Below are 72,089 nucleotides of genomic sequence, written 5' to 3'. Positions count from 1 at the left end.
AACCTACCTTTCTAAATGATGATTAATACCGTCCCTCAAAACTTTTTCCAATAATTTGCCCACCACCGAGGTTAGGCTGACTGGCCTGTAATTACTCGGTCAATTCCTTATTCCCTTTTTAAACAATGGTACAACATTAACAGTCCTCCAGTCCTCTGGCACCACGCCTGTAGTCAGAGAGGATTGGAAAATGATGGTCAGAGCGTCCGCTATTTCCTCCCTTGCTTCTTTTAACAGCCTGGGATTCATTTCATCCGGGCCTGGCAATTTATCTCCTTTCAAAGATGCTAATCCCCTTAATACTTCCTCTCTCACGATGTTTATCCCATCCAATATTTCACACTCCTCCTCCTTAACTACAAGGTCTGCATCGTCCCCTTCTTTTGTGAAGACAGACGCAAAGTATTCATTTAGAACCAGAACCACATCTTCCGCCTCCACACACAGGTTACCTCTTTGGCCTGAGAGAGGGTGCAGAAGAGATTTACTGGAATGGCTCCAGGGATGAGGGACTTCAGTTATGTGGAGAGACTGGAGAAGCTGGCGTTGTTCTCCTTGGAACAGAGAAGTTTAAGGGGAGATTTGACAGAGGTGTTCAAAATCATGAATGGTTTTGATAGAGTAAATAAGGAGAAACTGTTTCCAGTGGCAGAAGGGTCAGTAAACAGAGGACACAGATTTAAGGTGATCGGCAAAGGAACCAGAGGCGACATGAGGGAACATTTTTTTACACAGTGAGTTGTAATGATCTGGAATGCACTGCCTGAAAGGGCGGTGGAAGCAGATTCAATAATAACTTTCAAAAGGGAATGGGATAAACACTTGAAGAGAGACAATTTACAGGGGAATGGGAAAAGAGCAGGGGAATGGGACCAATTGAATAACTTTTTCAAAGAGCCTGCACAGGCACAAAGGGACGAATGGCCCCCTCCAGTGCTGTACCTATTGCGATACTACATTCTGCAGGATTAGGATTCCAGAATCTCCATCAGAATCTGATCAGAGCGTGAATATCAGACCGATATATCAGAGGGTGAATATCAGAGAGATACATCAGAGGGTGAATATCAGACCGATATATCAGAGGGTGAATATCAGATCGATACATCAGAGGGTGAATATCAGACCGATATATCAGAGCGTGAATATCAGACCGATATATCAGACGGTGAATATCAGACCGATACATCAGAGGGTGAATATCAGACCGATGTATCAGAGGGTGAATATCAGACCGATATATCAGAGGGTGAATATCAGATCAATATATCAGAGGCTTTTTTTAAGTGACGAAGACCATTTGAAAGGGGTTTTGTTTCTGGGGCTTATCGTAGGTCAGCCAGTTATGTTTTTCTGAGCTGCCCTGCCCGCTGTGCGGTTTCGAATCGCTTACCCCTTCCTGATTCTGAGCTCAGGACTTATCGAGTGGTAATAAGGACAGACGAACAGACCGGTGGATTGGTGCAAGGAAAACCAATGTTTATTGATAAGAAAACTAAAACTACAAGGTAAACAGTATTAGACAGAAGATAAAAGGAATCGCTATGGATGCAATACAGTCTTACACTTAACGGGGTGGAAGAAACGGACACATCGAGGGAAAATTCTAAAATCACAATTTTAGCAATACCCCTTTAACTCCCACCCTTATACCTAGCTAGGTTGTCTTGTGGCGGCCAGAAAATTAATGCTCACCGGTGAAACAGATGAAAAGGCCTGGCCCCTGTGCCCTGCTGCTCCCGTCGACATGTGGTTGCGATGTTTACTGGACGGCCTTCCTTCTTGGTTGCTAGCAGGCAAGCAGGACGCCGGGCCGAGGCGAAGAGAGAGGGAGGTTCTGGGATGCCCCAGTTATACCCTCCCGGTAATAGGTTATTTTCGCGCCTCATCAGTTTGCTCCATTGTCCGATTTGGGCGCAAAAACGTAAGACAAGAGGGCCCCGATCTTGGCCCATTTCCATTAATGGCCGGTACCTGTACTGATCTGTTCCATAACTGCTTTCCATTGTTCCGAATGTTCCTTAATGGGTCACCTTAGTCCTGGGATTACTTCTGCTCGAACTTTGATTGTGTAGGCAGGCAACGTTGATGGCTTGCCTCATGGCGTGAATGCAACTGTGCTTGCCTCACTGCATTGTTCAAAGAGCCCTGTCTGCTCTTGTGGAAAGGTGTTTGCAGACGTGTTAAACATGGAACTGCCAAGCTGTCAGAGAATCCAATTTCAAATGCTGCAGGCCCTTGGCCATGTGTCTGACCGCAGCCATTTTGAGAGGCCCTGGATTTTTTAAAATGCAGTCACACCAGGGTTTCTTTAATAACTCCAATAAATCTCCGGGGGGGTGGGGGAACATGTGAAATTTTGCGAATCCCTTCAGTCCCCCCTGTAGATACTTAAACTTGCTTGAAGTGTCCATGCAAGTTGAGCAAAATTTTCTGACCGTCGCGAACAACCCTCCCCTTTATTTACTTATCCCTAATCCCTCAACACATACATTCCCTTACTTGGAGAGAGCCCCAGTGTACGGCAGGCATTCAGATAGAAAACAAGGTTGAATTACAACAATCCCAGCACGGAGGGGTCCAAATACCCCCGCACCACTTGGGATGAAACAGTATTTCGCATACTATACATTCTTTATTAAAATGAAAATACAACGAGAACAATCTTTATTGAAAACAACAAACGGAAGGGACCATCTTTATTAAAATAATGAAACAGGCTGCCATCACTTGCAAGTGATGTGTCACCGAACTCACGCGGGTGTTTCGTCTACCCGAGCATACTGGTCCTTCCATACCCTTTGTGTTCTAACTACTACCTCGAGACCCCTTTTCCTACACTGGACGCAAACCAGGTAGAGGACGATCCCGAGCTGACAGATTACTAATACGTGTGATGCCAGACGAATCCAGGAGGGGACCTGTATATTCTCAAAGATGTCCCACCAGGGTGGGGTCGTAATACTCAGAATATCGGCCCCTATCTGGACAGTCTTCTGTTCCAGTGTGTAAAAGTGTTTTTGGGAAACCCCTACTGCTTTTAATAATTTAACGAGGTGTTCTGGGAGAGGGGGAATCTGGTAGCCGAAGTGGGCTACATACTTTTGGAGGTTGGTGAAATTCTCTTTCACAGTGAGGTGAACAGTGGATGGTTCAGGGATGGGGACAATTCGTATCTGTGCCACTTGAACTTCTGCCTCGGGTTTAAAGCAGAAACTGCTGTCACTCACCGCGCACCAGCTGTGCTGACCATGCTGGTAGTGAGACGCTGCTGTGGTGACGCAATATGTCCCACCTCCCATATACGCCACCTGTGGGAGAACATGGCCTTGTGCCATGGCTTCCATGGTGCAGTTTATAGGCTTCGCGTCAGCAGCTCTGAACCCGCACTGCGGTTTTGAATCGGCGTTCAAGGGCTGGGGACACAGGATTATGTGTGATCCCCGGCTCTGGCACCCCGAGAGGTCAGTACCCGTCATACCATGCTCCCACTTTATGACGTAGGGCGGGACCGCTGTGAAACGAACGTGTGCACCCCCCTGAATGACACCAATGTTCTCCACCCTGTACACCGGCACGGGTCGGGCCGTCCCGCCCATGACTGGCATCCTTACAACTATCCCTATGATGGTGTGGTTGGAATACCCACAGTCCACTGGGACTGGGTAGGCCTCAGAAGCGAGGCGGAACTGGCACGGACTTAATGTATTCTCAAAAGGGTGGAGGGCTGCGAGGTGTTTGTTGCTGCTCCAGGAGGGGACTAAACCTTGCTTTAAATCCTCCAGATTGCTGCGGGCCTCGCCCAGCAACCATGCCCCATACAGCACGCACACTTCATTCTGCACCGCCTGGTCTGACGCATTCCGACCCTCCCTAATGAGCCATATCCTTACTTAATTTTCTAAGCCACCACCACCTATCCAGAGGAACGTTGCCTTTACATGACAAACATATTCCTTTTCCCACGGTGACGCTATTCCTTGGGGTGACAATTCGTATCCTCGGGCACTGGAGGGAGGTCTCCCCATATGAGAAACCGGTCTGGCTCGAGTACTGGGTCGAATTTGACCCCAACCATCCGGGCCAGCTCCCCTCGTGAGTGTACAAGGCGATTTCATCCGCCTCGCGTAGGCCACTCCCATCGTGGGCTAGGGGCGCCGTTTTTCCAGAGCATCCGAAGATGTGGTGGTCCTCGGTGTCGCCCCTTCTCGCGAGGCTCAGCCCAGACAGGGCGAGCAGGATCACACCTCCGAACATTCCCTTTAATTCCCTGTAAAAGATAAAGAACATCTGGCCGGGCTCCCTATAGGCTGCCTGGCTCGGGTGAAGTGTGAGCGGGTCCCTCGACCTCGGCTCACGTAGACAACACTGGAACGGTTCCATCTTAAAATTACACTACGGTTCCACACCTTATAATTAACCTAAACATCTTAACTTAAAACTACAAACTTAACTGCTAAAGTTATATACATCCGCCGCCAGTCTCCGAGCGGCCAGCTCAGATTCTGTCAGGACTGCTGCAGGCTGCTCCCTGCGGCGTGGCTGCACTGACCTTTACTTCTGGTCCCTCACAGCCCGCGACTGATGGCTGAGGACCTTTGTCTTTCAACTTAACTTGAAGTCACACCAGGGTTTCTTTAATAACTCCAATAAATCTTCGGGGGGGTGCGGGGACATGTGAAATTTTGCGAATCCCTTCAATCGTTCCATGATTTTAAGTTGTTGAACTGTGCTAAAATGTCTCATGTGGACAGACAACTGGTCTTAACTGACGTCGAGTTCTCAGACAGATTGTTTCTCTTAGGTCAGATGTCTGCCACTTTTAAACAATTCCCGGGGGAACATTTACTTCCTTTAGCCCTCATGGATTACATGGGGCCTTCTGTGGTCACACAGAGAATGGAAGATTCCATGGTGACCAGGTTTACAGATGATTCGGACACTGAACGCGGTGCCATGCAATATTTTAAATTCTCAGGAGACTGGACGGAGACGTCAAGGCGATGAATGGATTAGGGACGGGCAGACCGGGGCTGAGCGCCAGCAAAGCAAATCCGGGTATCTCGACAGACGGCAAATTTGGGACAGGAATTATCTGCAATGAATTCCAGGAATGGCCAAAGAGAAATCAGGAGGTAGCGTAGAAACAGGGAATTTGTGATGACCCTTGACGACAGTAACCCTGAGGCAGAGGATGAATTTAATGATACAGATGAACAAATCATTTTGGTCACCAGGAGTTTTAATCCGGTGATGAAGGTGTTAGTTGTGGATTCTTTCAATTGTGCGGAGCTCGATAATGCATGTACTTCGACCGTTTCTGGGGTGGATTGGTTCACATGTTACCTTGATTCGCTCAGCAGTGAAGATTGGCACAAGGTTAAACGGTATAAGACTTCAGCCTTTAGATTTGGCGATGACAACACCTTACGGTCACTCAAGTGAGTAGTCATACCATGTAAAATAGGTAGAGAAAGCCATGATATAAGCACAGGTGTAGTCTCGAGTGAGATACCCATGCTTTTGTGTAAACCTTCAATGAAACTGGCCATGGAGCATGATAAGGCGAATGATGACCCTCGTCCTATTGTAAGTGTTCCATTAGCACAGGACTTCAGTGAGGTCACGGCCATGGGTATAAAAGTGTGGGTCAAGGCCAGAAATGTTTTCATCCTACATTTTATTGACCTGGCTACGAGATTTAGTAATTCTTCCCTGACACGGAGTAAGGAGAAGAAGGTTATTCTGGACCAAATTATGGAAAAATGGATCGGGACTGGACTTGGGACACCAGCCAAACTTTTGACCGATAATGGAGGTGAATTCGCTAATGCGGAGTTGAGAGAAAGATGTGAGAATATGAATATACTTGTCAAGACTACAGCGGCTGAGAGCCCTTTTAGCAATGGTCTTTGTGAAAGGAATCATGCTGTGATTGACAGCATGGGGCAGAACATTTTGGCTGATTGCACAGAGTGTAAATTGTCAACTGCCCTAACATGGGAAGTTCATGCAAAGAATTCTCTTCAGATGGTTGGAGGATATAATCCTGACCAACGAGTCCATGGGCACAATCCCAAACTACCTTCTGTGCTTTGTGATAATCCTCCTACTCTAGAAAGTACTACAATTAGTGCTATATTTTCTGAGCATTTAAATGCTATGCATGCAGGGAGACAGGCTTTTATCAAGGCTGAGGTATCAGAGAAAATTCGTAGAGCACTGAGGTATCATATTGGACCACCTGAGACAGAGTTCAGTTCAGGAGAATTGGGATAGTATAAAAGAGAGGGTCATAGAAAATGGAAAGGCCCTGGTAAGGTAATAAGTCGTGATTGTAAGTCTGTAATTATCCAACACAGCAATCAAACTGTTAAGGTTCATTCCTCACATTTAATTGGAATTAATTATAGAATCTCGGACTCTGAGCAGGTGAGAGCAGTAAACGAGGCACCTTGTACCTCAAATCTTCATGATGTTTTTGATCCAGGTCCTGAGGAACAGAGTGAGGTAGATCAAGGGCTGGACAGTAATAATGTGAGTGATCAAATACATGACCGAGCTGTCACATCCAAACTACAATTACCCAAAGTGGGGACACGGGTAATGAATGTTCCAGAAGGAAATGATGAATGGAGAGATGGTCAATTTTGGGACATGCAGGAAAAGCTAGTGTGAAGTTTAAATATTGGTTAAATGTTCAGGATGATGGCCAAGAAGTGAGGTCCATGGATTAGCAGAATGTGGAGTGGAGAGTCTGGAAGTGCAGTACAAGTACTGAAAGGGGGTCTGACATTGAACATCACGTCAGAAAACGATCATGTACTAAAGAAAGAGCCTCAGATACTGCAAGAGGGAAATCTTGAAGTAGGAGTCCCTACGGACATAGAAGTAGAAGCTGGAGCTTAAATAGATCAGACACTGAAACAATTCCCACAGAACCATCACGACACAAAACTAGAAGCAGAAATCCTTGTGACTGTGAAGTTTTGGTGGCTGCTAATAGACTTGAGGATAAAAGAATCAGGGAGGTGAAACAAAGGGAGTGAGATAGTTGGAAAGAATTTGGAATTTATTCTGAGGTAACAGTTAAGGGTCAACCAGCTTTGTCACATCGATGGGTTTGTACTGAAAATGTCCATGCAGATGGGACTTAAAAGGCTAAAGCGAGGATGGCAGCCAGGGGTTTTGAGGAGAAACTGGGTGATCCAGATGTTTGAGTGGATTGTCCCACTGCTGGAAAGGTAATCTTAAAAATCATTTTGGCTCTTTTATCAATATTTTGATGGGAATGCAGGTCAATTGACATAAAAGCCGCATTTCTGCAGGTCGATACTTTTCAGAGAGAAGTGTTTCTGAAACCGCCTAAAGAGGCAGCAAATATGGAAGGAAAACTATGGAAACTAAACAAATGCGTCCATGGCCTGAATGATGTTTCCAGGATATGGTATTTTTCGATGAGATCTGTTTTGCTGATAATAGGTTGTGTTCAACTAAAATCAGATCCCACAATGTTTTATTTGCACCATAACGGAAACTCAGGCGTCTTCATGAGGCCTGTTGATGATTTCTTATGGGGAGGTACTGCGGAATTTGAGAAATTCATCATTAATAAAATTAGGGTAGAATTTAAAATTAGGAGTCAGGCCTGTGGGGCTTTTAAATATATTGGTTTAGATGTTGAGCAAAGTGGGTCTGGTATAACTTTAAATCAACTGTCCTATTTAGAGTTACTCCCATCGTGGAGAATCATCACAGAAAGATAATGTAACATCTAAAGAAGAGACAGAGCAATTACAAACCATGATTGGTCAGTTGAACTGGTTGTGCACTCAGACCAGACCAGGTGCTAGTTTTGATGTGTTGAGTTAAGTACTTCAGTGAAACATCCCATAGTAGAGGATGTTTTAAGAGCAAATAAAACATTACGAAAATGAAATATAGAAAAAGACGCACTTAAATTCCCATCCTTAGAAGACGCAAAGAAAATGAAGCAAGTTATCTTTAGCGATGCTTCACATGTTAATCTTCCTGATGGGTATTCTGGTGCAGCTGGTTTCATTGTGTTTATGGGCGAGAATGGGAAATGTTGTCCTTTAGCTTGAGAAGCTAAGAAAATAAAAAGGGTTTTTAAAAATACTCTGGCTGCTGAAACACTGGATCTTGTAGACACAGTGGATATGGGATTCTATTTGGTAAATATCTTGAGTGACATCCTTTACAATGGGAGTACTGAAGATAGTATACCCAGTGAATGTTATGTAGAGAATCGTTCATTGTACGAAAAATATGAATGAGAAAAGATTATAGATTGACCTTGCTGGCTTCAAACAAATGCTGGAGAGAATGGAAATCTCTAAAATTAAATGGTTAGATTCAAGCCATCAACTGTCGGATTGTTTTACGAAAAGAAATACATGTACGAAGAAATGATTAGGGGTCCTGGAGAAGGGTCAGCTCACAATGTAATAATTTGTATGGTACGATAATTTTTGTTTGTATTATACATAATTTGTTTTTCATTTAAAAAGTGAAACAAAAGACAGAAGGGAATCTGTTCATGAAAGACATGTGATTTGTACCAATTGATGTTAAGGTTCATGTTCAGGTGCATGCAGCAATTGGGAACTCTCTTACTGTCATTTGGAAGGGAGCAAGCTTGGGAAGAAGGAGGCTTTTCGTTAAGGGGTGTATGGTGTGTACTGTGTACCTCGTAAATAAAAGCTTGTGAAAAACGGAAGGATTGGTTCCAGTATTCAATCCTTCACCACCTGGCTGTTCGAATATAACAGTAGTAACCCTCTGATGTATCTGTCTGATATTCACCCTCTGATGTATCGGTCTGATATTCACCCTCTGATGTATCGGTCTGATATTCACCCTCTGATGTATCGGTCTGATATTCACCCTCTGATGTATCGGTCTGATATTCACCCTCTGATGTATCGGTCTGATATTCACCCTCTGATGTATCTGTCTGATATTCACCCTCTGATGTATCTCTCTGATATTCACCCTCTGATGTATCGGTCTGATATTCACCCTCTGATGTATCTGTCTGATATTCACCCTCTGATGTATCGGTCTGATATTCACCCTCTGATGTATCGGTCTGATATTCACCCTCTGATGTATCGGTCTGATATTCACCCTCTGATGTATCGGTCTGATATTCACCCTCTGATGTATGGGTCTGATATTCACCCTCTGATGTATCGGTCTGATATTCACCCTCTGATGTATCGGTCTGATATTCACCCTCTGATGTATCGGACTGATATTCACCCTCTGATGTATCTGTCTGATATTCACCCTCTGATGCATCTCTCTGATAGTCACCCTCTGATGTATCGGTCTGATATTCACCCTCTGATGTATCTGTCTGATATTCACCCTCTGATGTATCTCTCTGATATTCACCCTCTGATGTATCTGTCTGATATTCACCCTCTGATGTATCTGTCTGATATTCACCCTCTGATGTATCGGTCTGATATTCACCCTCTGATGTATCTCTCTGATAGTCACCCTCTGATGTATCGGTCTGATATTCACCCTCTGATGTATCTGTCTGATATTCACCCTCTGATGTATCTCTCTGATATTCACCCTCTGATGTATCGGTCTGATATTCACCCTCTGATGTATCTGTCTGATATTCACCCTCTGATGTATCTCTCTGATAGTCACCCTCTGATATATCTGTCTGATATTCACCCTCTGATGTATCTCTCTGATATTCACCCTCTGATGTATCGGTCTGATATTCACCCTCTGATGTATCTCTCTGATATTCACCCTCTGATGTATCTCTCTGATATTCACCCTCTGATGTATCTCTCTGATATTCACCCTCTGATGTATCTGTCCGATATTCACCCTCTGATGTATCGGTGTGATATTCATCCTCTGATGTATCGGTCTGATTGTCACCCTCTGATGTATCTCTCTGATATTCACCCTCTGATGCATCGGTCTGATATTCACCCTCTGATGCATCGGTCTGATATTCACCCTCTGATGCATCGGTCTGATATTCACCCTCTGATGTATCTCTCTGATATTCACCCTCTGATGTATCGGTCTGATATTCACCCTCTGATGTATCTCTCTGATATTCACCCTCTGATGTATCGGTCTGATATTCACCCTCTGATGTATCAGTCTGATATTCACCCTCTGATGTATCGGTGTGATATTCACCCTCTAATGTATCTCTCTGATATTCATCCTCTGATGTATCAGTCTGATATTCACCCTCTGATGTATCTCTCTGATATTCACCCTGTGATGTATCTATCTGATATTCACCCTCTGATGTATCTCTCTGATATTCACCCTCTGATGTATCTCTCTGATAGTCACCCTCTGATGTATCGGTCTGATATTCACCCTGTGATGCATCTCTCTGATATTCACCCTCTGATGTATCTCTCTGATATTCACCCTCTGATGTATCTCTCTGATATTCACCCTCTGATGTATCTCTCTGATATTCACCCTCTGATGTATCTCTCTGATAGTCACCCTCTGATGTATCGGTCTGATATTCACCCTCTGATGCATCTCTCTGATATTCACGCTCTGATGTATCTCTCTGATATTCACCCTCTGATGTATCAGTCTGATATTCACCCTCTGATGTATCTGTCTGATATTCACCCTCTGATGTATCGGTCTGATATTCACCCTCTGATGTATCTGTCTGATATTCACCCTCTGATGTATCGGTCTGATATTCACCCTCTGATGTATCTCTCTGATATTCAACCTCTGATGTATCTCTCTGATATTCACCCTCTGATGTATCGGTCTGATATTCAACCTCTGATGTATCGGTCTGACATTCACCCTCTGATGTATCTGTTCGATATTCACCCTCTGATGTATCTGTCTAATATTCACCCTCTGAAGTATCTGTCTGATATTCACCCTCTGATGCATCTCTCTGATATTCACCCTCTGATGTATCTGTCTGATATTCACCCTCTGATGTATCGGTCTGATATTCACCCTCTGATGTATCTCTCTGATAGTCACCCTCTGATGTATCTCTCTAATATTCACCCTCTGATGTATCTCTCTGATATTCACCCTCTGATGTATCGGTCTGATATTCACCCTCTGATGTATCGGTCTGACATTCACCCTCTGATGTATCTGTTCGATATTCACCCTCTGATGTATCTGTCTAATATTCACCCTCTGAAGTATCTGTCTGATATTCACCCTCTGATGTATCTCTCTGATATTCACCCTCTGATGTATCTCTCTGATAGTCACCCTCTGATGTATCGGTCTGATATTCACCCTCTGATGCATCTCTCTGATATTCACGCTCTGATGTATCTCTCTGATATTCACCCCCTGATGTATCAGTCTGATATTCACCCTCTGATGTATCTCTCTGATATTCACCCTCTGATGTATCTCTCTGATATTCACCCTCTGATGTATCGGTCTGATATTCACCCTCTGATGTATCGGTCTGACATTCACCCTCTGATGTATCTGTTCGATATTCACCCTCTGATGTATCTGTCTAATATTCACCCTCTGAAGTATCTGTCTGATATTCACCCTCTGATGCATCTCTCTGATATTCACCCTCTGATGTATCGGTGTGATATTCATCCTCTGATGCATCTTTCTGATATTCAACCTCAGATGTATCGGTCTGATATTCACCCTCTGATGCATCGGTCTGATTTTCACCCTCTGATGTATCTCTCTGATATTCACCCTCTGATGTATCAGTCTGATATTCACCCTCTGATGTATCTGTCTGATATTCACCCTCTGACGTATCGGTGTGATATTCACCCTCTGATGTATCGGTTTGATATTCACCCTATGATGTATCAGTCTGATATTCACCCTCTGATGTATCGGTCTGATATTCACCCTCTGATGTATCAGTCTGATATTCACCCTCTGATGTATCGGTCTGATATTCACCCTCTGATATATCTGTCTGATATTCACCCTCTGATGTATCTCTCTGATATTCACCCTCTGATGTATCTCTCTGATATTCACCCTCTGATGTATCTCTCTGATATTCACCCTCTGATGTATCGGTCTGATATTCACCCTCTGATGTATCGGTCTGATATTCACCCTCTGATGTATCGGTCTGATATTTACCCTCTGATGTATTGGTCTGATATTCACCCTCTGATGTATCTCTCTGATATTGACCCTCTGACGTATCGGTCTGATATTTACCCTCTGATGTATCTGTCTGATATTCACCCTCTGATGTATCGGTCTGATATTCACCCTTCTGATGTATCTGTCTGATATTCACCCTCTGATGTATCTCTCTGATATTCACCCTCTGATGTATCGGTCTGATATTCACCCTCTGATGTATCTCTCTGATATTCACCCTCTGATGTATCGGTCTGATATTCACCCTCTGATGCATCTCTCTGATATTCACCCTCTGATGTATCGGTGTGATATTCATCCTCTGATGTATCGGTCTGATATTCACCCTCTGATGTATCGGTCTGATATTCAACCTCAGATGTATCGGTCTGATATTCACCCTCAGATGTATCTGTCTGATATTCACCCTCTAATGTATCGGTGTGATATTCACCCTCTGATGCATCGGTCTGCTATTCACCCTCTGATGTATCTGTCTGATATTCACCCTCTGATGTATCTCTCTGATATTCACCCTCTGATGTATCTCTCTGATAGTCACCCTCTGATGGATCTCTCTGATATTCACCCTCTGATGTAACGGTCTGATATTCACCCTCTGATGTATCGGTCTGATATTTACCCTCAGATGTATCTGTCTGATATTCACCCTCTGATGTATCGGTCTGATATTCACCCTCTGATGTATCGGTCTGATATTTACCCTCAGATATATCTGTCTGATATTCAGCCTCTGATGTATCGGTGTGATATTCACCCTCTGATGTATCAGTCTGATATTCACCCTCTGATGTATAGGTCTGATATTCACGCTCTGATGTATCAGTCTGATATTCACCCTCTGATGTATTGGTCTGATATTCACCCTCTGATGTATCTCTCTGATATTGACCCTCTGATGTATCGGTCTGATATTTACCCTCTGATGTATCTGTCTGATATTCACCCTCTGATGTATCGGTCTGATATTCACCCTCTGATGTATCTCTCTGATAGTCACCCTCTGATGTATCTCTCTGATATTCACCCTCTGATGTATCGGTCTGATATTCACCCTCTGATGTATCTCTCTGATATTCACCCTCTGATGTATCGGTCTGATATTCACCCTCTGATGTATCGGTCTGATATTCACCCTCTGATGTATCTGTCTGATATTCACCCTCTGATGTATCTGTCTAATATTCACCCTCTGATGCATCTCTCTGATATTCACCCTCTGATGTATCTCTCTGATATTCACTCTCTGATGTATCTCTCTGATATTCACCCTCTGATGTATCTGTCTGATATTCACCCTCTGATGCATCTCTCTGATATTCACCCTCTGATGTATCGGTGTGATATTCATCCTCTGATGTATCGGTCTGATATTCACCCTCTGATGTATCGGTCTGATATTCAACCTCAGATGTATCGGTCTGATATTCACCCTCTGATGTATCTGTCTGATATTCACCCTCTGATGTATCGGTGTGATATTCACCCTCTGATGCATCGGTCTGATATTCACCCTCTGATGTATCTGTCTGATATTCACCCTCTGATGTATCAGTCTGATATTCACCCTCTGATGTATCTGTCTGATATTCACCCTCTGATGTATCGGTGTGATATTCACCCTCTGATGTATCAGTCTGATATTCACCCTCTGATGTATCGGTCTGATATTCACCCTCTGATGTATCAGTCTGATATTCACCCTCTGATGTATCGGTCTGATATTCACCCTCTGATGTATCTGTCTGATATTCACCCTCTGATGTATCTCTCTGATATTCACCCTCTGATGTATCTCTCTGATATTCACCCTGTGATGTATCTATCTGATATTCACCCTCTGATGTATCTCTCTGATATTCACCCTCTGATGTATCTCTCTGATAGTCACCCTCTGATGTATCGGTCTGATATTCACCCTGTGATGCATCTCTCTGATATTCACCCTCTGATGTATCTCTCTGATATTCACCCTCTGATGTATCTCTCTGATATTCACCCTCTGATGTATCTCTCTGATATTCACCCTCTGATGTATCTCTCTGATAGTCACCCTCTGATGTATCGGTCTGATATTCACCCTCTGATGCATCTCTCTGATATTCACGCTCTGATGTATCTCTCTGATATTCACCCTCTGATGTATCAGTCTGATATTCACCCTCTGATGTATCTGTCTGATATTCACCCTCTGATGTATCGGTCTGATATTCACCCTCTGATGTATCTGTCTGATATTCACCCTCTGATGTATCGGTCTGATATTCACCCTCTGATGTATCTCTCTGATATTCAACCTCTGATGTATCTCTCTGATATTCACCCTCTGATGTATCGGTCTGATATTCAACCTCTGATGTATCGGTCTGACATTCACCCTCTGATGTATCTGTTCGATATTCACCCTCTGATGTATCTGTCTAATATTCACCCTCTGAAGTATCTGTCTGATATTCACCCTCTGATGCATCTCTCTGATATTCACCCTCTGATGTATCTGTCTGATATTCACCCTCTGATGTATCGGTCTGATATTCACCCTCTGATGTATCTCTCTGATAGTCACCCTCTGATGTATCTCTCTAATATTCACCCTCTGATGTATCTCTCTGATATTCACCCTCTGATGTATCGGTCTGATATTCACCCTCTGATGTATCGGTCTGACATTCACCCTCTGATGTATCTGTTCGATATTCACCCTCTGATGTATCTGTCTAATATTCACCCTCTGAAGTATCTGTCTGATATTCACCCTCTGATGTATCTCTCTGATATTCACCCTCTGATGTATCTCTCTGATAGTCACCCTCTGATGTATCGGTCTGATATTCACCCTCTGATGCATCTCTCTGATATTCACGCTCTGATGTATCTCTCTGATATTCACCCCCTGATGTATCAGTCTGATATTCACCCTCTGATGTATCTCTCTGATATTCACCCTCTGATGTATCTCTCTGATATTCACCCTCTGATGTATCGGTCTGATATTCACCCTCTGATGTATCGGTCTGACATTCACCCTCTGATGTATCTGTTCGATATTCACCCTCTGATGTATCTGTCTAATATTCACCCTCTGAAGTATCTGTCTGATATTCACCCTCTGATGCATCTCTCTGATATTCACCCTCTGATGTATCGGTGTGATATTCATCCTCTGATGCATCTTTCTGATATTCAACCTCAGATGTATCGGTCTGATATTCACCCTCTGATGCATCGGTCTGATTTTCACCCTCTGATGTATCTCTCTGATATTCACCCTCTGATGTATCAGTCTGATATTCACCCTCTGATGTATCTGTCTGATATTCACCCTCTGACGTATCGGTGTGATATTCACCCTCTGATGTATCGGTTTGATATTCACCCTATGATGTATCAGTCTGATATTCACCCTCTGATGTATCGGTCTGATATTCACCCTCTGATGTATCAGTCTGATATTCACCCTCTGATGTATCGGTCTGATATTCACCCTCTGATATATCTGTCTGATATTCACCCTCTGATGTATCTCTCTGATATTCACCCTCTGATGTATCTCTCTGATATTCACCCTCTGATGTATCTCTCTGATATTCACCCTCTGATGTATCGGTCTGATATTCACCCTCTGATGTATCGGTCTGATATTCACCCTCTGATGTATCGGTCTGATATTTACCCTCTGATGTATTGGTCTGATATTCACCCTCTGATGTATCTCTCTGATATTGACCCTCTGACGTATCGGTCTGATATTTACCCTCTGATGTATCTGTCTGATATTCACCCTCTGATGTATCGGTCTGATATTCACCCTTCTGATGTATCTGTCTGATATTCACCCTCTGATGTATCTCTCTGATATTCACCCTCTGATGTATCGGTCTGATATTCACCCTCTGATGTATCTCTCTGATATTCACCCTCTGATGTATCGGTCTGATATTCACCCTCTGATGCATCTCTCTGATATTCACCCTCTGATGTATCGGTGTGATATTCATCCTCTGATGTATCGGTCTGATATTCACCCTCTGATGTATCGGTCTGATATTCAACCTCAGATGTATCGGTCTGATATTCACCCTCAGATGTATCTGTCTGATATTCACCCTCTAATGTATCGGTGTGATATTCACCCTCTGATGCATCGGTCTGCTATTCACCCTCTGATGTATCTGTCTGATATTCACCCTCTGATGTATCTCTCTGATATTCACCCTCTGATGTATCTCTCTGATAGTCACCCTCTGATGGATCTCTCTGATATTCACCCTCTGATGTAACGGTCTGATATTCACCCTCTGATGTATCGGTCTGATATTTACCCTCAGATGTATCTGTCTGATATTCACCCTCTGATGTATCGGTCTGATATTCACCCTCTGATGTATCGGTCTGATATTTACCCTCAGATATATCTGTCTGATATTCAGCCTCTGATGTATCGGTGTGATATTCACCCTCTGATGTATCAGTCTGATATTCACCCTCTGATGTATAGGTCTGATATTCACGCTCTGATGTATCAGTCTGATATTCACCCTCTGATGTATTGGTCTGATATTCACCCTCTGATGTATCTCTCTGATATTGACCCTCTGATGTATCGGTCTGATATTTACCCTCTGATGTATCTGTCTGATATTCACCCTCTGATGTATCGGTCTGATATTCACCCTCTGATGTATCTCTCTGATAGTCACCCTCTGATGTATCTCTCTGATATTCACCCTCTGATGTATCGGTCTGATATTCACCCTCTGATGTATCTCTCTGATATTCACCCTCTGATGTATCGGTCTGATATTCACCCTCTGATGTATCGGTCTGATATTCACCCTCTGATGTATCTGTCTGATATTCACCCTCTGATGTATCTGTCTAATATTCACCCTCTGATGCATCTCTCTGATATTCACCCTCTGATGTATCTCTCTGATATTCACTCTCTGATGTATCTCTCTGATATTCACCCTCTGATGTATCTGTCTGATATTCACCCTCTGATGCATCTCTCTGATATTCACCCTCTGATGTATCGGTGTGATATTCATCCTCTGATGTATCGGTCTGATATTCACCCTCTGATGTATCGGTCTGATATTCAACCTCAGATGTATCGGTCTGATATTCACCCTCTGATGTATCTGTCTGATATTCACCCTCTGATGTATCGGTGTGATATTCACCCTCTGATGCATCGGTCTGATATTCACCCTCTGATGTATCTGTCTGATATTCACCCTCTGATGTATCAGTCTGATATTCACCCTCTGATGTATCTGTCTGATATTCACCCTCTGATGTATCGGTGTGATATTCACCCTCTGATGTATCAGTCTGATATTCACCCTCTGATGTATCGGTCTGATATTCACCCTCTGATGTATCAGTCTGATATTCACCCTCTGATGTATCGGTCTGATATTCACCCTCTGATGTATCTGTCTGATATTCACCCTCTGATGTATCTCTCTGATATTCACCCTCTGATGTATCTCTCTGATAGTCACCCTCTGATGTATCTCTCTGATATTCACCCACTGATGTATCGGTCTGATATTCACCCTCTGATGTATCGGTCTGATATTCACCCTCTGATGTATCGGTCTGATATTTACCCTCTGATGTATTGGTCTGATATTCACCCTCTGATGTATCTCTCTGATATTGACCCTCTGATGTATCGGTCTGATATTTACCCTCTGATGTATCTGTCTGATATTCACCCTCTGATGTATCGGTCTGATATTCACCCTCTGTTGTATCGGTCTGATATTCACCCTCTGATGTATCTCTCTGATATTCACCCTCTGATATATCGGTCTGATATTCACCCTCTGATGTATCGGTCTGATATTTACCCTCAGATGTATCTGTCTGATATTCACCCTCTGATGTATCGGTCTGATATTCACCCTCTGATGTATCTCTCTGATATTCACCCTCTGATGTATCTGTCTGATATTCACCCTCTGATGTATCTCTCTGATATTCACCCTCTGATGTATCGGTCTGATATTCACCCTCTGATGTATCGGTCTGATATTCACCCTCTGATGTATCTCTCTGATATTCACCCTCTGATGTATCTCTCTGATATTCACCCTCTGATGTATCGGTCTGATATTCACCCTCTGATCAGATTCTGATGGAGATTCTGGAATCCTAATCCTGCAGAATGTAGTATCGCAATCAATACAGCACTGGAGGGGGCCATTCGTCCCTTCGTGCCTGTGCAGGCTCTTTGAAAAAATCCCCTGCTCTTTTCCCATACCCCTGTAAATTGTTTCTCTTCAAGTGTTTATCCCATTCCCTTTTGAAAGTTATTATTGAATCTGCTTCCACCGCCCTTTCAGGCAGTGCATTCCAGATCATTACAACTCATTGTGTAAAAAAATTGTTGCCTCATGTCGCCTCTGGTTCCTTTGCCGATCATCTTAAATCTGTGTCCTCTGTTTACTGACCCTTCTGCCACTGGAAACAGTTTCTCCTTATTTGCTCTATCAAAACCATTCATGATTTTGAACACCTCTGTCAAATCTCCTCTTAAACTTCTCTGTTCTAAGGAGAACAACGCCAGCTTCTCCAGTCTCTCCCCATAACTGAAGTCCCTCATCCCTGGAACCATTCTAGTAAATCTCTTCTGCACCCTCTCTCAGGCCAAAGAGGTAACCTGTGTGTGGAGGCGGAAGATGTGGGTCTGGTTCTAAATGAATACTTTGTGTCTGTCTTCACAAAATAGTGGGACGATGCAGACCTTGTAGTTAAGGAGGAGGAGTGTGAAATATTGGATGGGATAAACATCGTGAGAGAGGAAGTATTAAGGGGATTAGCATCTTTGAAAGGAAATAAAGTGCCAGTCCCGGATGAAATGAATCCTAGACTGTTAAATAAAGCAAGGCTCTGACCATCATTTTCCAATCCTCTCTGGCTACAGGCGTGGTGCCAGAGGACTGGAGGACTGTTAATGTTGTACCATTGTTTAAAAAGGGAGAAAGGGATTGACCGAGTAATTACAGGCCAGTCAGCCAAACATCGGTGGTGGGCAAATTATTGGAAAAAGTTCTGAGGGACGGTATTAATCGTCATTTAGAAAGGCACGGATTAACCAAGGACAGTCAGCATGGATTTGTTAAGGGAAGGTCGTGTCTGACTGAATTGATTAAATTTTTTGAGGCGGTAACAAGGAGGATCGATGAGGGTAGCGCGTTTGATATAGTGTTGAAGGGTTCTCAAAATTCGCACATTTTTCATATCATCAACAAGGATGTGACTTTTGGACTTTTATGGCAGAGGACCCAACTGCTGGGTTAATTGTGGAACCCTGCAGACAGGAGGTTAGGCCCATGAGGGCCTGGGACTGGACATGCCCGGGCTTGTTGGGTGCAGTGTGGATTGTTGCCTGAAACCAGACAACGAGAGGAGACAGAATAGGCATTCTTCCCTTTAAAACAATCAACCCAGAGAAAGACTTCATCTTACACAAAACTAAAGCCCATCAAAACCTTGCATAAATAATCACGACTAACTACTAAGTCAGGAAGGCAACAATGGAGCAATTTTGCGAGCCCATCAAGACTTCACATATACAATGGCTTTCAGTTCAAGACGAGTTACAGGGGCAGGAAGGCAACGATAAACATTATGCGAGCCCATTAAAAACGAGACAACCGCCCCAAAACCAGTTAAGGCGAAAAACTATAATCACCTGAAGAAGCCCACCTAAATCAGACAAAGAACGAACCTTGATTTGGCGCTCAGATAAGAAATTCGAAAAACAGTATAACTGGCCACCAGTTATGAAGGGGGCAGGTTTTAAGCAGTTTTGAAGCAGGTTTTAAGCAGAGTGGAAGCAGAGTTTAAGCAGGGAGAGGTAGCTGAGCTAAGTGGAGGAAGGAGATCCGGAGGTTTGCAGGCCCGCAGGCAACATCACGGCGAGGGGCACGGTGTGGCAGGCTCAACCGAAGACAACAAGGCCGCTACCGCAGCCCTCCACGAAGATCGACCATCTACAACCGCGCCTTACCGCATCAGCGGACTCCACCCAACTGAAGAACCTTCACAGATTCCACAGACCAGGACCACGTGGGGACGGCAGGCCCCAAAGGACACAAAGAGTGTACCCCTAAACTGCAACCGGATTACCTGGCTGGATTTCGAACTCTCAAGGAACCCTGGTTGGTGAGCATGATCCCTGACCTCTCCTAGTTCAATTTAGTTAGATTTTGGGGGTGGGACAAGGGTAAGGGGATTAGTAGGGTGATTTTCCCTCGTTATGCCGTGTGTTCCCCATTCTTAACAAAGTGTACTTTTGTAGGTCTGTATAATCTCAGTGTAATCCTAATGTTATGAGTTCATTTGTGACTTCAATAAACCCAGTTTCTCTTGCACCAAAACCAGTTTTCTGCTGCACTTTGTCACAACCCCCAAATAAGTCCAAGGTCTAGAACCCAGGGAGTGGGAGCGATTCGAACCGCTCAGAAGTCAGAGGTGAAGCTGACACACACCACCACCCCTTACAGTGTACATGCATTTTAGCAAGGCTTTTGACAAGGCCCCACATGGCAGACTAGTTAGAAAAATAAAAGCCCATGGGATCCAAAGGAATGTGGCAGATTGGATCCAAAATTGGCTCAGTGGCAGGAAGCAAAAGGTAATGGTCGATGGGTGTTTTTGTGACTGGAACCCCATTTGTCACTGGAACCCCATTTCCGGTGGGGTTCCGCGGGGCTCAGTACGAGGTCCCTTGCTTTTTGTGGTATATATTAATGATTTAGACTTAAATGCAGGGGGCATGATTAAGAAGTTTGCAGATGATACAGAAATTGGCCTTGTGGTTGATAATGAGGAAGAAAGCTGTAGACTGCAAGAAGATATCAATGGACTGATCACGTGGGCAGAAAAGTGGCAAATGGAATTTAATCCAGAGAAGTGTGAGGTAATGCATTTGGGGAGGGCAAACAAGGCAAGGGAATACACAATAAATGGGAGGACACTGAGAGGTGTTGAGGAACAGAGCGACTTTGGAGGGCTTGTCCACAGATCCCTGAAGGTAGTAGGACAGGTCGATCAAGTGGGTAAGAAAGCATATGAGATACTTTCCTTTATCAGCCGAGGCATAGAATATAAGAGCAGGGAGGTTATGCTAGAACTGTATAAAACACTAGTTAGGCCACAGCTGGAGTGCTACTTACAGTTCTGGTCTCCACATTACAGGAAAGTTGTGATTGCACCAGAGAGGGTACAGAGGAGATTTATGAAGGTATTGCCAGGGCTGGAGAATTTTAGCTATGAGGAAAGATTGGATAGGCCGGGGTTGTTTTCTTTGGAACAAAGGAAGCTGAGGGGAGATTTAATTGAGGTGTATAAAATTATGAGGGGCAGAGATAGAGTGGATGGGAAGGACCTATTTCCCTTAGCAGAGAGATCAATAAACAGGGGGCATAGATTTAAAGTGATTGGTGGAAGGATTAGATGGGAGTTGAGGAGAATTGTTTTCACCCAGAGGGTGGTGGGGGTCTGGAACTCACTGCCTGAAAGGGTGGTGGAGGCAGAAACCCTCAACTCATTCAAAATGTGCTTGGATATGCACTTGAAGTGCCGTAACCTACAGGGCTACAGGCCAAGAGCTGCAATGTGGGATGGCTCTTTTTCGGCCGGCACGGACACGATGGGCCAAGTGGCCTCCTTATGTGCTGTAAAATTCTATGATTCTGTGAAGGCCTCGACATCGTTATTAAAGTGTGGTGCCCAGAATTGAACACAATACTCCAGCTGGGGTCTAACCAGTGTTTCATAAATGTTTAGCATAACTTCCTTGCTTTTGTACTCTGTGCCTCTATTAATAAAGCCCAGGATCCCATATTACTTTTCGAACAGCCTTCTCAACTTGTCCTGCCACCCTTAAAGGTTTGTGTATGAGCACCTCCAGGTCTCTCTGTTTCTGCACCTCCTTTAAAATTGTACCATTTAGTTTCTATCACCTCTCCTAATTCTTCCGACCAAAATGTATCACTTCACACTTCTCTGTGCTAAATTTCATCCACCATGTGTCTGCCCATTTCACCAGTCTGTCTGTGTCCTCCTGAAGTCTGTTACTATCCTCCACATTGTTTACTACATTTCCAAGTTTCGTGTCATCTGCAAACTTTGAAATTATACCCTGTATATCCAAATCCAGGTCATTAATATATATCAAAAAGAGCAGTGGTCCTAATACCGACCCCTGGGGACACCATTGTATACTTCCCTCCAGTCTGAAAAACAACCATTCACCACTACTCTCTGCTTTCTGTCCCTTCGCCAATTTTGTATCCACGCTGCCACTGTCCCTTTAATCCCATGGGCTATAATTTTGCTAACAAGTCTATTATGTGGTAATTTATCAAATGTCTTTTGAAAGTCCATATACACAACATCAACCATACTACCCTCATCAACCCTCTCCGTTACTTCATCAAAGAACTCAATCAAGTTAGTCAAACATGATTTTCTTTTAACAAATCCATGTTGTCTTTCATTTATTATCCATACTTTTCCAAGTGAGAATTAATTCTGTCCTGGATTATTCTCTCCAGAAGTTTCCCTATCACCGACGATAGGCTGACCGGCCTTTTTTGAACAGGGGTGTGATATTTGCAATCCTCCAGTCCTCTGGCACCATCTCCATATCCAAGGAGGATTGGAAGATTGTGGCCAGAACCTACACAATTTCCACGCTTACTGCCTCAGTTACCTTGGATTCATCCCATCTGGACCGGGTGACTTTTCTACTTAGAGTCCTGCCAATCTTTTAACGACCTCCTCTTTATCTACTTTTATCCTATCCAATACCAGATGCCTGGTGACAGAACTTAAAATATCTCTGACACCAGGCCACCATCACTGGATATCCTGCCATGCACCAGCGCAGATACCCACTCTTTGGTGGGTTCACCATCACCGGATATCCTGCCATGCACCAGCTCAGATACCCACTCTTTGGTGGGTTCACCATCACCGGATATCCAGCCATGCACCAACGCAGATACTCACACTTCGGTGGGTTCACCATCACTGGATATCCTGCCATGCACCAGCGCAGATACTCGCACTTCAGTGAGTTCACCATCACTGGATATCCTGCCATGCACCAGAGCAGATACTCGCACTTCGGTGGGTTCACCATCACTGGATATCCTGCCATGCACCAGCGCAGATACCTGCACTTTGGTGGGTTCACCATCACCGGATATCCTGCCATGCACCAGCGCAGATACTCGCACTTCGGTGGGTTCACCATCACCGGATATCCAGCCATGCACCAGTGAAGATAGGTGGGTCGTCTTTAGTGTGTCCTCTTATACAGTCAGTCATGTTTTCACCACTCACAAGTGAGCACGAGCAGACACTGGTGGCAGGAGCAGTTGTGGAGAGTCCACTTCGATGGGCGCACTCCTCTCCAAGCTCTGCTCAGTTGGACGCAGATGCTGAATCCTGGGGGCCATAGTTGAGAATGAGAATGATTGAGGTACAGCTCCACATTTGCGAGGCAATTGAAAATATGTCACACACACTCTGCACAACAGTGGAGAGGATGGAGGAGTCCAAGTCCAACAGCAGTGGATTGTTGTCTCAGGTAATTGTGAGAATGTCCGCCATGGAGAGAGTGGCTGCCTCCTTGGAGCTTCAAGCATGGCTCCCAAATAAGTCTGTGCAGGACATGACCACGGCCGTGCAGGAGATTTCTGTTGCCTTCAACAAGATAACAGATACCTTATCGGTGGCCTGACAAGATGTCACTGATCTGCACCAACCTGCTCTCCAGCAGAGTGGTGGGAGTGACATTGCGCTGGTCCGGGAGAGGGCTGATGGTGAAAGGGGACATTGAGTGGGGACTCCACTCAAAACACTCCCACATCACACTCATTGCACCTCCCCCACTCCCTCAACCAGTACCCAAAGTGCTGCCTCCTTTCCTGAGGGCTGATTCTCCCTCACACAGGTGCAGGTGGAGCAGACTTTGGCAGGACCATCACGGGCTCCAAAACCCAGAGGGTGTGGGCTGAAAGCATGCCAGCAGTGAGGGCAGGGATCTGAGCAACCTGCCGCTGCCTCTGCTGAATCCATGGAGGATGTACCTGCTGGAAGTGTAAGTTCAAACAATCGTAGTCCACTGAGGGTCTGCACAAGGGTGTTTGAAGAAATGTTATGTTGTGAAGTTCCTTTTTTATATTGGCACATAAACAGTATTGATTATCACCACTCCCATGAATTGTGACTCAATCTCGCCTCTCTTTCACTGGCGAGTTTCCCGAGCCCCTGGAAATCCATGCTGGAGGCATGAAACTCAAGTCCCTGTTGAATTCAATCTAAAATTGCCTCATTACCATGTGCGAATCATCTAAACGGCTGTGGTAATTACCGACCCGCCTGGCCTAATGATCGACGTGCCCCAGGCAACTCGGTTACTCACACCAACAAACACGCCTCCGTTAAACCCGGAAATGTCCCCCTTGGAGCCGGGTTGTGATCCCACTTCAAACTTCGACAATTTTTACTTCCCACCCAACCCCCAACCCACCCGTTGTTAGGGGTTAAAACTCCCCCTGAGATAACGCAGCAGAGGCCGGGGATCGAACCTGGGCCTTTCCTGCTCTGTGTGGGGTTCAGTACCACAGCAGCAGAAATTAAATAACACAGCAGAGGCCGGGGATCGAGCCTGGGCCTTTCCTGCTCTGTGTGGGGTTCAGTACCACAGCAGCAGAAATTAAATAACACAGCAGAGGCCGGGGATCGAGCCTGGGCCTTTCCTGCTCTGTGTGGGGTTTAGTACCACAGCAGCAGAAATTAGACAACACAGCACAGACCGGTGATCGAGCCTGGGCCTTTCCTGCTCTGTGTGGGACTCTGTATCACACCGGGTGTTACATCGAGATAAATTGAGTCCAGCACAGAAACAGGCCATTCGGCCCTACTGGTCTATGTTGGTGTTTATGCTTCACATGAGCCTCCTTCCACCCGACTTCATCCAACTATATCAACATATCCTTCTATCCCTTTCTCCAGCATGTGCTTATCCAGCTTCCCCTTAAATGCATCCCATAGAATCGTAGAATAAATGCAGCTCAGAAGGAGGCCATTCGGCCCATCGACCCCATGCCGACTCTTTGTAAGAGCAATCTCGCTAGTCCCACTCCCCTGTTCTTTCTTGTACCCCTGCATGTTATTTCCATTCAAGTACTTATCCAGTTCCCTTTTGAAGGCCATGATTGAATCTGCCTCCGCCACCCCCTCAGGCAGTACATTCCAGATCCTAACCACTCGCTGTGTAAAAACAGATTTTTTTGGTTCTTTTGCCGATCACCTTAAATCTATGCCCTCTGGTTCTTGACCCTTCCATCAATGGAAACAGTTTCTCTCTATCTCCTCTGTCTAGACCCTTCATGATTTTGAATACCTCTATCAAATCTCCTCACAACCGTCTCTGTTCCAAGGAGAACAAGCCCAGCTTCTCCGGTCTATCCACGTAACTAAACTCCCTCATCCCTGGAATCATTCCAGTAAACCTTTTCTGCACCCGATGCGCTGTGGTAGTGAGTTCCATGTTCCACCCACAATCTGGGGAAAGGAGCTTCTCCTGAATTCCCCATTGGATTTATTAGTGACGATCTTATATTGATGGCCCCTAATTCTGGTCTCCCCACAAGTGGGAACATCTTCTCGATTTCGACCCTATCAAACCCTATCATTATCTTAAAGACCTCCATCAGGTCACCCCTCAGCTTTCGCTTTTCTGGAGAAAAATGCCCCCAGCCCAATCGATCTTTCCTCACTGGTATAACCTCTCAATCAAAAGCAAAATACTGCAGATGCAGGAAATCTGAAATAAAAACAGAAAATGCTGGAGAAGCTCAGCAATTCAGGCAGCATCTGTGGAGAAAGAAACAAAGACCTTTCATCAGAAATGGAAGATGTGAAAAGACTTAAAGTTTGTGAGCAATGTATAACCTCGAAGTTCTGGTGTCATCCTTGTAAAGCTTCTTTGCACCCTCTCCAATGCCTCTATATCCTTTTTATAATATGGAGACCAGAACTGTACACATACTCCAAGTGTGGTCTAACCAAGGTTCTAGACAACTTTAACATAATTTCCCTGCTTTTTAATTCTATCCCTAGTGCTTGATTTGCCTTTTTAGGGTCTTATTACCCCCAGATCCCTCTGCCCCCTTATTGTTCCCACCAATCTGCACCATCTCACACTTATCTATTTGAATACGTAACGCAGCAGAGGCCTGGGACTGAGCCTGGGCCTTTCCTGCTCCGTGTGGGACTCAGTATCACACCGGGTGAGATCAGATAACACTGCACAGGCCAGGGACTGAGCCTGGGTCTTTCCTGCTCCGTGTGGGCCTCGGTCCCACACCGGGTGAGATCAGGTAACACAGCACAGGGTGGGGACTGAGCCTGGGTCTTTCCTGTTCTGTGTGGGGCTCAGTCCCAAACCGGGTGAGATCAGGTAAGACAGCACAGGCCAGGGATTGAGCCTGGGCCTTTCCTGCTCTGTGTGGGCCTCAGTCCCAAACCGGGTGAGATCAGGGAAGACAGCACAGGGTGGGGACTGAGCCTGGGTCTTTCCTGTTCTGTGTGGGGCTCAGTCCCACACCGGGTGAGATCAGGTAACACAGCACAGGGTGGGGACTGAGCCTGGGCCTTTCTTGCTCTGTGTGGGGCTCAGTCCCACACCGGGTGAGATCAGATAAGACAGCATAGGCCAGGGATTGAGCCTGGGCCTTTCCTGCTCTGTGTGGGGCTCAGTATCACACCGGGTGAGATCAGGTAAGACAGCACAGGGTGGGGACTGAGCCTGGGTCTTTCCTGTTCTGTGTGGGGCTCAGTATCACACCGGGTGAGATCAGGTAAGACAGCACAGGCCAGGGATTGAGCCTGGGCCTTTCCTGCTCCCTCGACCCCTCCACTCTCTCTCATTTGTCACACTGCTTATCTGACATCCAGTACCGGATGAGCAAAAATTTTGGGAAAACCGAAGCCATTGTCTTTGGCCTCTGCCACAAACTCCGTTCCCGATCCACTGACTCCATCCCTCTCCCTGGCCACTGTCTGAGGCTGAACCAGACCATTCACAATCTTCTCATCCTGTTTGACCCTGAGATGAACTTCTGACCACATATCTGCTCCATCACCAAGGCCGTCTACTTTCACCTCCACAACATCGCCCGTCTCCGCCCCTGCCTCAGCTCATCTGCTGTTGAAACCCTCATCCATGCCTTTGTTACATCCAGACTTGACTACTCCAATGCTCTCCTGGTTGGCCTCCCATCTTCCACCCTCCGGAAAATCCAGCTCGTCCAAAACTCCTGCTGTCCGTATCCTAACTCGCACCAGATCCCATGTGCTCGCTGACTTACATTGGCTCCCGGTCTAGGAATGCCTCAATTTCAAAATTCTCATCCTTGTTTTCAAATCCCTCCATGGTCTCGCCCCTCTGTATCTTTGTAACATCCTCCAGCCCTACAAGCCTCCGAGATCTCTGAGCTCTTCCAATTCAGGCCTCCTGCACATCCCCAATTTTAATCACTCCAACATTGGTGGCTGTGCCTTCAGCTGCCTAGGCCCTAAGCTCTGGAATTCCCTCCCTAAATTTCTTCGCCTCTCTACCTCCCTCTCCTCCTTTACGATGCTCTTTAAAACCTACCTCTTTGACCAAGCTTTCGGTCACCTGTCCTAATATCTCCTTATTTGGCTTGGTGTCAAATAGTGTTTGATAACGTTCCTGCAAAGCACCTAGTGATGTCTTACTACATCAAAGGAGCGATATAAATGCAAGTTTTTATTGTTGTGTAAGTATTTACAGGGGTCTGTGAGAGTGAGTCGATATATAAAGGAGTGCTAAGGATTGGAGACATTCAGGGAGCCCCCAGACTGTGTCAGTCTGAATCGGGGCCTGTGGGAGTGAGTTAATATTTGCAGGGGTTCCAAGGACCGTAGACATTCAAGCTTTATCCAGACCTTGTCAGTACTTACAGAGGTCTGTGGGAGTGATTCAATATTTATGGTGTTACTCGGCAGTGTACACATTTAGCCAGTCAACAGATTGTGTCAGGAAATCTGGAAGTGGGCCAATATTTTGAGAATTACCCAGAGCTTTTATCACAGTCTGTAGGAATATTTGGAGGAAAATCCATAGAATGTGCGAATATTTACAATAGAATCCAAAGAATGTGCCATTATTTACAGGTAAATCCAGAGACTGTACCAATATTAAGAAGAGGATCCATAGACTTGCCAATATTGATGGGGTATCCAGAGATTGCACCAATATTCACAGGGTGGTCTCCAAACTAACTGGTAGAATGGTTCAGTTTCCATCTCTGAGTTTAAACCCGATTCTTGAGAAATGGATAGAAACTCTCTGAAATTAAAGGATTTCACTCCGAAATTATCTGAAATCTGTAAATGAAGCTGCTCTCACTTCACATCCATGCTGTCAGACTGTGGGCTCATAGTTCCTGTTGTTCCAAATATTTATTAAAATAATATATTGGGCTTTGGGTTTTCCATCTGTATAATATTTGGTTAAATATATGTGGTGCTAAAAAAGTTGTTGGATTGAAAGTTGTAAACAGAATCTGTTTGTTCAGTGACTGTAATTAATGTCAGTCTCCATTGGCCCTAATTGTGTCACTGGAGTGTTTCTCTCTGTTATTTATAAGCGACTACTTTCAACGTGTTATCCCATAGTGTCAGTGGGAGCATCACCCCCGGCACTAACAGGGATCAGCGGCTCCACAGAGAGGGAAAGAATAGATCGGAATCTGAGAACAATAGATTGGAATGTTCCAACAATGGGTCGGAATCTGAGAACAATAGATTGGAATGTTACAACAATGGGTCGGAATCTGAGAACAATAGATTGGAATGTTACAACAATGGGTCGGAATCTGAGAACAATAGATTGGAATGTTACAACAATGGGTCGGAATCTGAGAACAATAGATTGGAACAGTCCATTCTGGATGTTGCAATATCTCTACGTAAATTATGATTTTGTCTCATTCGAGGATCGGATAAATGTTGTGCTTTTGGGTATACAAGTAATTTACTATCCTCTGCTCGCTGCTATTGGTGTTTCTGGTAAGTCTCTATATCCAGCTATTAATTCGATAAAACATGTTTCACTGCATAATTGTTCTTGTTCCCTGTCCAGCACTCGCTGCTGTTTGATTTGATGGTAAGTCTCTATATCCAGCTCAAAAATTAAAAGGGGTACCCGGGCTGGGAGATACATTGATGGGGGAGTGGGATCAGTGATGAGAGATATATATACGGGGACTTTCTGGGTGTGAGATTTAATTCACAATAGGACCCTGAAAGTGAGGCTGTACTTCAGGGTCCCTTAGCATGCACCTGTTTTACAGGGTCACTGGGGTGTGTCAGTATTGGAATGGGGTCCAGACACGATACTAAAATACAGAGGATGCAGAGACAGTGATAATATACAGGGGATCCAGAGACAGTGATAATATACGGGGGATCCAGAGACAGTAACAATATACAGGGGATCCAGAGATGGTGATAATGTACAGGTGATCCAGAGACTGTGATAATATACAAGGGATCCAGAGATGGTCATAATATACAGGGGATCCAGAAACAGTGATAATATACACGGGATCCAGAGATAGTCATAATATACAGGGGATCCAGAGATGGTCATAATATACAGGGGATCCAGAGACTGTGATAATATACAGGGGATCCAGAGACTGTGATAATATACAAGGGATTCAGAGATGGTCATAATATCGAGGGGATCCAGAGACAGTGATAATATACAGGGGATCCAGAGACTGTGATAATATACAGGGGATCCAGAGACTGTGATAATATACAGGGGATCCAGAGACTGTGATAATATACAGGGGATCCAGAGACTGTGATAATAGACAGCGGATCCAGAGACGATGATAATATACAGGGGATCCAGAGGTGGTGATAATATACAGTGGATGCAGAGACAGTGATAATATACAGGGGATCCAGTGACAGTGATAATATACAGTGGATGCAGAGACGGTGATAATATACAGTGGATGCAGAGAGGGTGATAATATACAGTGGATGCAGAGACGGTGATAATATACAGTGGATGCAGAGACGGTGATAATATACAGTGGATGCAGAGACGGTGATAATATACAGTGGATGCAGAGACCATGATAAAATACAGAGGATGCAGAGAGGGTGATAATATACAGTGGATGCAGAGAGGGTGATAATATACACTGGATGCAGAGTTGCCGTTAATATACAGGGGATCCGGAGGTGGTGATAATATACAGTGGTTGCAGAGACGGTGATAATATACAGTGGATGCAGAGAGGGTGATAATATACAGGGGATCCAGAGGCAGTGATAATATACAGGGGATGCAGAGACGATGATAATATACAGTGGATGCAGAGATGGTAATAATATACAGGGGATTCAGAGACGGTCATAATATACAGAGGATCCAGAGATTGTGACAATATACAGCTCCAGAGCTGATGATAATATACAGGGGTTGCAGAGACGGTGATAATATACAGTGGATGCAGATACGGTGATAATATACAGTGGATGCAGAAACGGTGATAATATACAGTGGATGCAGATACAGTGATAATATACAGTGAATGCAGATACGGTGATAATATACAGTGGATGCAGAAACGGTGATAATATACAGTGGGGCTGAGACAGTGTTAACTTACAGCAGAGCAAGAGAAGGTGATAATATACAGGGATTCCAGAGAGGGTGATAATATGAAGGGGATCCAGAGACAGTCATAATATACAAGGGGTCAAAGAAGATGATAATATACAGGGGATCCAGAGATGGTGATAATATACAGTGGATGCAGAGACAGTGATAATATACAGGGGGTGCAGAGACGGTGATAATATACAGGGGATGCAGAGACGGTGATAATATACAGGGGATGCAGAGACGGTGATAATATACAGGGGATGCAGAGACGGTGATAATATACAGGGGATGCAGAGACGGTGATAATATACAGGGGGTGCAGAGACGGTGATAATATACAGGGGGTGCAGAGACGGTGATAATATACAGGGGATGCAGAGACGGTGATAATATACAGTGGATGCAGAGACAGTGATAATATACAGTGGATGCAGAGACAGTGATAAAATACAGTGGATACAGAGACAGTGATAATATACAGGGGATCCAGAGACGGTGACAACATATACTGGATGCAGAGACCGTGATAATATACAGGGGATGCAGAGACAGTGATAAAATACAGTGGATACAGGGATGGTGATAATATACAGTGGATGCTGAGACGTTGATAAAATACAGCAGATACAGGAATGGTGGTAACATACAGTGGATACAGAGACGGTGATAATATACAGAGGATGCAGAGATGGTGATAATATACAGCAGATACAGGAATGGTGATAATATACAGCGGATCCAGAGACGGTGATAATATACAGGGGATGCACAGACCGTGATAATATACAGTGGATGCAGAGACGGTGATAATATACAGTGGATGCAGAAACAGTGATAATATACAAGAGATCTGGAGGTGGAGATAATATGCAGGGGTTGCAGAGACGGTGATAATATACAGTGGATGCAGAGATGGTAATAATATACAAGGGATACAGAGATGGTGATAATATACAGGGGATCCAGAGGCGGTGAATATATACAGTGGATGCAGAGATGGTAATAATATACAGGGCATTCAGAGACGGTCATAATATACAGGGGATCCAGAGATTGTGACAATATACAGCTCCAGAGATGATGATAATATACAGGGGTTGCAGAGACTGGGATAATATACAGTGGATGCAGATACGACGATAATATACAGTGGTTGCAGAGACGGTGATAATATACAGTGGGGCCGAGACAGTGATAATATACAGTGGATGCAGATACGGTGATAATATACAGTGGATGCAGAAACGGTGATAATATACAGTGGATGCAGATACGGTGATAATATACAATGGATGCAGAGACAGTGATAATATACAGTGGGGCCGAGACAGTGATAACCTACAGCAGATCAAGAGAAGGTGATAATATACAGGGATTCCAGAGAGGGTGATAATATGAAGGGCATCCAGAGATAGTCATAATATACAGGGGGTCAGAGACTGTGATAATATACAGGGGATCCAGAGACCGTGATAATATACAGTGGATGCAGAGACGGTGATAATATATAGTGGATGCAGAAACAGTAATAATATACAGTGGATGCAGAGACAGTGATAAAATACAGTGGCTACAGAGACAGTGATAATATACAGTGGATGCAGAGACGGAGATAATATACAGTGGATGCAGAGACGGTGATAATATACAGTGGATGCAGAGACGGTGATAATATACAGGGGATCCAGAGACGGTGATAATGTACAGTGGATCCAGAGACGGTGATAATATACAGAGGATCCAGAGACGGTGACAATATATACTGGATGCAGAGACCGTGATAATATACAGGGGATGCAGAGACGGTGATAAAATACTGCAGATACAGGAATGGTGGAAATATACAGCAGATCCAGAGACGGTGATAATATACAGTGGATGCAGAGAGGGTGATAATATACACTGGATGCAGAGTTGCCGATAATATACAGGGGATCCGGAGGTGGTGATAATATACAAGGGATACAGAGATGGTGATAATATACAGGGGATCTAGAGACGATGATAATATGCAGTGGATGCAGAGATGATAATAATATACAGGGGATTCAGAGACGGTCATAACATACAGGGGATCCAGAGATTGTGACAATATACAGCTCCAAAGATGATGATAATACACAGGGGTTGCAGAGACGGTGATAATATACAGTGGATGCAGATACGGTGATAATATACAGTGGGGCCGAGACAGTGATAACTTACAGCAGACAAAGAGAATGTGATAATATACAGGGATTCCAGAGAGGGTGATAATATGAAGGGGATCCAGAGATAGTCATAATATACAGGGGGTCAGAGACTGTGATAATATACAGTGGATGCAGACACAGTGATAATATACAGGGGATGCAGTGACGGTGATAATATACAGTGGATGCAGAGACAGTAATAATATACAGTGGATGCAGAGACAGTGATAATATACAGTGGATACAGAGATGGTGATAATATACAGTGGATGCAGAGACAGTGATAATATACAGTGGATGCAGAGACAGTGATAATATACAGAGGATGCAGAGACGGTGATAATATACAGAGGATGCAGAGACGGTGATAATATACAGTGGATGCAGAGACGGTGATAATATAGAGTGGATGCAGAGACAGTGATAATATACAGTGGATGCAGAGACGGTGATAATATACAGAGGATGCAGAGACAGTGATAATATACAGTGGATGCAGAGACAGTGATAATATACAGTGGATGCAGAGAGGGTGAAAATATACAGTGGATGCAGAGAGGGTGAAAATATACAGTGGATGCAGAAACAGTGATAATATACAGACGATGCAGAGACGGTGAAAATATACAGTGGATGCAGAGAGGGTGAAAATATACAGTGGATGCAGAAACAGTGATAATATACAGAGGATGCAGAGACGGTGATAATATACAGTGGATGCAGAGACGGTGATAATATACAGAGGATGCAGAGACGGTGAAAATATACAGTGGATGCAGACAGGGTGAAAATATACAGTGGATACAGAGAGGGTGAAAATATACAGTGGATGCAGAAACAGTGATAATATACAGAGGATGCAGAGACGGTGAAAATATACAGTGGATGCAGAGAGGGTGAAAATATACAGTGGATGCAGAAACAGTGATAATATACAGAGGATGCAGAGACGATGATAATATACAGTGGATGCAGAGACGGTGATAATATACAGAGGATGCAGAGACAGTGATAATATACAGAGGATGCAGAGACAGTGATAATATACAGTGGATGCAGAGACGGTGATAATATACAGTGGATGCAGAGACAGTGATAATATACAGAGGATGCAGAGACGGTGATAATATACAGAGGATGCAGAGACAGTGATAATATACAGTGGATGCAGAGACAGTGATAATATACAGAGGATGCAGAGACGGTGATAATATACAGTGGATGCAGAGACAGTGATAATATACAGTGGATGCAGAGACAGTGATAATATACAGTGGATGCAGAGACAGTGATAATATACAGAGGATGCAGAGACAGTGATAATATACAGTGGATGCAGAGACAGTGATAATATACAGTGGATGCAGAGAGGGTGAAAATATACAGTGGATGCAGAAACAGTGATAATATACACTGGATGCAGAGACAGTGATAATATACAGTGGATGCAGAGAGGGTGAAAATATACAGTGGATGCACAAACGGTGATAATATACAGTGGATGCAGAGAGGGTGATAATATACATTGGATGCAGAGTTGCCGATAATATACAGGGGATCTGGAGTGGTGATAATATACAAGGGATACAGAGATGGTGATAATATACAGGGGATCCAGAGGCGGTGAATACATACAGAGCATCCAGAGACGATGATAATATACAGTGGGTGCAGAGATGGTAATAATATACAGGGGATTCAGAGACGGTCATAACATACAGGGGATCCAGAGATTGTGACAATATACAGCTCCAGAGACGATGATAATATACAGGGGTTGCAGAGACGGGGATAATATACAGTGGATGCAGATACGGTGATAATATATAGTGGATGCAGAGACGGTGATAATATACAGTGGATGCAGAGACGGTGATAATATACAGTGGGGCTGAGACAGTGATAACTTACAGCAGATCAAGAGAAGGTGATAATATACAGGGATTCCAGAGAGGGTGATAATACGAAGGGGATCCAGAGATAGTCATAATATACAAGGGGTCAAAGAAGATGATAATATACAGGGGATCCAGAGACGGTGATAATATGCAGGGGATGCAGAGACGGTGATAATATCCAGTGGATGCAGAGACAGTGATAATATACAGTGGATGCAGAGACAGTGATAAAATACAGTGGATACAGAGACAGTGATGATATACAGTGGATGCAGAGACGTTGATAATATACAGGGGATCAAGAGACGGTGATAAAATACAGTGGATACAGAGACAGTGATAATATACAGTGGATGCAGAGACGGTGATAATATACAGGGAATGCAGAGATGGTGATAATATACAGTGGATGCAGAGACGGTGATAATATACAGGGGATCCAGAGACATTGACAATATATACTGGATGCAGAGACCGTGATAATATACAGGGGATGCAGAGACAGTGATAAAATACAGTGGATACAGGGATGGTATAATATACAGTGGATGCAGAGACAGTGATAAAATACAGCAGATACAGGAATGGTGCTAATATACAGTGGATACAGAGACGGTGATAATATACAGAGGATGCAGAGATGGTGATAATATACAGCAGATACAGGAATGGTGATAATATACAGTGGATACAGAGACGGTGATAATATACAGTGGATGCAGAGACAGTGATAATATACAGCAGATACAGGAATGGTGGTAATATACAGTGAATACAGAGACGGTGATAATATACAGAGGATGCAGAGATGGTGATAATATACAGCAGATACAGGAATGGTGATAATATACAGTGGATACAGAGACGGTGATAATATACAGTGGATGCAGAGACAGTGATAATATACAGCAGATACAGGAATGGTGGTAATATACAGTGAATACAGAGACGGTGATAATATACAGTGGATTCAGAGACAGTGATAATATACAGCAGATACAGGAATGGTGGTAATATACATTGGATACAGAGACGGTGATAATATACAGTGGATGCAGAGACAGTGATAAAATACAGCAGATACAGGAATGGTGGTAATATACAGTGGATGCAGAGACGGTGATAATATACAGGGGATCCAGAGATGGTGATAACATACAGCGGATACAGAGACGGTGATAATATACAGGGGATCCAGAGACAGTGATAATATACAGGGGATCCAGAGACTGTGATAATATACAGCGGATCCAGGGACAGTGCTAATATTTACAGCGGTCCAGAGACAGTACTAACATTTATAGGGGATCCAAAGAAGGTACTAATATTTTCAGTGGGTTCCAGTGACAGTGCTAATATTTAAAGGGGATCCAGTGATGATTGTAATATTTACAGGGTGATCCAGGGACGGTACTAATATTTACACGGGATCCAGGGACGGTACTAATATTTACAGGGGATCGAGAGACTGTACTAATATTTACAGGGGATCGAGAGACTGTACTAATATTTACAGGGGATCGAGAGACTGTACTAATATTTACAGGGAATCAAGAGACTGTACTAATATTTACAGGGGATCGAGAGACTGTACCAATATTTAGGGGGAATCCAGAGATGGTGATAATACATAAGGGATCCAGAGTTGGTACAGATATTAAAAGGTGATCCGGAGATGGGACAAATATTTACACGGGATCAGGAGATGGTGACAATATACAGAGCATCCAGAGACAGTGATAATATACAGTGGATCCAGAGACAGTGATACTATACAGGGGATCTGGAAATGGTGATAATATACAGGGGATCCAGAGATGGTAATAATATACAGGGGATCCAGAAATGGTGATAATATACAGGGGATCCAGAGATGGTGATAATATACAGGGGATCCAGAGATATTGCACATATTTACAGGGGATCCAGAGAGTGCGATAATATACAACAGATCCAGAGATATTACTAATATTTACAGGGGATCCAGTGATGGAACTAATATTTTCAGGGGCTTCATTGACGGTAGTAATATTTACAGGGGTCCAGAGATGTTACTAATATTTGCAGGGGATCCAGAAAGTGTACTAATATTTACAGGGGATCCAGTGCTGGGACCACTGCTTTTCTTGATATATATTAATGACTTGGATTTGGATGTACAGGGCACAATTTCAAAATTTGCAGATGACAGAAAACTTGGAAGGGTAGTGAACAGTGAGAAGGATAGTGATAGACTTCAAGAGGATAGAAACAGGGTGGTGGCATGGGCGGACACATGGCAGATGAAGTTTAACGCAGAAAAATGCGAGGTGATGCATTTCAGTAGGAATAATGAGGAGAGGCAATAAAAACTAGAGGGCACAATTCTAAAAGGGGTACAGGAACAGAGAGATCTGGGGATATATGTGCACAAATCATTGAAGGTGGCAGGGAAGGTTGAGAAAGTGGTTAAAAAAGCATACAGGATCCTGGGCTTTATGAACAGAGGCATAGAGTACAAAAGCAAAGAAGTCATGATGAACCTTCATGAAACACTGGTTCGGCCACAATTGGAGTATTGTGTCCAGTTCTGGACACCACACTTTAAGAAAGATGTGAAGGACTGAGAGAGTGTGCAGAAAAGATTTACTAGAATGATTCCAGGGATGAGGGACTTAAATTACATGGATAGACTGGAGAAGCTGGGATTGTTCTCCTTGGAACAGAGAAGGTTGAGAGGAGATTTGATAGAGGTATTCAAAATCATGAAGGGTCCAGACAGAATAGATAGAGAGAAACTGTTCCCATTGGCGGAAGAATCAAGAACCAGAGGGCATAGATTTAAGGTGATTGGCAAAAGAACCAAAGGAGATATGAGGAAAACATTTTTTAAACAGTGAGTGGTTAGGATCTGGAATGTACTGCCTGAGGGGTTGGTGGAGGCAGATTCAATCATGGTCTTCAAAAGGGAACTGGATAAGTACTTGAAAGGATAAAATATGCAGGAGCACAGGGATAGGGCAGGGGAGTGGGACTAGCTGGATTACTCGCGCATAGAGCCGGAATGGACTCGATGGGCCGAATGGCCTCCTTCCGTGCTGTAACCTATGATTCTATAATTCTTACAGGGAATTCCGAGACGGTGCGAATATTTACAGGGGATCCAGAGAGGGTGCTAATATTTACAGGGGATCCAGAGACGGTGATAATATTTACAGGGGATCCAGAGGCGGTGCTAATATTTACAGGGGATCCAGAGGCGGTGCTAATATTTACAGGGGATCCAGAGACGGTGATAATATTTACAGGGGATCCAGAGAGGGTGATAATATTTACAGGGGATCCAGAGACGGTGCTAATATTTACAGGGGATCCAGAGGCGGTGCTAATATTTACATGATGTGGAGATGCCGGTGATGGACTGGGGTTGACAATTGTAAACAATTTTACAACACCAAGTTATAGTCCAGCAATTTTATTTTAAATTCACAAGCTTTCGGAGATTTTCTTGATAGCCAAGTTCCGCACCCATGAGGACGGCCATGAGAAATTGATAGCCAAGTTCCGCACCCATGAGGACGGCCTCAACCGGGATCTTGGATTCATGTCACGCTACACGTTACCCCACCAGCGAACAAATGTTATCTGTTTTTAATATAATGGGTCATTTGCTGGCTCTCTCTGCCTTCCGGATGTTTCTGCCTCTCTCTGTGTTTTTTTTTCTCTGTTTTTTTTCCCTGTTTGTTTTTTTGTTGAATGTGTATTCGGGGGTTCTGCAGGTGACACCTCTCTGTCTGAACACGGTGATTGCCTTGGCAACGGGCAGTTGCAGGGGCAGTCTGTAAACACCATGTATTGTTCAATATGTATAAATGCGTAGGCTTCAAGGAGCTCTTGAAACATTTGCCTGAGGAAGGAGAAAATCTCCGAAAGCTTGTGAATTTAAAATAAAATTGCTGGACTATAACTTGGTGTTGTAAAATTGTTTACTAATATTTACAGGGGATCCGGAGAGGGTGATAATATTTACAGGGGATCCAGAGACGGTGCTAATATTTACTGTTGATCCAGGGATGGTAATAATATTTACAGGCAGTTCCAGCCTGATGTACAATTGCCCTGTTTATTTCCCTTCCTTACAGTTAACTTATTGACGATAGTTATCCTATCTCGGGGAAAGTGCGGTCTCTCCAAATGTGTCACTCGTTACCTGGTGGCGATGGCAGCGGCGGATCTACTGGTCGTTATCTTCGATCTGATACTCAGGCAGATTCCCATTGTCTATCAGGGTCAGTTTCGTTTCCTGTGGTCCATCCCCGTGTGTAATATCCACGCCGTCCTGCTTTTCGCAGCCACAGACTGTTCCGTCTGGTTCACCGTCACTTTCACCTTCGATCGATTTGTGGCCATTTGTTGTCAGAAGCTGAAAACTAAATATTGCACCGAGAGAACGGCGGCTGTGGTTCTGGGAACAGTGAGTGTGCTGGGCTGTTTGAAGAACATTTTCTGGTACTTTATGTTCACAGAATGGTATGTGCTTTACAATGAACCGTGGTTTTGTTATGTAACAGCCAGTGTTATGGATTCACCGAATTGGGCAATAATTGAATTCCTTCATTATATCCTCACCCCGGGGATCCCATTTGTTCTGATTCTGCTGCTCAATGCTTTCACCGTCAGATACATTTTAGTGGCCAGCAGAGCCCGCAGGAGACTCCGGGGTCACAACAGTGGACAGAGTCCCAGAGACCCAGAGATGGAGAGCCGAAGGAAATCCATAATTTTACTCTTTGTGATATCAGGGAACTTTATACTGTTCTGGGCACTGTTTATGGTGTATTTTATATGGAACCGGGTGTGGATGTTGGGGTTTTATTCTGTAATTCTACCCAGGTTTATACAGGAACTGGGATTCATGTTCCAGCTCATGAGTTGCTGCACAAACACTTGTATTTATGCCGTGACACAGTCTAAATTCAGAGAGCAGTTGAAGAATGTGGTGAAATATCCCTTTACTGTAATTATAAAATTCATTAAATAATGAGAAGATCTGAAGACTTTCTCAGATCAGAGACCGTTCTGCGTCATACGGTGTCTGATTCTCTCTCCACCAGGCCACGGTGCTGCAAACACTGTGTATTCTCCAATCACTGAAACCTTTATAACCTGAGGGAATTTATCAACTCATTTCCAGTGCTGTCAAAGATTATATATCAGGAAAGTACAAGTTGTAAAATTATATATCACGACTAATTGCACCAATACTTTCATCATATTGGAGAATTTAAAAGATAAAAAATAAACAAAAATACAAGTCCACACTCTCCCCCCACCCCCTGGGGAGAGCAGTGAGGAGTAAAGTCCACACTCTCCCCCCACCCCCTGGGGAGAGCAGTGAGTAGTAAAGTCCACACTCACCCCCCACCCCCTGGGGAGAGCAGTGAGTAATAAAGTCCACACTCTCCCCCCACACACCCCTGGGGAGAGCAGTGAGTAATAAAGTCCACACTCTCTCCCCAACCCCTGGGGAGAGCAGTGAATTTTAAAGTCCACACTCTCCCCCCACCCCCTGGGGAGAGCAGTGAGTAGTAAAGTCCACACTCTCCCCCCACCCCCTGGGGAGAGCAGTGAGTAATAAAGTCCACACTCTCCCCACCCCCTGGGGAGAGCAGTGAGTAATAAAGTCCACACTCTCTCCCCCCACCCTTTGGGGAGAGCAGTGAGTAATAAAGTCCACACTCTCTCCCCCACACACACCCCTGGGGAAAGCAGTGAGTAATAAAGTCCACTCTCTCCCCTCACCCCCTGGGGAGAGCAGTGAGTTTTAATGTCCACACTCTCCCCTCACCCCCTGGGGAGAGCAGTGAGTAGTAAAGTCCACACTCTCCCCCTACCCCCTGGGGAGAGCAGTGAGTAGTAAAGTCCACACTCTCTCCCCCCACCCCCTGGGGAGAGCAGTGAGTAATAAAGTCCACACTCTCCCCCCACCCCCTGGGGAGAGCAGTGAGGAATAAAGTCCACACTCTGCCCCCAACCCCTGGGGAGAGCAGTGAGTAGTAAAGTCCACACTCTCTCCCCCACACACCCCTGGGGAGATCAGTGAGTAATAAAGTCCACACTCTCTCCCCCCACCCCCTGGGGAGAGCAGTGAGTAATTAAGTCCACACTCTCCCCCCACCCCCTGGGGAGAGCAGTGAGTAATAAAGTCCACACTCTCCCCGAACCCCCTGGGGAGAGAAGTGAGTAATAAAGTCCACTCTCTCCCCCCACACACCCCTGGGGAGATCAGTGAGTAATAAAGTCCACACTCTCTCCCCCCACCCCCTGGGGAGAGCAGTGAGTAATAAAGTCCACACTCTCTCCCTCCACACACACCCCTGGGGAGAGCAGTGAGTAATAAAGTCCACACTCTCCCCCCACCCCCTGGGGAGAGCAGTGAGTAATAAAGTCCACACTCTCTCCCCCACACACACCCCTGGGGAGAGCAGTGAGTATTAAAGTCCACACTCTCCCCCCACCCCCTGGGGAGAGCAGTGAGTTTTAAAGTCCACACTCTCTCCCCCCACACACCCCTGGAGAGAGCAGTGAGTAATAAAGTCCACACTATCCCCCCACCCCCTGGGGAGAGCAGTGAGTAGTAAAGTCCACACTCTCCCCCCACCCCCTGGGGAGAGCAGTGAGTAGTAAAGTCCACACTCTCCCCCCACCCACTGGGGAGAGCAGTGAGTAATAAAGTCCACACTCTCTCCCCCCTCCCCTGGGGAGAGCAGTGAGTAGTAAAGTCCACACTCTCCCCCCACCCCCTGGGGAGAGCAGTGAGTAGTAAAGTCCACAATCTGCCCCCACCCCCTGGGGAGAGCAGTGATTAGTAAAGTCCACACTCTCTCCCCCCTCCCCTGGGGAGAGCAGTGAGTAGTAAAGTCCACACTCTCCCCCCACCCCCTGGGGAGAGCAGTGAGTAGTAAAGTCCACACTCTGCCCCCACCCCCTGGGGAGAGCAGTGATTAGTAAAGTCCACACTCTGCCCCCACCCCCTGGGGAGAGCAGTGAGTAATAAAGTCCACACTCTCCCCCCACCCCCTGGGGAGAGCAGTGAGTAGTAAAGTCCACACTCTCCCCCCACCCCCAGGTGAGAGCAGTGAGTAATAAAGTCCACACTCTCCCCCACCCCCTGGGGAGAGCAGTGAGTAATAAAGTCCACACTCTCTCCCCCCTCCCCTGGGGAGAGCAGTGAGTAGTAAAGTCCACTCTCTCCCCCCACCCCCTGGGGAGAGCCGTGAGTAGTAAAGTCCACACTCTCCCCCCACCCCCTGGGGAGAGCAGTGAGTAGTAAAGTCCACACTCTCCCCCCACCCCCTGGGGAGAGCAGTGAGTAGTAAAGTCCACTCTCTCCCCCCACACACCCCTGGGGAGATCAGTGAGTAATAAAGTCCACACTCTCTCCCCCCACCCCCTGGGGAGAGCAGTGAGTAATAAAGTCCACACTCTCTCCCTCCACACACACCCCTGGGGAGAGCAGTGAGTAATAAAGTCCACACTCTCCCCCCACCCCCTGGGGAGAGCAGTGAGTAATAAAGTCCACACTCTCTCCCCCACACACACCCCTGGGGAGAGCAGTGAGTATTAAAGTCAACACTCTCCCCCCACCCCCTGGGGAGAGCAGTGAGTAGTAAAGTCCACACTCTCCCCCCACCCCCTGGGGAGAGCAGTGAGTAATAAAGTCCACACTCTCTCCCCCCTCCCCTGGGGAGAGCAGTGAGTAGTAAAGTCCACACTCTCCCCCCACCCCCTGGGGAGAGCAGTGAGTAGTAAAGTCCACACTCTGCCCCCACCCCCTGGGGAGAGCAGTGAGTAGTAAAGTCCACACTCTGCCCCCACCCCCTGGGGAGAGCAGTGAGTAATAAAGTCCACACTCTCTCCCCACCCCCTGGGGAGAGCAGTGAGTAGTAAAGTCCACACTCTCCCCCCACCCCCTGGGGAGAGCAGTGAGTAATAAAGTCCACACTCTCCCCCCACCCCCTGGGGAGAGCAGTGAGTAATAAAGTCCACACTCTCTCCCCCCTCCCCTGGGGAGAGCAGTGAGTAGTAAAGTCCACTCTCTCCCCCCACCCCCTGGGGAGAGCCGTGAGTAGTAAAGTCCACACTCTCCCCCCACCCCCTGGGGAGAGCAGTGAGTAGTAAAGTCCACACTCTCCCCCCACCCCCTGGGGAGAGAAGTGAGTAGTAAAGTCCACACTCTCCCCCCACCCCCTGGGGAGAGCAGTGAGTAGTAAAGTCCACACTCTCCCCCCACCCCCTGGGGAGAGCAGTGTGTATTAAAGTCAATTTATCCTCTTCCCAATAATTCCGATGAGACACGCTCCGTTGGGAAAGTGGGAAGGAGTGGAACAGAAACAATGACAGTATGAAGACGGTTAAACATCGAATTTCTGAAGAAAGACCACTTTGATATTTATACCCTAAGGTCATCATTTACTGATATATTTTGTGCTGGACAGAAAATTAAGGGGCTTGAGAATCTAAAGTGGAAATCTGGTTCCAATTCATGCCGTCTTCTGGCCCATAACTGATGTCAATTCTCAGGTACAACAGTTTTACTGATCCCAGAAAATACTTTGTTCAGCCTCCTTCTCCAAAATAGTTAATAAACAAATGGCTCTTTCCAAGACTTTTAAAAAATTTGTTCTCAGGATGTGGGAGATTTGGGATATTCATTACCCATCCCTAATTGCCTGAAGATGGTGGTCGGCAGCCTTCTTGAACTGCAGCAGTCTTTGTGGTGATGTTCCTGGGATTGTTTCTCAATTGCTGGGCAACATCAGAGAGCATTCAGGGTCACCAGATAGTTTAGACCAGTCGTGAGTCGGCCTGATCATGCAGGGTTGGTCGGAGGTTCCTTTCCCTGAAAGACATGAGTGAACCATTTGGGTTTTTACAACCATTTAGCAGCTATCATGCTCATTTTTTTCCAGCTTGCCCACAAATTAGGAAATCAAATTTTTCCTGACTTGTCTTGGTGAAATTTGAACTCATGGGGGGTTAAACTCGATAACCCCCGAATCCTGGTGCGGAGGTCGCGGTGCGCGATTAACCCGTGCCCGGTCTTTGCGATGCAGACAGCACATGAGATTGGTGCTGTCTGGTGGTTTACCTGATTCCTGTGAGCAGCCAGGCCGAGCTGCGTAGTTTCATGGCTTCTCACAAGCAGGGGGGGGTCCCAGATATTGCGTGAGTGGCTCACACCTCTTAAAGGCAGCCTGCACCTCCTATTTGCAAAATATAAGATGTGGGTCCACATGGAATCTGAACAGAGATCAGACATCTCACACACAAAACACAGATGCAGCTCCCGTCCTTACGTCTACAAATCCTTGAGTTATGTTAAAACATTGAATAAAAGTTGTGCACTGCTAAATCCCACATCCTCCAATCTGCACGCCACACCTCACCAATCTGCCAATCTGAGTTGGAATCAGGTCTGTGAGAGTGTGCGCACCAAGACTCTCTGCTGATGCACTACAGACCTTAGTGCAAGAGGTGGACAGAAGGAGGGACATCTTATATCCACAGGGGGGCAAGAAGCCCTCCAGACATGTGCTCCCGAGGCAGTGGGAGGCAGCAGGGGATGAAGTCAATGCCAGGCGTGTCATGAACATGGATACAGTGCAGGAAGAAGTTCGATGCTTTGACATGAGTGGTCAATGTGAGTGAGGTCAACTGTCAAGTGGCATATCCCACCAACTGCACCACGCACTCCACCCCCATCACCCACATACCAACAAACTCTTTCAATCAGTACTCAAAATCTTTTCCCAAAGGTAGGGGAGTCTATAACGAGGGGACATAGATTTAAGGTGAGAGGGGAGAGATACAAAAGGGTCCAGAGGGGCAATTTTTTCACTCAAAGGGTGGTGAGTGTCTGAGGCAGTAGTAGAGGTGGGTACAATTTTATATTTTAAATAGCATTTGGACAGTTACATGGGTAAGATGGGTATAGAGGGATATGGGCCAAGTGCAGGCAATTGGGACTAGCTTCGTGGTATAAACTGGGCGACATGGACATGTTGGGCCGAAGGGCCTGTTTCCATGTTGTAAACTTCTATGATTCTATGATTCTAACTCTTCAATCAGATGCTTCCTCTTACCCTCACACATTACCATTACTGCAAGCCACCCATCCACAACTCACAGGTCACACACACTGTCAACTATTCAATCACGACAGGCAGAGCACCCAAACCTCTTGCAGGACACTCACCGACACACGGGAGGAGAGTCTGAGAGTCTAAGGCAAGTCATGGCAGCAGAGCTCGCACCTGTGATACGCTCCTCCTGCACTATGTGGGAAGTCATGGACACTACCAGTGTCCCTGGCGACCATGTGTGCAGGAAGTGTGTCCAGCTGCAGCTATTGGCTAACCGTATTTCGGAGCTGGAGCTGCGGGTAGATTCACTGTGGAGCATCCGCGATGCTGAGACTATCGTGGACAGCACGTTCAATGAGGTGGTCACACCGCAGGTAAAGATTACGCAGGCAGAAAGGAAATGGGTGACCGCCAGGCAGAGTAAAAGGACTAGGCATGTAAAGCAGGAGTCCCTTGGGGCCATCTCCCTCTCAAACATATATTCTGCTTTGAATGCTGTTGGGGGAGATGGCTTATCAGGGGAAAGCAGCAAGAGCCAGGTTCGGGGCAGCACAGGTGGCTCTGCTGCACAGGAGGGGAGGAAGAAGAGTGGCAGGGCAATAGTGATAGGGGATTCAATTGTAAGGGGAACAGATAGGCGTTTCTGCGGCCATAAATGTGACTCCAGGATGGTATGTTGCCTCCCTGGTGCTCGGGTCAAGGATATCACGGAGCGGCTGCAGGGCATTCTGGAGGGGGAGGGTGAACAGCCAGTAGTCGTGGTCCATATTGGTACCAACGACATAGTTTAAAAAAAAGGGATGAGGTCCTGCAAGTTGAATTTAAGGAGTTAGGAGATAAATTCAAAAACAAAGGTAGTGATCTCAGGATTACTACCGGTGCCACGTGCGAGTGAATATAGGAACAGGAGAATAGACAGGATGAATGCGTGGCTGCAGGGATGGTGTAGGAGGGAGGGATTTAGATTCCTGGGACATTGGGACTGGTTCTGGGGAAAGTGGGACCTGTACAAGCGGGACGGGTTACACCCGAGCAGGACCGGGACCAATGTCCTCACGGGGGTGTTTGCTCATGCTGTTGGGGAAGGTTTAAACTCGAGTAGCAGGGGGATGGGAACCTGAGCGGTGAGTCAGAAGGGAGTAAAGTAGAGAGCAGCAAGAGAGGGGAAGACCCAGGGGAAATTTACAATACAAATAGTACAAACAGTTGTTCAAGAACAAGTGAGAGGGAAAAGCGTAGAGCAGCGGAAAGAAAGTGTACTTTAGGCACGACAGATAAAGTAAAAACTAGAAGGCATAAGGCGATTAACTCAGCATCAAAGCTGAAGGTCAGGCTAGGGTGTGTGGCCCAACTAAGAGTTCTATATACAAATGCACGGAGTAGAAGGAATAAATTAAATGAACTGCAGGTTCAAATTCAAATTGGAGGGTATGACATGATAGCTATTACTGAGACATGGCTGCAGGATGGTCAGGATTGGGAACTAATTATACCAGGTTATAAGGTCTACAGGAGAGATAGGGAAACTGGAAGAGGGGGAGGAGTAGCCTTAATGATTAGAGATGAAATCACTTCAATGATAAAGGGGGATATAACGAGAGGTAAGCAGCCAACAGAGACCTTATGGGTTGAATTGAGAAATAGGAAAGGATCGAAGACTATAGTGGGAATTGTGCATAGGAGCCCTGGCAGCAGCTCTGAAGTGCGAGATTGTATAAATGCAGAGATTAGACAAGCGTGTAAGAAAGGCATAGTGGTCTTAATGGGGGACTTTAACCTTCACATAGATTGGGAAAAGCAGCCTAGCAACTGTCAGAAAGGTAGCAAATTTCTTGAGCGTGTCCGGGATAGTTTTCGATAGCACTATGTGCTAGAGGCATCAAGGGGGCAAGCCATACTAGATTTAGTAATGAGTAATGAACCAGATTTAGTTAACGGCTTAACTATGCGTGAACATCTATCCAATAGTGATCATAACATGATCGAGTTCAATGTAGTGTTTGAAAGGGAAAAAAGTGAATCAGCTGCTAAGATTCTAGACTTGGGCAAGGTCGACTTCAATTGGATGAGACAGAGACTGTCCACAGTAAACTGGGCAAATCTGTTAATGGGTAAAACGACTGATGATCAGTGGGAAATGTTTAAAGAAACATTTAACGTGATACAGAATCGGTTTAAGAAAGGAGAGAGAGGGAAACTGGGGAATTATAGACCAGTTGGCCTAACATCTGTTGTGGGGAAAATGCTGGAGTCTATAATTAAGGATAGGGTGACTAAACACCGAGAATTTTCAGTTAATCAGAGAGTGCCAGCATGGATTTGTGAAAGGTAGGTCATACCTGACAAACCTGATTGAATTTTTTGAAGAAGTGACTAAAGTAGTGGACAAGGGAATGTCAATGGATGTTATTTATATGGACTTCCAGAAGGCATTTGATAAGGTCCCACATAAGAGACTGTTAGCTAAGATAGAAGCCCATGGAATCGAGGGAAAAGTACAGACTTGGTTAGGAAATTGGCTGAGCGAAAGGCGACAGAGAGTAGGGATAATGGGTAAGTATTCACATTGGCAGGATGTGACTAGTGGAGTCCCGCAGGGATCTGTCTTGGGGCCTCAATTATTCACAATATTTATTAACGACTTAGATGAAGGCATAGAAGGTCTCATATCTAATTTTGCCGATGACACAAAGATTGGTGGCATTGTAAGCAGTGTAGATGAAAACATAAAATTACAAAGGGATATTGATAGATTAGGTGAATGGGCAAAATTGTGGCAAATGGAATTCAATGTAGACAAAAGTGAGGTCATCCACTTTGGATCAAAAAAGGATAGAACATGGTACTTTCGAAATGGCAAAAAGTTAAAAACTGTGGATGCCCAAAGGGACTTAGGGGTTCAGGCACATAGATCATTGAAGTGTCATGAACAAGTCCAGAAAATAATCAAGAAGGCTAATGGAATGCTGGCCTTTATATCTGGAAGACTTGAGTACAAGGGGGCAGGAATTATGCTGCAGCTATACACAACCCTGGTTAGACCGCACCTGGAGTACTGTGAGCAGTTCTGGGCATCGCACCTTCGGAAGGACATATTGGCCTTGGAGGGAGTGCAGCGTAGGTTTACTAGAATGATACCCGGACTTCAAGGGTTAAGTTACGAGGAGAGATTACACAAATTGGGGTTATGTTTTCTCGAGTTTAGAAGGTTAAGGGGTGATCTGATCGAAGTTGATAAGATATTAAGGGGAACGGATAGGGTGGATAGAGAGAAACTATTTCCGCTGGTTGGGGATTCTAGGAGTAGGGGGCACAATCTAAAAATTAGAGCCAGACCTTTCAGGAGCGAGATTAGAAAACATTTCTACACACAAAGGGTGGTACAAGTTTGGAACTCTCTTCCACAAACGGCAATTGATACTATCTCAATTGCAAAATTTAAATGTGAGATAGATAGCTTTCTGGCAACCAAAGGTATTAAGGGATATGGGCCAAAGGCAGGTATAAGGAGCGATATCACAGATCAGCCATGATCTTATCAAATGGCGGAGCAGGCACGAGGGGCTGAATGGCCTTCTCCTGTTCCTATGTTCCTATGAGATGTTAGTAACGGTTGGTTAACCTGCTTGCTTAGAACATGTTGTGATTGTGGGTTTGATTCCTTTATGGGCTGGTGAGAAGTTCACTTTGTGTCGGGTATTTTTTAACTTTTAAAATGCAAGCTTTGCAAACAAATCCAAACACAAAGTCACGGGGACAGTTTTTTGAATAACATCCTTTGCATCTTTGCCCTTGTGGTGGAGAAACAGATCTTTCTTTTTATTTGTCTTTCTCCGCTTTGCAGATAAACGATGAACTCGCGGCCTGTCCCCATTAATGGTCATCAGCAGTAACAGACAGATAGAACGTGTCTGACCGCCTCGAGATGTGGAAAAGGCATCAGTTCAGGACAAATGCATCAAATCAAATGGTCACCCGGCACTGAGAGAGACAAAAACAAGAGATAAAGACAGAAGGTAACTGAGAAATAAAAGCTCAATGAAGACGATAGAAATATTTTCCAACCTTGACGCGTGTCTTTTACATCCCCAATCCTTCAGTGGCAGGAATAGATTTTCACTGTAAATAAATGCAAGAATTGACCCAAAGAAGCAGAAGCGCACGGGTGGCAGTGAAATCATCTCCTGAGCATTAAAATATTCCACATAGGAAAGAAAGAGGGAGATGAGACTTTTGTGTCTATTTATCCGGCATGTTCAAATTCCATCACCTCTCAATGCCCAGCACCTTTCATTCTCTCTCTCCCTGCTCCCCATGTCAGGATGGGTTTCAGGAATTCGCTGTGATTGCTTAGAGCACCTAATTCACTTGGCAGTTGGGGAAGCAGAGGAAGCAGGAGGGGAGAAAGAATCAGAAACAGGAGAAGCCACGTGACTGGATTACAGGTCAAAATAGGACAAAAATGTTGACAGGGAAAAATTAAAGGCACTTTATCTGAAAGCACGCAGCATTCGCAACAAGGTAAATGTATTGACAGCACCAATAGTAGTAAATGGGTTTGATCTAATTGCCATTACGGAGACGTGGCTGCAGGGTGACCAAGGCTGGGAACTGATTATTCAAAAATATTCGACATTTAGGAAGGACAGGCAAAAAGGAAAAAGGAGGTGGGGTAGCGCAGTTAATAATGGATGAGATCAGTACAATAGTGAGAAAGGATCTTGGCTCAGAACGTTGAGATATAGAATCAGTTTGGGTGGAGCTAAGAAACAGCAAGGGGCAGAAAACATTGGTGGGAGTTGTTTCTCGGCCAGCAAACAGTAGTGGTAATGTCGGGCACGGTATAAAGCAGGAAATTAGAAGTGCATATAACAAGAGTAATGCAGAAATCGTGGGGGTCTTTAGTCTCCAATATAGATTGGGCAAACCAAATTAGCAGTAATACTGTGGAGGACGAATTCCTGCAATGTATACGAGATCGTTTTCTAGATCAGTATGTTGAGGAACCAACTAGTATTGTGCAATGAGAAAGGGTTAATTAATAATCTTGTCAGGGAACCCTTAGGGAAGAGTAACCACAATATGATGGAATTCTTCATTAAGTTTGAAAGTGATGTCGTTGTATCTGAAACTAGGATCTTTAATTTAAACAACGGAAACTACGAAGGGATGAGGTGCAAGTTTTCTGTGGTTGATTGGGGAACTACATTAAAAGGTATGACGGTAGACAGTCAATGGTTCACATTTAAAGAATGAATACATAATTTGCAACAAATATATATTCCTTTACTGCACAAAAACCCAAGAGGTAAAGTGGTCCAACCGTGGCTAACAAGAGAAATTAAAGATCGTATTAAATCAAAGGAAGAGGGATATAAATTTGCCAGAAAATGCGGTAAGCCTGTGGATTAGAGCATAATAGAATTCAGCAAAGCAGGACCAAGAAATTGATAAAGAAAGGGAAAATAGAATATGAGAGTAAACGAGCGAGAAACATAAAAACGGACTGTAAAAGCTTCTATAGGCAGGTAAAAAGGCAAAAAAAACTGTCTCTTTTCGACAGAGACGGGATAATTTATAATGGGGAATAAGGAAGTGACAGTGAAATTAACAAATACTTTGTGTCTGTCTTCACGGAAGAAGACACAAAAAAAACCTCCCAGAAATAGTAGAGAACCAAGGGTCTGGGAGAATGAGGAACTGAAAGAAATTAGTATCAGTAAAAAAAAAATAAGACTGGAGGAGTGAAATGGACTGAAAGTCAATGAATCCGAAGGACCCGATGATCTATATCCCATGGTTTTGAGAGGTGGCTACAGAGATAGTGGATGCATTGGTTGTCATCTTCCAAAATTCTCGAAATTCTGGAACTGTTCCTGCAGATTGGAGGGTCGCAAATGTAACCCCACTATTTCAGAAAAGAGAAAGAGAGAAAACGGGGACAACAGACCTGTTAACCTGACATCAGTGGTAGGAAAAATGCTCGAATCTATTATAAAGGATGTGATAACAGGAAACTCAGAAAATAATAATAGGATTTGGCAGACTCAACATGGATTTGTGAAAGGAAAATCATATTTGACAAACCTATTGGAGTTCTTTGAGGATGTAACTCGTGAAATAGATAAGGGGGGACCAGTGGATGTGGTGTATTTGGATTCTCAGAAGGCTTCCGATCTGGTCCCACACAGGAGGTTAGTGAACAAAGTTAGAGCACATGGAATTGGGGGTAATATACTGGCATGGATTGAGAATTGATTAACAGCCAGAAACCAGAGAGTAGGAATAAACGGGTCTTTGTCAGGTTGGCAGACTGTGACTAGTGGGGTACTGCAGGGATTGGTGCTTGGGCTCCAGCTATTCACAATCTATATCAATGACTTGGATCAGGGAACCAAATGTAATATTTCCAAGTTTGCTGATGACACAAAACTAAGTCGGGATGCGAATTGTGTGGAGGATGCAAAGAGGCTTCAAAGGGATATAGACAGGTTTAGTAAGTGGGGAAGAACAAGGCAGATGGAATATAATGTGGAAAAATGTGAAGTTATCCACTTTGGTCGAAAAACAGAAACACAAAGTATTTTTTAAATCGTGAGAGATTGGGAAACGATGATGCTTAAAGTGACCTGGGTGTCCTTGTACATGAGTCACTGAAAGCTAACATGAAGGTGCAGCAAGCAATTAGGAAGGCAAATAGCATGTTGGCCTTTAATACAAGAAGATTTGAGTACAGGAGTAAAGATGCCTTATTGTATTTAAATAGGGCCTTGTTGAGATCGCACCTGGAGTATTGTGTACAGTTTTGGTCTCCTTACCTCAGAAAGGATATACTTGCCCTCGAACGAGTGCAACAAAGGTTCACCAGACTGATTCCTGAGATGGCAGGATTGTCGTATGAGGAGAGATTGAGTAGACCAGGCCTGTATTCTCTCGAGTTTCGAAGAATGAGAGGTGATCTCTTTGAAACTTAAAAAATTCTTACAGGTCTCGACAGGTCAGATGCAGGGAGGATGCTTCCTCTGGCTGGGGAGTCTCGAACCAGGGGTCACGGTTTCAGAATAAAGGGTAGGCCATTTAGTTCTGAGATGAGGAGAGATTTCTTCATTCAGAGGGTGGTGAATCTTTGGAATTCTCTACCCTAGAGGGCTGTGGAGGCTCAGTCATTGAGTACATTCAAAACAGAGATCGATAGATTTCTAGATATTAAAGACATCAAGGGATATGGGGATAGTGCATGAACATGGTGTTGAGGTAGAAGTTCAGTCATGATCTTGTTGAATGGTGGAGCAGGCTCGAGGGGCTGGATGGCCTTCTCCAGCTTCTAATTCTTAGGTTCCTGTGTGAAACGAGCAGAACCTTGTATGTGGGCAATTGCTTCACATGATCCAGGGCGACCCTGCGTCACCTCGCAGCTTTCCCGGGAGATGCATCGATTTGGGCCGTGCGTGCGTGTGTTTTGGAAATGGAAACAGAGACATCAGCAGCTTGTGTAGAATTTGACCTCACTTTCCATTTCACGCGCAGGCCTACCCGCACTCGGTGCTCTCACTGCCTCAACAAGTCATTCTTGTCTCACAGAAAATGCCACTTTGTGCCAGCAGCTTGTCTGGACTGGACTGCACTGAGCTGGGACACTGAGGACAGTCAAATACTGAAATCAGTACTTTGGACAGAAGTTCTCTATACCTGAATTATTGTTTCATTCATTGGAACATAAGAGCAGGGGTTGGGAATTCAGGCCCTCGAGCCTGGAGGTTAACATATCCTTCCTGTGGCGCGGTGCCCAGAACTGAATGCAGTATTTCAGATGGAGTCTCTCCACTGGTCTGTACAGCTGGAACATAATTTCCACCCCATTGTAGTCCAATCCCCTTGAGATAAAGGAGGAGAGTGAGAGTGCAAGGGAGAGAGAGCAAGAGAGGGGGAAAGGGAGAGAGAGAGAGACGGCACCCTGTATTGGACAAACTCTCACTGCGGAGATTTCTCAAGAACTGATTTGAGCTCCAACTGAGCTTTCCAAACACTCCTTCTACTTTGGCAGGAGTTCCTTAGCAGCTTGTGGGTACTGTGATAGACTATACCTTTTAACGGGTTCTATGCCACAATGGATAGCCCATTGGATTTCCAATGTAATGTTTAAAAAATCATTGAAAGGTTGTAAACTCTCGTCCTAAAGTAGTTGAATTTTCGTGGTTCTGGCGTTGGGAAGTGAAATTTTGAAGCAAAACAGCAACACGGTCAATCATATCTTTAGAGGAAACGAAACTGCCCCTTACACTTCCTCTTAGACAAGAGGCTCCAGTCCCACCCGAGTTCAAGATGCCAGACTACATCTCCTTTCAGACAGGTATCCAACTGGACACATGCAGCCTGCTGCCGTGCGAGCATTGGGGCTTCAGGGAGAGAATTCTCGCTTGCAGCAATTCTACTCCTGTAAAACTAGCTCCTGAAGTGTAGAATGGAAATTATCCCACCAGAACCACTAAAATTCAACCACGTGAGGACGAGAGCTCACAACCTTTGAATGATTTTGAATCACACCATTTGCAGATGGATCTAATTCAGAGTTTGTGTCTCCAAAGCCGCATTCTCCCTGCTGTAAACAAGCAACACTAAAGCACTGCTCTAAACATCTCATCTGCTCTTGGAACACAGTCGGCAGGAGGAACGACATGGCAACACGATGAAGTAGATGCATTTTGGAACACACCAATTGTACCTTCAATTCCGGTCGTAATGTTAATAAGCAACAGGATTAGTTGTTCCATGTTTTTTTTTATTCGTTCACGGGATGTGGGCGTCGCTGGCAAGGCCGGCATTTATTGCCCATCCCTAATTGCCCTTGAGAAGGTGGTGGTGAGCCGCCTTCTTGAACCGCTGCAGTCCGTGTGGTGACTGTTCTCCCACAGTGCTGTTAGGAAGGGAGTTCCAGGATTTTGACCCAGCGACAATGAAGGAACGGCGATATATTTCCAAGTCGGGATGGTGTGTGACTTGGAGGGGAACGTGCAGGTGGTGTTGTTCCCATGTGCCTGCTGCTCTTGTCCTTCTAGGTGGTAGAGGTCGCGGGTTTGGGAGGTGCTGTTGAAGAAGCCTTGGCGAGTTGCTGCAGTGCATCCTGTGGATGGTGCACACTGTGTGACTCGAACGAGCAACCTCGGCATTTCGCGAACCTGATCAAATCATATAAATACCACACACTGATCGATGACACCAATAGAGCCCAATCACTTTCCTCACATCTCTTACACTGGTGGGAAGAATGTGAAGATGAGAGGCACTTACCTCTGGAATCGGGTCCTGTCCCCTTGACCAAACTAATTCCTGCACTAAAACCAGAAAATGCTGGAAATACTCAGCAAGTCAGGCAGCATCTGTGGAGAAAGAAACAGAGATAATGTTTCAGGTCAATGACCCTTGGTCAGAACTTGATAATCAAACATGTCATCCAGCCCCGCGCTGAGAATTTTAGGAACATAGGGACAGGAGAAGACCATTCAGCCCTTCGAACCTGCTGCTCCATTTAATTAGATCGGGGGTGATTTGTCCATTAACTCTATTTACCCGCCTTTGACACAGATCCCTTAATAATCTGACAGGGAAAGATCTATCGATCTCAGTCTTGAAAATGTGAATTGTCTCCCGGCATCTTCAGCCTTTTGTTGGAGAGAGTTCCAGATTTCTAGGACACTTTCTGTTATAAAGTGCTTCCTGAATGGTCCAGCTTTACTTTTAAGAATAAGCCGCGTCATTCTGGATTGTCCCAAGAGAGAGAATCACCGAAACTCAAGATAGAACCAAAGACCTGGAAATCTTCACTCTAATGGTCTCCCAACTGAGCTGTTTTGACATTCGGTACAGGCAAAGTTCTTTTTCTCTTTGATGAACACAGAAGGGTAGATGGCAGCTCCCTCTCGATGAACGCGGCACCTCTCAGGAATGGGACCAAACAACCTCGAGATCTCATCCTTAACACTGAGAGGTCGACCCACATGTGTAATTACATCACACTTGGGAATCAGAGAGGGTAATGGCTCATGAGAAGGTATCAGGGAGTCTAATGGCTTCTTAGTGGTGATCCAGTAGGACAAAGGGATTTCAGAGAGGGGAAGGGACTGTCAGAGGGTGTTAGAGAGTGTTAGTGGTCTCAGGGCCTATCCGTGGGTAAAGGACACTCAGTGGGTATCAGGGAACGGAAAGGGCACTGACAAGGTCTCAAAGGGGATAATGGAATCTCTGAGGGTATCGGAGAAGGTAGGAGACAGAGAGTATCAGTGAAGATCAGGAGTTCAGGGAGAATCAAAGAGGGTAAGGGGCGCTCAGGAGGTATCAGAGAGGCGAATGGATCCAGAATTGTCATCTTCTAAATATTGCATTTTCTAAACATCAACATGCTTAATAGCAGCAAAAATGAATCCGGTTGAAAAGATAATCTGCCGTGTCCCACGTGGAGGGAATGAGAAGGTGGAATCGGGGAGGACTGGATATTTGGCAGCGCTCACGTTTTCCTTTCACCCAGCTCGGTGCTGTGTCTGTTTATATAACTGGAATAAATGAAGATAACAGGTTGCACCAAGAATCCTTTATCACCCAGAGTGAAAAACAAAACGCAAACCGTCCACTGTGGGGCTCGAACCCACGACTCTGAGATTAAAAGTCATATCGTTAGCTGATGAAGCGAGCGGGGTCGGCTACAAGCGCTTGACCCTGCCTGTTATTGCAGAGAGGCAGCTGTTGGCTTTGCTTCAGAGGTTCAGTTTGTCCTGTAATCCCAAGGTAGCTCCTTCTGAACACCCGCGTTTCATTCTGGAGTCAGTCTGAAGCCTTTTACCTGTCATCCAGCCCCGCGCTGAGCAGTACAGGAACATCAGGACAGAAGAAGGCCATTCAACCCCTCGAACCTGCTGTCCCATTCAATTAGATCACAGGTGATTTGTAACTCCACTCTGTTTACCCGCCTTGGGTTCATATCCCTTGGTACCCGAACCGAAAAAAGATCGATAAATATCAGTCTTGAAAATTTGAATTGAACCAGAACCCAAATCCTTTTGACTGAGAGAGTTCCAGATTTCTGCCGTAATTTGTGGAGTAAAGTGATTCCTGATTTCTTGCCTGAATGGTCGATCTCAAATTTGAAGATTAAGTCCCCTCATTATGGATTCCACCAAAAGAGGGAGTTAACTGAAGCCGCCTTAACATGAGATTGAACAAAGGAACTCGGGGTTTTAATTCTAACGCTACTGATTACCTCGAATCTGAACTATTTCTGTCTTTGAAAATCACATAAACGCAGATGCGATTTCCCTCTTGATGAACGCAGTATTTCCGAGGAATGGGAGCGAACAAACTGTGGGTCTCACCCTTAACACACACTGATAGATCCACATGTGGAATTACATTGCACTTGGGTATCAGAGAGGGGGATGGTTCCCGAGAATGTATCAGGGAGTCTCAGGGTTTCTGAGTGCTGATCCGGAGTGGAAACGGGATCCCAGAGACTGTCAGGAAATCAAAGGACTTCTCAGGGGTTACCAAGGGAGTATGAGGGATCTACAAGGTATCAGAGAGTTTACAGCACTCTCAGAAGTTATCAGAGAGGGGAAAGGACTGTCAGAGGTTATCAGCGAGAGTGAGGGGTCTCAGGGCATATCAGTGGGCAAAGGGGCACTCCGAGCGTATCAGAGAATGGAAAGAGCCCAGAGAAGGTATCAGGCCAACAGTGAGGGTTAGAAAAGGCCGCCGAAACCCAGAACTGAATCCTTTCGATCTTCAGTCTGAGCTATTTCGGTGCTCTGGACATCCCGGCAATTCAACAGGAGGTCTGTTAAAATCAGAGGAAAACCCTTCGCACAATCGCATCCTCTAAATCTCCACCCAGGACTTTCACTGGTGTAAGTTTGATCAACTTCTGCTACTTTTTAATTTGTTCTCACAGCAACTGTGCACATCCTTTATTTGGCCCACGACAAGGCATCTGGAAAAAAAATGTCTGTTGCACCTTGAGAGAAGCGGGGACGCTTTACATTCATAAAAAATCATAGGCGAAAGGGACGGTTTGAGCGAGGTGAGACCAGGCCAGAAAAAGGTCAGTTAATGATTGCCGAGTGGTGAGAGAGAGAATTTGGAACTTGTGTGCGGCTGCACTGCGACTTTCACAGATCTGCTTGGACAGCGATTTCCTGAATTCATCACATCCAGGGACAGTTCGATTCCCACTTCTTGTTTTCTCCTGGCGCGCTTCTGAGATTGAAAATAAATGACTGGATGATATCAGCCTGAACCTCCTCAGGAACACGCTACAGACTCAAAGCTCAGCACAACTCCAATCTGATTCAGTGTTATCTTGTTTGCCAGGGATGGACAGCAATGCGCTGTCTGATGCTGCATTCACTGCTTCCCGCCGGAGAGGCGGCTTGTCGCGGCCTCACTCACTCCGGGAGATTGGGAGCAGGAAAACACTGTTGGGATTGTTGTCGTTTCTGAAAGGAGGCAAAGAACTATTGTCATTAACCGAGGAGCGCTGAGGGATTCTGTAATAATCTCTCACAAATCAACTCACTCTCTCCTCTCTCTCTCTTATTACATGATGGCAAATATTGGCTCCGCCCCACGGGTTCAAAGTTGTTCCTCAATTCCGAACTTTATCAATAAATCGACCAATTAAAGCCCGAGAGAGCGATGGATTCCACTCACTGATCGATAATAAACTCGGATCCCCGGCTCTATTTACCGTCCAAACATTACAATCCCTTTCGCTCGATATTTATTTCCGTCTTTTTAAAATGTTGTTTTTGGCTTTCCTTAAAAACATTTCATTTAAAATATTAATGATAGAATATAGCTGAAGTTTTATTGTTTAAAAGAAGTAACTCAGAGAGGGGTCGAACTCACGACCCGAGGTTCTGGGGGTCAGAAGTTTACAATCTCCGCTCTGATTCCATCACCTTAAAAAAGACACAAAGTCACCAAAATTTGGCGATACTCGGGATTGAAGCAGATTCCTTTCTCACACTCCTGACTGAGCTATTTCAACCCCACTATAAATCAGACCTTGTGTCACCCTGTGGAAGTAAATATAACCCCTCCCGCTCATTTCTCACTTCAGAGGGAAACGACTCGACCAGCGTTGAGTCCGGAAGGTTGTAAAGTGCCTCAAGGAAAGAAGAGATGCTGTTCCTCGAGATTAGCAGTGTAAGAGGCTGAGGACAGAAAGGTGAGAGTGGGAGTGGGAGGGGAAATTAGAATGGGGAGTGACTGCCAGGATAGAGTCACGCCAGTGGACAGAGCGGAGGTGTTCAGCAAAGCGATCAACCAATCTGCGTTTGGTCTTCCCAATGTAGAAGAGATCGCATTGTGAACAGTGAACGCAGTGTCATAAATATTTACTTCCAAGGCAATGACCCAATGGACAACTTACGATGGAGCTGAAATAGTTTGCTGAGGAGAGTGAAGATCGAAATGGTCCTTGGTCCAACCCCGGGTTTCGGTAATATTTGGTTGTTTTGTTCACATTCTTTGCTTCGAATCCAGCATTTGTTTGGACTGAAATTTTAACCGGCACTGGAGGCTTAGGGAAGGAATAGAGAGGCACCAAGGATGAAAAATATTGATAGCGTCTTTATCCGTCTTTTATTTCTCTATTTCTTCTGCATTTTTCTCTGTTTTTTGTCTCTCTCGGTGCCAAATGAACATTTCATTTGAAGCATTTGTCCCAAACTGATGCCTTTTCTCCGTCTTGTGGCAACAAGACAAGCTCTGTCTGTGACTGCTTAAGACCTTTAACGGTAGCAGGCCGTGAGCTAAACATTTATCAGCGAACCGACAGAGCGATAACACAATGGGAATAAAACTCCCTCACATTGTTAAATACTGAGTGACACAGGTTGTAATGTGTGTCAGTAAACATACCCAGATACTGAGTGACACAGGTTGTAATGTGTGTCAGTAAACATACCCGGATACTGAGTGACACAGGTTGTAATGTGTGTCAGTAAACATACCCGGATACTGAGTGACACAGGTTGTAATGTGTGTCAGTAAACATACCCGGATACTGAGTGACACAGGTTGTAATGTGTGTCAGTAAACATACCCGGATACTGAGTGACACAGATTGTAATGTGTGTCAGTAAACATACCCGGATACTGAGTGACACAGATTGTAATGTGTGTCAGTAAACATACCCGGATACTGAGTGACACAGGTTGTAATGTGTGTCAGTAAACATACCCGGATACTGAGTGACACAGGTTGTAATGTGTGTCAGTAAACATACCCGGATACTGAGTGACACGGGTTGTAATGTGTGTCAGCAAATATACCTGGATACTGAGTGACACGGGTTGTAATGTGTGTCAGTAAACATACCCAGATACTGAGTGACACGGGTTGTAATGTGTGTCAGTAAACATACCTGGATACTGAGTGACACAGGTTGTAATGTGTGTCAATAAACATACCCGGATACTGAGTGACACAGGTTGTAATGTGTGTCAGTAAACATACCCGGATACTGAGTGACACAGGTTGTAATGTGTGTCAGTAAACATACCCGGATACTGAGTGACACAGGTTGTAATGTGTGTCAGTAAACATACCCGGATACTGAGTGACACAGGTTGTAATGTGTGTCAGTAAACATACCCGGATACTGAGTGACACAGGTTGTAATGTGTGTCAGTAAACATACCCGGATACTGAGTGACACAGGGTGTAATGTGTGTCAGTAAACATACCCGGATACTGAGTGACACAGGTTGTAATGTGTGTCAGTAAACATACCCAGATACTGAGTGACACAGGGTGTAATGTGTGTCAGTAAACATACCCGGATACTGAGTGACACAGGTTGTAATGTGTGTCAGTAAACATACCTGGAAAAATGATTCCTGAAAATGAAAGGAGTAGAGAGATAGAAAAATGGATGAAAGAGACAGATGGAAAGAGATGGAGACACAGAAAGGTGAATGAGAAAAGAAGGATAAAAGATAAATCAAAATAAAGATGTGTTTCTCCGCCCCAGGGGCACAGATATACCAAACATGGTAATGGACGTTATTCAAAAACATATTCCCTGTGACTTTTTGTGTGCATTTGTTTGTAAAGTCTGGATTTTAAAAGTTACTAAAACCCGAAGAAAAATGAAATAAAAAGCTGATGCCCGTCCAGTGATCGAACCCGTGACCTTGGCGCTATTATCACAAACGCTCTGACGAACAGCACTGACTGGCCGTCAAAATGCTCAAAGGTCATGGTTCTGGGCCCCGCATTCGGCAGTTTGTGTTTTACTTCTCACAATGATTGACAGAGTTATTCCACAAATATTGAACAAACCACATCCCTTAAACATTGTTTCTTGTTTCTGTATAAAACTGGCGACGGAGTGATTCGAAATTAACAGATAAAGAGCACTTTAATCTATCAAATTTAATTCTGATCATTATTATTTTACAAACAGTGAACAGCCCATCACTGAAACACTGTCTCACTATCGAATCATTTGACAGGACCCTGAACCACTGTGAAAATACTGTAAGCCCAACATGATTCGAACACACCGTGTCTGGATTGATGCCTCAGACCAGCTCACGTTGTTCCACAAGGCCCACAGCCAATGCGTGAAGCCGGATCCATTGGAGGGAGATCGGTACCGACAGCCGCCGGGGTTCTCGGAGTGCGACAGCAGCATCAGCGCAGGATCCCCGCTCTCTCATCCAGACACTACCGGCGGAGAGCTGCCGGTCCCGGCCTGAGCCGTGTCTGGGAGCCGCCGACCGGTCTCGTCTGAACAGGACCGATCATTTGAAGAAATTGGCACACAGATGATTCTGCCCATTTCACATGGGATCTCTTGTATCTGATTCTTCTTTCCCTCGACTCCTCTAACTGCCTGGTGAATTAGATGCTCGATGCAATCACAGTGAATTCATGAAACCCATCCTGACATGGTCAGCACGGAGAGAGAGAGAGAATGAACGGTGCTGGCCATTGAGAGGGGATGGATTTTGAACATACCCGGATAAATAGACACAAAGATCTTTTCTCCATGCTGCTTTCATATGCGGAATATTTTAATGCCCAGGGATGGATCTCATTGTCACCCAGGCCCGTGATCCCCACTCACACTCTCCTTCCACTCTCTCACACCTTGCTTAGCTTTGAAATTGTGTAAGTTTTCACACCGGGATTCAGTTTGAAGAAAGCAGTGCTGTGATAACCTGGGATTATTGAGGAGATGCAGAGCAAGAAGGCTAATGATAACATTGTCTGTTCTGACACTTTGTGTTACAGTTACAGGCTGGCAACATTTCAAGTCTCATGCAGCAGGTCTGGGCCCAAATCTTTCATGTGACATTTCCTTCTGCTTCTGTCACTTCTTTTCCTCCGGGCAGTGTGGATTTGCAATTCCCTGTGCGGCTGCAATGCTCATTTTCCAGATCTGTTTCGAGCGCAATTCTCTGCAGTGCATCACTTGCAGATATTATTTTCATCAAGGGGACAGGACACCTTTTCGCAGGGAAGGGCCTCTCACCCATTTTTTTTCCAGCCAAGTGGGGCAGATCATCAATGTAACCGGATTTGGTGATCTATCTGTACAGGCACCTGGTGGGTTCCAGGTTATGATTCGGAGCTCACACCGATTTAATTAATTACATGAAACCAATAAAACGCTATGAAAAGATGAATGATTTGTTAATCAGCAATAATCAATAGATAACTTTCTGATGCATACTGAAAAAAACACTGTCATGATTATCGAGTGACACTCAAAAGTTTAATAATGTTTGTGTTTTTTATGTGAAACACTTTTCAGGTGATGTTTTAGGGGTCTTGTTGGAAATGTTCAGTGTTTATGACACCAAGAATCTGGTGCTGCCGTTGTTAAATTCAAGTGGATCAGTCGATTGTCGCCCCCTTTACACAGGGGGAGAAACTCGCCCCTGGGGGGTCATCTGCAGCAAGTTCCAATATAATAAAATGTTTCCCCCCGGGAACATTGCACGTGTGAGACGAACGTGATCATCGCTACACGACGGAAACGTCTGCCGTTCAAGATTTGTAAAAATCTTCAGTGTTTATCACCCCAGGAATCTGATGCAACCGTTGTTCATTTAACAAGACCAGTGCTTTGTATCAAACAGCAGTTAGCAGAAAAAAGTGTTATCAATGGGGTTATTGGGACCGAGAAACACATAACCAGCCGACACCCAATAAAACAGAGCTCCAAGTATAGGTTTAAGTAAAGTTCTGAACTGATAACGATTGAATTACATCGTGAACTGGATGTAAAGAACGTTTAAAGATGTGACTCTGTCAGGAGTGGGATTGCTGAGCCTGTGTGTGAGCTGGACCGGGATCGGTGCCGTTCAGTAAAGAGAGTCCAGCAGGAGGCTCCCAGACTCAGCTCAAGCCGGGACCCACAGCTCTCCGCCGGGAGCGGCTGGATGAGAGAGCGGGGATCCTGTGCTGTTGTTGAGACGGTCTGGCTGCTGCTGCTTCCGCCTCTCGAACTCCGAGAGTCCCGGTGGTGGTCGGGACCGATCACGATCCCGTTCATCCGTGTCTACCCTCTTGCTGTGGACCTGGTGGCAGATCGGTAGCTCCTGACTCCAGATCCCAAGGCTGTGTGTTTGAATTACGGTGGGATCACAGCATTTTCACTGCAGGTCAGTGTACTGCCGACTGATATTATATCAGGACAGTGTCTCAGGGATGGACTGTTCAGTGTTTGTGCAATAAGATCAAAATTAAATCTGATATATTAACGTGCTTTCTTTCGGTTGGAAATATTCCCGGAAAAATTATTCCTGAAAAGGAAAGAAATCGAGAAATAGAAGAAAGGGGAAAGAGACAAACAGAAAGACATTGAGACACAGACAGGAGAGCGAGAAAGGACGAAAGCCCCAGGGTCAGAGATATATCCAACAATGGAATGGATGCTTTTCAAAAATATATTCCCCGTGATTTTTGTGTGGATTTGTTTGTTTGTAAAGTCCGTATTTTAAAATTACTAAAACCCGATCAATTATGAGATGAAAAGCTGAAGGCCCCTCCCTGCATCCAATCCACGATCTTGGTGTTATTAGCACCATGCTCCAACCAACCACCTCACCTGCCACAAATACATCTCACTCTCATGCACTCGAGCCCCGTGTTGGGCAGTCTGTGTTTCACTTCTCACACTGGGTGATAGATTTATTCCACAAACATTGAACAAATCAAATCCCTCAAACATTATTACTTGTTTCTGCAGGAAACTGGCGAGGATGTAAATCGAAAGTAACAGGTAACGAAAGTAACCTTAACTCTGTTTCTTCCTCCACAGGTGCTGTCTGACTTGCTGAGGATTTCCAGCAATTTCTCATTTTGTTGCAGATTCCTAATATCGGCAGTATTTTGATTTGATTTAGTGTTTAATTCACGGCCACTTCTCTCCCAGGAATGCTGCACCTTGAAGAAGTTCTGTTCTTCTCTCCGACCGGATTTCTGTTTGTCTTTTTGACCTTGTTCACCTTCATTGATTTCTGTTTCCCTCTCCCGTTTGATCAGGTTTCTTCTAAAACTCTCTTTCACAGACGTATCTCTTTCCTCATTAACTGTCTCCAGCTCCGAATTATTCCACGTGGATTCCAATTTAAATTCCACCCTTCATGTTTCTAATCCACCCGTGATTACAGATATCTCCCTGATATTCAGCGTTCCTCGAACCACTGCTCTCGCCGTTTCCTCAGATCCACGCCCAATGTCATGCTCCGCCATATCCACACTCTCCACCTCTCTCTCCAGCAGCACCCACTCACTCTATCTCAGAGTTGTCCTGGTCCACAGTTCCATTTCATCCTTCACCTCATCCGGTGCTTTAAAACAAAACTTTCTTTCTTCCTTTCAGGTGTCAAGGACCACAAGCTTCAACAACTCTTTGTTACCAACACCCCTTCGGATCCTTCTTCCCCTTCACTTTCCTCTGACCCCATCCCTCCCTCCAATCTCACCCTTTGCCGTGTTTCCACAATCCCCTCTAATCTTCCCCTCTCTGACCCCGAACGATCAGTCCTCAGCAAAGGCCTCAGCTTCATCCCTTGTCGCCCCATCTCAATGAATTTCGAGCTCGATCCAATGCTGAGCTCTTCTTCCGTCACCTTCGCCTCCGCGCCCACTTCTTTCACCAGGAGTCCTCCCCCCGCACAGCCGAACCTTTCTCCCGTCTTCAGAACTCTCGTTCCAACTGGACCCCTCCCTCTGGCCTCTTCGCCTCTGTGGATCTTCTCATTGGGAACCTCCGCGTGACATTGGCCATCTCAATTTCTCCACTCCCCTCACTCACTCTAAAGTACCCGGCTCTGAATTTGCAGCACTCCGTTCTCTCAGGTCCAGCCCTAACATATTCATTAAACCTGCTGACAAGGGTGACGCTGTTGTTGTGAGGTGAACAGACCATGTGAAGGCTGAACACCAACTCTCCAACACCTCCTCCTACCTCCCCCTGGACCCTGAACTCACCGCCGAACTTCAATCATAGTTTCCCAGACCGTCACTGACCTCATCTCCTTTGGAGATCCTGCCACCATGGTGTCCAACCTCATCGTCCCCCAACCCAGCACAGCCCGCTTCCACCTCATTCCCAAGATCCACAAACAGGACTGCCCCGGTAGACCTGTTCTTTCAGCCTGTTCTTGCCCTATGGAATTTAGTTCCTCCGATCTCCACTCTATTTTTTCTCCCCTTGTCCAGTCACTTCCGACCTACCCATTCCCCTCCATCCCAGAACCACGACAGGGCCTCCCTTGTCATCATCTTCTAACCTACCAGCCTCCACATTCAACATTTCATCCTCTGCCATTTTTTTATTCATGGGATGTGGGCGTTGCTGGCGAGGCCGGCATTTATTGTCCATCCCTAATTGCCCTTGAGAAGGTGGTGGTGAGCTGCCTTCTTGAACCGCTGCAGTCCGTGTGGTGAAGGTTCTCCCACAGTGCTGTTAGGGAGTTCCAGGATTTTGACCCAGCGACGATGAAGGAACGGCGATATATTTCCAAGTCAGGATGGTCTGTGACTTGGAGGACAATGTGCAGATGGTGTTGTTCACATGTGCCAGCTGCCCTTGTCTTTCTCGGTAGTAGAGGTCGCGGATTTGGGAGGTGCTGTTGAAGAGGCCTTAACGAGTTGCTGCAGTGCATCTTGTGGATGGTACACACTGCAGCCACAGTGCGCGGGTGGTGAAGGAAGTGAATGTTTAGGGTGGTGTATAGGGTGCCAATCAAGTGGGCTGCTTTGTCCTGGGCATCTTGATGGAGCTGCATTCATCCAGGCAAGTGGAGAATATTCCATCACACTCCTGACTTGTGCTTTGTAGATGGTGGAAAGGCTTTGGGGAGTCAGGAGGTGAGTCACAGGCAGCAGAATACCCAGCCTCTGACCTGCTGTCGTAGCCACAGTATTTATGTGGCTGGTCCAGTTAAGTATCTTGTCAATGGTGACCCCCAGGATGTTGATGGTGGGGGATTCGGTGATGGTAATGCCGATGAATGTCAAGGGGAGGTGGTTAAACTCTCTCTTGTTGGAGATGGTCATTGCCTGGCACTTGTCTGGCACGAATGTTACTTGCCACTTATCAGCCCAAGCTCGGATGTTGTCCAGGTCTTACAGCATGCGGGCAAGGAATGCTTCATTATCTGAGAGGTTGCGAATGGAACTGAACACTGTGCAATCATCAGCGAACACCTTATGATGGAGGGAAGGTCATTGATAAAGCAGCTGAAGAAGGTTGGGCCGAGGACACTGCCCTGAGGACGTCCTGCAGCAATGTCCTGGGGCTGAGATGATTGGCCTCCAACAACCACTACCATCTTCCTTTGTGCTAGTTATGACTCCAGCCACTGGAGGGTTTTCCCCCTGATTCCCTTTGACTTCAATTTTACGAGGGCTCCTTGGTGCCACACTCGGTCAAATGCTGCCTTGATTGTCAAGGGCAGTCACTCTCACCTCACCTCTGGAATTCAGGTCTTTTGTCCATTTTTGGACCAAGGCTGTAATGAGGTCTGGAGCTGAGTGGTCCTGGCGGAACCCAAACTGAGCATCGGTGAGCAGGTTATTGGTGAGTTAGTGCCGCTTGATAGCACTGTCGACGACACCTTCCATCACTTTGCTGATGATTGAGTGTAGACTGATGGGGCGGTAATTGGCCGGATTGGATTTGTCCTGCTTTTTGTGGACAGGACATACCTGGGCAATTTTACACATTGTCGGGGAGATGCCAGTGTTGTTGCTGTACTGGAACAGCTTGGCTAGAGGTGCAGCTCGTTCTGGAGCCAAGTCTTCAGCACTGCAGCTGGGATGTTGTCGGGGCCCATAGCCTTTGATGTATCCAGTGCACTGAGCTGTTTCTTGATATCATGTGGAGTGAATTGAATTGGTGATGGTGGGGATATCAGGAGGAGGCCGAGATGGATCATCCACTCGGCACTTCTGGCTGAAGATGATTGCAAACGCTTCAGCCTTGTCTTTTGCACTCACGTGCTGGACTCCGTCATCATTGAGGATGGGGATGTTTGCAGAGCCTCCTCCTCCCATTAGTTGTTCAATTGTCCACCACCATTCACGACTGGATGTGGCAGGACTGCAGAGCTTTGATCTGATCCGTTGGTTGTGGAATCGCTTAGCTCTGTCTATAGCAGAGTGAGTTGCCTTAACTTACTCTGCAAGCTCCTTGATTTCCGGGGGCCTCGAGATTTGGGAATCCCACCATTTGTCTTTGCTGGAACATATTTGCTCTGAACCCTCTCCATCTCCCCCTTGAATGCCTCACACTGATCTGACACCGTTTTACCTTCAAGAATCTGTTTCCTGTCCACTTTTGCTCAATCACTTCTCAGGTTAGTAACATTTCCCTTTCCCAATTAAGAGCTTTTACTCCTGTTCTATCGCTGCCCTTTTTCATAACGATGCTAAATCTAATTGAATTATGATCACTACCACCAGGTGCTCTCCCATTGATACCCCTTCCACCTGCCCAGCTTCATTCCCTAAAACTAAGTCCAGAACTGCACCCTCGCTTGTTGGGCTTGCTATGTACTGGCTAAAAATGCTCTCCTGAATGCATTTTATGAATTCTGCGCCCTCTATATCTTTTGCACTGATTCTATATTTGAAATCCCCTACTATTACTGCCCTATTGTTTTAGCACTTCTCAGAAATGTGCCTCTATATTTGTTCTTCTCTCTGCCTCTGACTGTTTGCGGGTCTGTAGTAGACACTCCCAGCATTGTGATTGCCATGTTTTTTGTTCTTAAGCTCAACCCATATGGCCTCATTTGATGATCAGCATTTTTATCTATCCTGTCGTCGCCAGGGAATTACCTGCAATGGCTTCTCTTTCCTCTCCCGCACTGTTACCTCTGGAGTCCCCCCAGGATCTATCCTTGGTCCCCTTCTATTTCTCATCTTCATGCTGCCACTCAGCGACATCATCTATAAGCACAATGTCAGATTCCACATGTATGCTGATGACACCCAGCTCAATCTCACCACCACCTCCCTCGACTCCTCCACTCTCTCTCATTTGTCGCACTGCTTGTTCAACATCCAGTACTGGATGCACAAAATTTTCCTCCAATTAAACATTGGGAAGACTAAAGCCATTTCCTTTGGTCCCTGCCACAAATTCTGTTCCCTAACCATCGATCCCATTCCTCTCCCTGACCACTGTACAAGGCTGAACCAGCCTGTTCGCAACATTGGCTTCCTATTTGACCCGAGATCAGCTTCCAACACATATCTGCTCCATCACCAAGACCGCCCAGTTCCACCTCTGTAACATCACTCATCTCTCCCCCTGTCTCGGCTCATCTGCTGCTGAAACCCTCATCCATGCTTTGGTTACCTTGAGACCCGATTATTACAATGCTTTCCTGGCCAGCTTCAGATCTTCCACCTTGAGCTTGTGCTCATCCAAAACTCTGCTGCCTGTACTCAAATTTGCAACAACTCCTATTCACCCATCACCCCTGTGCTCACTGACCTACATTGGCTCTCGGTCTGGGAAAGCCTCGATTTTAAAATTCTCATCATTATTTTCAAAACCCTCCATGGTCTCGCCCCTCCCTATCTCTGTAACCCCCCTCCAGCCGTACAATTCTCATCCATGTTTTCAAATATGTCCATGGCCTCACCCTTCCCTATCTCTGTAACCCCCGCCAGCCCTACAACCATCGGAGATCTCCGAGTTCCTTGAATTCTTGCCTCTTGCGCATCCGCGATTTTAAATGCTCCACCATTGGCGGCCGTGCCTTCAGCTGCGTTGGCCCTAAGCACTTGAAATCCCTCCCTCAACCTCTCCGCCTCTTTACACCTCCCTCCTCCTTTAAGACACTCCTTAAAAACTGCCTCACTGAACAAGATTTTGGTCACCTGTCCTAATATTTCCTTTTGTTTGATAACGCTCCCGTGAATCATCTTGGAACATCTCAATAAGTTAAAGGAGCTATATAAATGCAAGCTGTTGCTGTTGTGTTAATATTTTCAGGGGTCTGTGAGAATGAGTCAATATATAAAGGGGTACCAAGGACTGTAGACATTCAATGAGTCCCTGGACTGTATCAGTATTTACAGGCAGCACTGACAATATATAAATTTGTACCAAAGACTATAGAGATTCAGGCTGTACGAGAATGTGTCAGTATTTACAGGGGTCTGTGAGAGTCAATCAATACATAAAGCTGTACCAAGGACTGGAGTTATTCAGGCTGTGCCCAGAGTGTGTCAGTATTTAAATGGGTCAGTGAGAGAGAATCAATATATAAAGGGGAACCAAAGACTGTAGACATTCAGGGAGTCTCCAGAATCTGTCAGTATGACCAGGAGTCTGTCAGCGTGAATCAACATATAAAGGGGCTCAAAGGATTGTAGACATTCAGGCTGTCTCCAGACTGTGCCAGCATCTACAGGGGTCTGTGAGATTGAAACAATATGTGAAGGGGCTCAAAGGACTTTATACATTCAGGCTGTCTCCAGACTGTGCCAGCATCTACAGGGGTCTGTGAGACTGAAACAATATGTAAAGGGCTTCAAAGGACTTTATACATTCAGGCTGTACCCAGACTGTGTCAGTATTTCCAGGCATCAGTTCGGGTGAATCAATATATAATGGGGTACGAGGGGCTGTAGATGTTCAGGCTGTCTCCATAATATAGTCGTAGTTACAGGACTCTGTGAGAGTGAGTCAATATCTAAAGGGGCACCAAGAGACTGTAGACATTCAGGCTGACCCCAGATTGTGTCAGTATGTACAGGGGTCTCTGAGAGTGTATCAATATTCCGGGAATCCCCAGACTGTGTCAGTATTAGAGGCGGCAGTGAGAGTGAATCAATATAAAAGAGACCAAAGATGTAGACATTCAGGCTGTACCCACACTGTGTCAGGATGTACTGGGATCTGCGAGATTGAGTCAATGTATGAAGCGGTACCAAGGACAACGGACATTCAGGCTGTGCACACACTCTGTCAGCATTTACCGGGGTCAGTGAGAGAGAATCAATATATAAAAGGGTTCAAAGGACTTTATACATTCAGTCTGTACGCAGGCTGTGTCAGTATTTACAGGGGTCTGTGAGAGTGAATCAATATATAATGGGATATCAAGGAATGTAGATATTCAGACTGTCCCCAGACTATTGTCAGTATGTACAAGGGTCAGTGAGAGTGAATCAATATATAAAGGAGTACCAAGCACGGTAGACAATCAGGGAGTCTCCAGACTGTGTCAGGCTGTACAGGGGACTGTGGGAGTCAGTTAGTATATAAAGAGGCAACAATGAGTGTAAACATTCAGGCTGTAGAGTGGATAGGAAGGAACAGAGGGGTCAATAACCAGGGGGCTCTTTTTCGGCCGGCATGGATACAATGGGACCAATGGCCTCCTTCTGGGCCATAACTTTCTATGATTCTATGTACCCAGACGGTGTCAGTATTACAGGGGTCAGTGAAAGAGAGTTAATACGTAAAGGGGCACCATTGACTTTAGACTTTCTGGCTTTTCCCAGATTTTGTCAGTATCTGCAGGGTTCTGTGAGAGTGTGTCAATATATAAAGGATATATATATATCCACACTATTCACCGGAGGAAGGAGGAAGCCTCCGAAAGCTTGTGGAATTTAAAATAAATTTGTTGGACTATTACTTGGTGTTGTAAAATTTTTTACAATATATAAAGGAGCATCAAGGACTGTAGACATTCAGGCTGTCCACACACTGTGTCACTCTGTACTGAGGCCTGTGATAGTGAATCAATACATGAAGGGATACCAAGAACAATAGATATTAAGGGAGTCAACGGACTGTGTCAGTATTTGCAGAGGTCATTCAGAATGAATCAATATATAAAGGGGTGCCAGGGACTGTAGACACTTAGGCTGTCTCCAGACTGTGTCAGTATTTACAGCGGTCTGTGAGAGGGAATCAATATATAAAGGGGTAACAAGCACGATCGGCAATCATGTAGTCTCCAGACTGTGTCAGGCTGTACAGGGGTCGGTGAGAGTCAGTCAGTATTTAAAGAGGCAACAATGACTGTAAACATTCAGGCTGTATGTTGTACCGTTGCTTAAAAGGGAGAAAGAGATAGACCGAGTAATTATAGGCCAATCAGTCTAATCTCGGTGGTGGCAACTTATTGGAATCATGCAGGCTACAGCTTTCTGAGGGACGGCATGAATCCTCATTTAGAAAGGCACAGGTTAATCAAGGATAGTTCGCATGGATTTGTGAAGGGAAGGTCGTGTCTGCGAATTTAGTTGAATTTTATGAGGAGATACAAAGGAGGGTCGATGAGGGTAAGCGTTTGATGAAGTGTACATGGATTTTAGCAAGGCTTTTGACAAGGTCCCACATGGCAGACTTGTCAAAAAAAGTAAAATCCTATGGGATCCAAGGGAAAGTGGCTCGTTGGATCCAAAATTGTCTCAGTGGGAGCAAGCAAAGGGTAATGGTTGACGGGTGATACTGAGAATGGAAGGTTGTTTCCAGGGGCGTTTCACAAGGCTCAGTACGAGGTCTCTTGCTTTTGTTGTATATTTTAATGGTTTGCACTTGAATGTGGGGGACTAGATCAGGAAGTTTGCAGATGATGCATAAATTCGTCGTGTGGTTGATAGTGAGGAGAAAAGCTGTAGCCTGCAGGAAGATATCAATGGACTGGTCATGTGGGCAGAAAAGTAGCAAATGGAATTCAATCCAGAAAAGTGTGCAGTAATGCATTTGGGGAGGACAAACAAGTACACAATAAATGGGAGGACACTGAAAGGAGTACAGGAAGACAGGGACCCGGGAGTGCATGCCCACATATCCCTGAAGTTAACAGGACAGGCAGGAAAGGTGGTTAAAAAGGCATACACGATACTTTCCTTTATTAGCTGATGCATAGAATATAAAAGCAGGGTGTTTATGCTCGAACTGTATAAAACATTGGTTAGGCCACAGCTTGAGTACTGCGTACAGTTCTGGTCACCACATTACAGGAAAGATGTGAATGCACTAGAACGGGTACAGAGGAGATTTACGAGGATGTTGCCAGGGCTGGAGAATTTTAGCTATGAGAAAAGATTGGATCGGCTGGGGTTGTTTTCTTTGCAACAAAGGAATAATTGAGGTGTATAATATGATGGGACCAGATAAAGTGGATAGAGAGGACCTATTTCCCTTAGCAGAGGGGTCAGTGACCAGGGGGAATAGATTTAAAGTAATTGGTAGAAGGATTAGAGGGGAACGGAGGAGAAATTTTCTCACCCAGAGGCTGCTGCGAGTCCGGAACTCACTGCCTGAAAGGGTGGGAGAGGCAGAAACCCTCATCACATTTAAATAGGACTTGGATGTGTACCTGAAGTGTCGTAATCTACAGGGCAACGGATCAAATGATGGAAAGTGGGATTAAGCTGATTAGCTCTTTTTCGGTC

The 72,089-nt window shown here is 45.2% G+C and overlaps 1 protein-coding gene and 1 long non-coding RNA gene across 2 annotated transcripts; one reads left to right on the top strand and one right to left on the bottom strand.

Moving 5' to 3' along the window:
- Positions 1-29,018: 29,018 nt before the first annotated feature.
- Positions 29,019-40,035, top strand: LOC137307555 (probable G-protein coupled receptor 139). The gene is made up of 2 exons (XM_067976868.1): positions 29,019-29,307; positions 39,137-40,035. Exons 1-2 carry the CDS (start codon positions 29,019-29,021, stop codon positions 40,033-40,035), a joined length of 1,188 nt encoding a protein of 395 aa, XP_067832969.1.
- A 3,792-nt stretch (positions 40,036-43,827) lies between these two features.
- LOC137307548 (uncharacterized) lies at positions 43,828-54,451 on the bottom strand. Its single transcript, XR_010959147.1, has 3 exons — positions 54,428-54,451; positions 44,146-44,260; positions 43,828-43,896 (listed from the first exon to the last, which is right to left on the bottom strand). It is a non-coding gene; the product is annotated as an uncharacterized lncRNA (long non-coding RNA).
- Between the last annotated feature and the right edge of the window lie 17,638 nt (positions 54,452-72,089).

The sequence above is a fragment of the Heptranchias perlo genome, chromosome 3, assembly GCF_035084215.1.
Source record: "Heptranchias perlo isolate sHepPer1 chromosome 3, sHepPer1.hap1, whole genome shotgun sequence".
Taxonomy (NCBI): Eukaryota; Metazoa; Chordata; class Chondrichthyes; order Hexanchiformes; family Hexanchidae; genus Heptranchias; species Heptranchias perlo.
Note: the sequence above shows the minus strand (reverse complement) of the source record. Positions and strands in the feature narration are given on the sequence as shown.

Coding starts and splice junctions, on each gene's coding strand:
- LOC137307555 (XM_067976868.1), top strand. CDS start 29,019: ATGGGTCGGAATCTGAGAACAATAGATTGGAATGTTACAACAATGGGT. Junction 29,308..39,136: donor CGCTGCTATTGGTGTTTCTG/GTAAGTCTCTAT, acceptor CCTTCCTTACAG/TTAACTTATTGACGATAGTT.